Genomic DNA, 72,089 nt, shown 5'->3' with positions numbered 1-72,089 from the left:
ACTTTTGGTCATTGATTTCAAAAAATATAATATATGTTCACTTTCGTTTTATTTAATTATGATGTGGTCACCCGAGTTAACAGCCGTTAATAACAGTTAAATATTTTAATAAAATAAAAAAATTGGTCCTTATTATTTACATATCCTCTCAATTTAGTTCTACTTTTAATTAATTAAAATAAATTTGACCCTCCAATCGAATGATACCACGTGTCACCATTTAGTTGGAGGAATAACTTTATTTTAAGTTAGCATATTTATTTCCACCAATTAAAGAGTGACACGTGTCACCCTCTGGTTGAAATAAAATAGATGAAAGCAAATTGAGGCAAAAAAGATTTAAACCTTGGTCTAAAGAAACTAAACATGTATCCAACCATTAAGCCAAGACCATTGCTTGGTCTAAAGTAGATAACATGGTGTATATATTTTGTATCTTAGTATAAATACTTAAATTCATAATATTATTATATATATATTAACTTCAAAATATTTTTATATTAACTTATTAAATATATTTTAGTATTAACTTAATTTAGAATTTTTATTTTCATTTAAAAATAAATATTTTATGTTAAATTTTATTTAAAAGTATGACTAATAATTGTTAACAGCAATTAACCCGTGATGACCACATCTTAATTAAATAAAAATGAAAGTGACAATATCTTAATTAAAAAAAACAAAAGTGATCATATCTTATGTTTTTTTAAATTAGTGACCAAAAGTGAACAAAACATAAACATAAGTGATCATCCGTGTAGTTAACCCTTATTTCTTTCTTCCTCTAGCTTTGTCTTTCACTTGTTCAAACTATCTCTTCATGACTTGATCATCGTCGGTCATGCCCCCGTTGGTCTAACACGGGACATGATATATACACCTTATGACTTATGGAGCATTTACATATACAAGAATATCAATCAATTAGATGGCGAACTATTATTATTAAGGGTAAACTATATCAATCATCATTGAATTTTGTTCTCGTTGGGAAATAAACCGAGAACGAGTAATTTCTCTATAACCAGATTAGTGAGAATGTGAAATAAAAGCGGAAAAATAATACTCGAAAAATTGATAACGGAGTTCAACCAATTGTGCCTACGTCTCTGGACTGCTGCAGATCTTTTACTAAGAGAGAAAATTTACAGGTGTTTACAAAACACTAACTACTCACAAGAAAGCTCTCTAGTATTGGTAGAAAGAAATGATTTGGGATGATTTTGAACCTAAATGAGCTAGGGTATTTATAGTTGAAGCTTAAGGACTAAACTTATAAATACCCTAAAGTTCAATTACTCAATTTTGTAATTATTCCTTGCCAATTTCAACTAAAATGGCTACCTAAATTTGAATTTTAAGCAGCCCTAATTGTTGAAGAAAAACAGCTGCCCATTTTGGTCTTGCCAGCCATTATAGAATGCTGCCATGCCAACTTTCAACAATCTCCCACTTGAAGACTGATTTTAATCTGTCTTCACACCTCGATCGATGCAGCAGCATTTATGGTGTTATTATTCTAGCATACCAACTAAAGCTGAACACAACTTCAAATTGTTCGTAGTCTTTGTTAACATATCTGCCGAATTTTGAGCTCCACTAATCTTTTCAAGTTTCAAAATCCCATCTTCCAAAAGAGACCGGATAAAATGATATCTCAATTGTATGTGCTTCGTCCTGGAATGAAAAGACGGATTCTTTGCTAGATGGATAGCACTTTGACTGTCGCAATACAAGATATTGTTTTCTTGTTTCTTGCCTAACTCTTCCAAGAAACTTTGGAGCCAAACCATCTCCTTGCTGGCTTCCGTAACAGCGACATATTCTGCTTCAGTTGTGGAGAGAGCAACTATCTTCTGTAGTTGAGAAACCCAACTCACTGCAGTACCTCCTAGAGTATATACATACCATGTAGTGCTCCTTCTGATGTTAACGTTTCCGGCTAAGTCAGCATCTATATAGGCTGTCAGTATCGTATCTCCACCTTTGAAACAAAGTGCTTTATTTGTAGTACCCTGTAGATATCTGAGGATCCATTTGACTGCTTCCCAGTGTACTTTGCCCGGATTATTCATGTACCTGCTAACAGCTCCCACTGCATGAGTAATATCTGGTCTGGTAAACCATAACATACATCAGACTTCCAATTGCTAAGGCATACGTCACCTTCACTATATGTGCACGTTCTTCCTCCGTCTTTGGTGACTGTTCTTTGGAGAGTCTAAAATGAACACCTAAAGGTGTACTTACTGGTTTAACATCTTTTATGTTGAACCTAGAGAGTACTTTACTGATGTACTCAGCTTGTGATAACATCAAAGTCTCCAAATTTGTGTCTCTCTTAATCCTCATTCCAAGAATCTGCTTTGCAGCGCCCAAATCATTCATAGCAAACTGCTTCGACAATTCTTGCTTTAAGTGTATAATCTCTTGCATGTTTGAGCCTGCAACGAGCATATCATCAATGTACAATAATAAAATAATGAAGCTGTTGTCGAACCTCTTGATGTAGCAACAATGATTTGCTTGACATCTGGTAAAACCACTGCTACTCATTAAACTATCAAACTTCTTGTACCATTGTCTAGGAGCTTGTTTTAAACCATACAAGCTCTTCTTCAACCTGCATACCAGGTTTTTCTTGCTTGCCTCTATGAAGCCTTCTGGCTGCCTCATATATATTTCTTCCTCCAAATCACTATGAAGTAAAGTTGTCTTTACATCTAACTGCTCAAGATGTAGATTTTCTGCAGCTACAATTTTCACACCAGTCTGATTGTAGACAGTTTCACGACTGGAGAGAAAATTTCATTGTAGTCAATACATTCTTTTTGCTGAAAACCTTTGACAACCAATCTGGCTTTGTAGCGTTTGCTCCCATCTTACTCTTCCTTGATCCTGTAAATCCACTTGTTGTGGAGCGCTTTCTTGCCTGGTGGTAATTCAGCTAATTCCCACGTCTGATTTGACATAAGCGAGTCCATCTCATCTTTCACGGAAGACTCCCACTTGACTGAATCCTCTATTTGCATTGCTTCATCATAGCACTCTGGTTCACCATTGTCAGTCAGCAACAAGTAGTGCAAAGAATGAGAATACCGCTAGGTTGGTTTAGGAATTCTGGAGGAGCGTCTTAGTTCCGGTGTGCCTGATTCTTCTTGAACTGCTTCAGGATTGATCTGAACATCATTTCCAGAAATCTCTTCGAACTCAGCAAATTCCTTTGTTTCAGCTTTGGTATTGGAGCTGCTTGATTCTATAGTTGACCTGTCTTTGTACATCATATTCTCATTGAAAATGACATCTCTGCTTCTGATGATCTTCCGATTTTCATAGTCCCAAAACCGGTAGCCGAACTCATCACCGCCATAACCAACAAAGGCATATTTGTTGGACTAAGCATCAAGTTTACTTCTTTCAGTAGAGTCTATGTGTACATAAGAAATACAACCAAACACTCTTAAGTGTGAAAGGTTTATTTCTTTCTTGCTCCAAACTTCCTCTAGTATTCTGCCATCCAAAGGAACTGAGGGCCCATGGTTGATCAGGTAATCTGCAGTGTTGATAGCTTCAGCCCATAGAAATTTGGGTAATCCGGCATGTATCCTCATGCTTCTGGAACGTTCATTCAGAGTTCTGTTCATGCGCTCTGCTACGCCATTCTACTGCAGTGTCATGAGAACTGTTGTCTCCATCTTGATCTCATTGTTTGCGCAGAAATCTCTGAATCTCCTATTTCTATACTCCCCTCCATTGTCAGATCTCAACCGCTTGACTTTCAAACCAGTCTCATTTTCCACCATGACCTTCCATTTTCTGAAGGTATCAAAGACTTCTTATTTCTTCTTCAGAAAATAAACCCACACATTTCTTGTAGAATCATCGATGAAAGTGACATAATATAGTGAGCCTGCAAGAGATGGAACTGGAGATGGTCCCCATACATCAGTATGAACCAACTCTAAATTTTCACCCTTGGGTGTCTTACCAATCTCTGCAAAGCTGACTTTCTTTTGTTTGCCAAAGATGCAATCCTCGCATAGTCCGACATCTACATTCTTTAGATCCGACAACTTCCCTTTTGACAAAAGTGTCTTCATCCCTTTCTCGCTCATATGACCAAGCCTTTGGTGCCTTAGGTTTAATTTTCGATCAACATCTGTTGTAGCAATGATATTCTCTAAGTTTGAGGTTACATAGAGATTATCAGTCTTCTTATCACGAGCAATGATTAGTGCTCCTTTGGTAATCTTCCATTCACAGCCTGAAAAGGTTGTACTATATCCTTCTCCATCAAGCTGTCCTACAGAAATCAAATTCCTTTTGAGGCCAGGAATATGTCTCACTCCTGTCATCTTCCAGGTGGTCTGGTTTGACAGCTTTAGTCAGATGTCTCCTTTTCCAACGATCTTCAAGGTTTCATCATCAGCTAGATGAACATTCCCAAAATCACCACTGACATAGTTCTCCATGATTTCTCGGTATGGGGTGGAGTGGAAAGATGCTCCTGAATCCAAGATCCATGATTCAATCAAACTATTAACGCTTAGAATCATGGCATTACCTGTCTTCTCTGTCATGTTGGCAGAATCCTGTGCGCCGGTATCTTTCTTCGGTGCTCGACAATCTCTTTTAAAGTGACCCTTCTTGCCACAATTATAACAAGTATAATCTTTCTTTCCCGTTCTTGATTTTTCCCTTCTGGATTTGGATCTGCCACGATTTGAATTTCTTTATGAAGTTCTCCCTATAGACTCCATGTGCAAGGCTGAGGAGGTTGATGCTTCACCCGATTCTCTTCGTCGAATTTCTTCACTCAATACCAGATCCCGAACATCGTCGAATTTTAATTTGCTATTTCCCGACGAGCTGTTGACTGCTGTAACAATAGCATTCCAACTGTCTGGTAGAGATAATAAGAGAATTAAAGCTTGAACTTCATCATCGAATTCAATTTTCACTGAACTCAACTGGGTTGTGATTGTGTTGAGTTCATTTAGGTGTTGAGCCACTGATGTCCCTTCCGTCATTCGCAAATTGAATAATCGCCTCATCAAGTGCACTTTGTTTGAGGCCGATGGCTTCTCATACATAATGGAGAGATCCGCCATAAGACCCGTCGTGGTCTTTTCCTTTGCTATGTTGAAAGCAACATTGTGGGATAACGTCAGTCCGGATAACGTCAGTCGAATAACTCCGAGGGCTTGTCTGTCGAGAAGAGTCCAGTCTTCATTCTTCATGCCCTCTGGCTGTTTTCCTGAGAGAGGTTGATATAGATTTTTCTGGTACAAAAAATCTTCAATTTGCATCTTCCAAAATCCAAAGTACGCACCATCGAACTTTTCAATTTTCACCTTCCCTTCATCTGCAGCCATCGCTCCCACTCGAATCTGGCTTCGTTTGGATCGTTTCTGACAATTCTTGCGAACCACCGTGTATTAAAACACCTCCGTTGACAAATTCGTATCGCTGATAATTTTTTTACTATTCACGAAATTCACTATTCACGTGAACAATAATGAATAGTGACCTCGTAAAAAAATTGACAAAATTCACAACCAAAAGCTCTGATTACCAGTTTTTGGGAAATAAATCGAGAACGAGTAATTTCCCTATAACCAGATTAGTGAGAATGCGAAATAAAAGCGGAAAAATAATACCCTGAAAAATTGATAACAGAGTTCAGTCAATTGTGCCTACGTCTCCGAACTGCTGCAGATCTTTTACTAAGAGAGAAAATTTACAGGTGTTTACAAAACACTCACTACTCACAAGAAAGCTCTCTAGTATTGGGAGAAAGAAATGATTTGGGATGTTTTTGATCCTATATAAGCTGGGGTATTTATAGTTGAAGCTTAAGGACTAAACTTGTAAATACCCTAAAATTCAATGACTCAATTTTGTAATTATTCCTTGCTAATTTCAACTAAAATTGCTACCTAAATTTGACTTTTAAGTAGCCCCAATTGTTGAAGAAAAACAGCTGCCCATTTTAGTCTTGCCAACCATTCTAGAATGTTGCCATGCCAACTTTCAATAGTTCTATCCTATTTCACTCAATATACTTTAAATCTATTCAATTTTCTCATTGAATTTAATACAATTAACATTTTTTTGTTACTAAATCGTTAAATTTTTAATGGCATTAAAATGACACCGTTTTAGAAAAACAAAAATTTCACCAAAACAATATCATTTTACATCTATGTAACAACTCATTTATAAAGTTGTTTAGTGAGAAAATGACTGACTGATCAAAAATGCTAATTGTGTTAAATTCAATAAGGAAGTTGAATAAATTTAAAGTACAATGAGTGAAATAAAAGATAGAGTAAAATCCAATGATGATTGGTGTAATTTATCCTATTATTAATGCCTCTTGAAGATCATCTTTCATTAGATATGCTGGGTTTTTTTCCCGAAAGAAGATAAGCTGTTAAACTTGCTTAACAATAATAATTTATCATATCCAATTATATAAAATAAAATAACAATATAATACCTTTTTATCTAACTTAGTAGTAGGGTTAAATTTGTATATAGACAAAATGATGGTAGTTGTTTATTAATCCAACTAAGTTTTGCATTTACGAACTGTACCAACGCTACAAGAATGTTGAACAGTGATCGGAAAAGTTACAAGGATTGAAACAACATATAAGAAAATTATAAAAACGCAACGCAATCATTTGTACGTATTACGAAACTTGAAGTCTAAATACGTAGCTTGGAAGCTATTTTTAACATCATTGGGTCAATTGAAGACCCCTTACTGTCAGAAATTCGTAACCATTTTTTCAAAGTTGTAATAAATTAACTTTTCACCTGACATGTCCCATTGTCCTTTGAATTTATGCACCACAACACTAATAATTATGCAGAGTAAAAGCACATGATTATGATAATCTAAAATCATGAGGCTCCACCACGATAAATACATGCATTTTGTTCACGAGATATAAAATTATTAATAAAAATAAAAAATTATCAAGAAATAAAATTACTGAGAATGTTGTATTTTATGTTTAGTTAATTTAGTAAGAATATAATATTATAATATTTGATTAAAGGAATAAAAGATTATTAGAATGTATATTTTATCAAATTATCATTATTATATATTTGTTTTTTAATAAGTTAAATTGTACTATAATATTACTATAATTAATTTATATATTTTTAAAAAAAAAAATAAATTCATAAAATTTATATAATTTTTTTTTACAAAATTAAAAAGATAAATAGGTTTAATGAAATGGTAAAATGTTATTTTAACTCCTGAACTTCAAATAAAATTCTAATTATGAATTTTTTTGTAAATCTAAAATAGTTTAAGGATAAATTTATAATTTAAACTTCGTATAAATTTTATTATTCAGCGACAGAAGAAAAATAATTTGAAGAAGATAATGTTTAAGGATATTTTAATCCAAAACGTTGATAATCTAACAATATTTAAGATAAAAGATAATCATATTTCTAATAATATACCTAAAAAATTTATTATTAATAATAAAAAATTACTGAGAATACCAAACAGAAAAATAAAGATTTTATTCGTCCAATAATATATTATGGCGTGAACAAAACGGCCCCTAAGGGTACAAATCAATGTCTGCTTGCTTGTATTTCAAAAAAAAAAAAAAAAAAAAAAACAATGTCTGCTTGCTTGTTGGAAGGGTTAATAATTAAGACACTCTTTTCACATATGATGTTACTTTCTGCACTTCAACACCCCACACCGCCATGTCCCCACCCACCTTCAGTCTTCCATCAGTAAGGATAAAATCAGAATAGCAGATATCAAAATCTTAAATTATTTAAAAAATATATAAAAAATTATTAATTATTTAAACTTAAAATTTAATATAAATAAAATAATCTTAATAATTAAAAAATTATTATTATCTTTAAAATCTTGAGTTTAAATATATATATATAAAATTATAATTATTTATTATCAAATAATTAAATTTTTTTATACATATATTACTTTGTATTTACTTTAAATTAAAAATAACTTAAAACTCAAAAGATAACTTTTCATTTATCTAATATTTAAACTTAATATAACTTATAATTAAAACAAAAATTTAAAAACATAAACTTATCATTCTTTATTTTGATTATTATTTAATTAAATATTTAATAAATTTTATATTTTTAATATTTTAATATTTATTTTTATATAAATTAAAATATTATTAAATTAAAATTATGTCGAATATATAAATTTTAATATATAGAAAACCCTTGAGCGATAAGAAAGCCCCGCCCCTATAGGGATGACAAACGGGTACAGTTTCGTGGATTCCGCACCGCATCCGCTCCAATTGGAGCGGGGATGGGTATAATTTTAGCGGGTAGTGGGCGGGTGTGAATTTATAAAGTGGTACCCGTCGTGGGTGGTGGGCGGGTAATGGGTTTGAAACATTACCCGCCCCGCATCTGCCAGCTCCACATCCGCCCACCCAACTAAATATCTATTAAATTTTGGACCATTATGAATTTAGGTGTAATTTTAGATACTAATTTATAAATTTTAATATTGTATAATATATAACATATAATTTAACCAAATATTAAGGATATTTAGTCTTTAATCTGGTCTTTAATTAGGGAAATATTCGGCTCTTTGATTAAACCCATAATCCCACTAACCACGTCATTTTCTATGTTCTTTAGCCCATGATGCCCATTCAAACACAAATTAGCAGTACTATAAACATTAACATAAAAAATAACAGTTTTCATGTTCTTTAGCCCCTCAAAACCCATATTAAGCGCACTATGAGCATTAACATCGAAAGTAACTCAACAATCCAGCTTTGAGACTATATGCTCTCTACAATATGTCTCCATAACATTCGTAGAGCCACTCCTCTGACAAATTAAAGCATGTGCAGCTACCCCATCACGAACTGTCTGGGAACCAACTCCAACATCCCATTAGTTTGCTTTTAGGCGAGTCTAGATGGGTATGTCGCTAGTGGGTAGTGGGTGTGGGGATGTATTTAAAAAGAGAAAATAACCTCAGTGACCAAAAATGCCTTATAATATACGATTTTAACCAACTTTTTTTGGATTTGCCAAAATGACCAACTAAATCGCAATGCGATCGACAATTCGCAACGCGATCTCCGGTATCGCAAATCAGTTTCCAGATTCGCAACGCGATTCTGACTATCGCATTGCGATTTCCCAAATTCGCGTTGCGATTTTCCTAATTCGCAATGCGAATACGTAAATTGCAATGCGATTACATAAATCGCAATGCGAATTAGGAAAATCGCAACGCGAATACGTAAATCGCAATGCAAATTAGGAAAATCGCAACGCGATTTTCCTAATTCGCACTTTGATTTACGTAATCGCCTTGCGATTTAGTAAATCTCAACGAGATTCTGACTATCGCAATATTGAATTTCAAATTCGCAACTCGATTTCTGAATTCGCAACAGGTTTTAATTTCGTAACACAAATGTTTTGGGTATATAAATACGCAGCAGCAGCAACTCATAACCTAAATCCCTAAATCGAAACTCATTCCATCTCCATCTATCACTCTCTCCGACGACATCCGTTCCTATATCCAACGACCTCCTTCCCCATCCGGCAACAGGTTTTAGTTTCGCAGCTCGTTTGTTTAGTAAATTAATTTACAATAATGAAATCATCTAATGTTGATCATGTTTGGATAGATTTGTGTTTTGGAGGGTCATGGGAGAATGTTCATGGTGTTTTACAATATATGCCTTTACCCATGAATCTTCAACTAAAACTGTCATTAAAAAAGTTAACTTATGAAACTCTAATGTTACGTGTTGCAAATAAATTGAATTTAGAGCCCCTAAGTGGATTTATGCTATCTTATCAGAGAAATGGTAAAGTTTATTTGTTAACCGACAATGAAGATGTTGAACGATTCATTGCTTATATTAGTGTTTCAAGTGATGATGTTACATTGTATGTTGTTGAACCTAGAAGTAGTGAAGTTGGGTCAGTAGCGGGTAGTAATCAACTAAGTTTTTCAACCCCAGTTTATGGTGCTCAAAATTTAATGATTCCACCACAATTTCATCACCAAGCAAATATTGTTTCACCACATTTCCAATACCAAACACAATCTCAAAACCCACAACCTTTCCCTAATCCAAATCCCAATTAACTTTCAGCACCAAATTCCGGTTTTCGTATTAATCAGTTAGACGATGATGAGCCAACAAAAAAAATTGTGAGTACTAGTCAGTATTCGAAATTTGATCTTGGTCAATACTCGGATTTTGATGATTTTTCAGCTGCGTGTAATGATTTTGATATTGGTCAATACCCGAATTTTGATGATGAAACAGCCGTTGCCGAGGAAGATGTTGTTGATGATAATGAGGAGGAAGTTACGACTGTAAATGAACATGTTGAACATCAATTCTATAATTCATATAACACTGAAGAAGAAAAAGAAGAATAAGAAATCCCCAAAGAAAAGTCCCCGAAGAAAATGCCACGGGAGTATAACTGGAATATGCTAGAATTACTTCAGATACCGGAAGAAGAGTTGGTAAAGATAGCAGTTGATTGTCACACAAAAATTATTCGTATCAAGAAAAATGATTGTTTTGATACAAAGAAGACTTGAAGATAGCTTTTGTATACGAAATGTGTGGAAGATGGCTATCAACTAAAAGTTAACAAATCAAGCAAAGATCGTTTCGAAACAAGGTGTATGATTGACAAAAACTGTATGTGGCGTATGATTTCAAAGAGGATAAAAGATTGCGAAATATTTCAAGTTAGGACTTTTATTGATAAACATACATGTTCAAGAACCCAAGTTTTTCCTCACCATAGACAGGCAAACAAAACGGTGTTGGGTGGTTTTCTGGCTGAGTTAATGTTTTTGAATGGTAGGGTATATCGGGGACATGAAATTATGACTGACATGAATGCTCGGTTCAAGATTAGTATCTCATATTCTCAAGCTTGGAGAGCCAAATGTTATGCCTTGGAATTGTTGAGGGGGTCGCCAGAAGCATCGTTTGCCCAACTGCCGGCTTATTGTCACAATTTAAAGTTGAAAAATCCTGGGTCGGTAACTCATATCAAAACAGATAGAGATGGACGCTTTGAGTTGCTGTTTATCACCATTGGTGCTGCGATTAGTAAATCAATATAATTTTGTTGACTCATTTTTGTTAGTTACATGCATTTCACATTTAAATGATTATATTTCTTGTGTATATGATTTTGTAGATTCGTTCGTTTATTAATTGCATGCGCCCAATTATTATAGTTGATGGGGCACATTTAAAAGGTCGATACCTTGGAGTAAACTTATTAGCAGTAGCCATGGATGCTAACAATGGGATACTGCCAATAGCTTACGGGGTTGGAAAATCTGAAACCTCTGATTCATGGACATGGTTTATGGGGCATCTTAGGGATTGCATAGGTCCTATTAGCAATCTGACAATCATATCCGATAGGGAAAACTCAATTGACAACGCTGTTAGAAGGTGTTTCCCAGATGCTTTTCATGGACTTTGTGGTGTTCATTTGTATAGAAATCTAAAATCAAGGTCTGATGGTATAAAAAATCACAAATGGACATACTGGAAGACTGTAAAAGCTTATCGGGAAGTGGATTTTAATAAGCATATAAAGTGTTTAAGACGTGTTTTTGCCTCAGTGTGCTCAAACACTAGAAGATGTCGGGTTTGAAAGATGGTTAAGAGTACATCAACTTGGAGCAAGATATGGTTTCATGACGTCTAATAGTGCAAAATCAATCAACGCTCTAAGTCGTCATTCCCGGAAATTACCCATTACTATGTTAATGGAGTTTTTTCGAGCCTCTATTCAACAGTGGACTACAAGAAAAGAAACCATGCAGGTATTATTTCTTTAAATTCGTAACTTATCATATATTTTACTAAGTATTATTTATTTAAATTTACAGGAACATTGGAACATCGTGTTACACCATGGACAGAAAAAAAGATAACGAAACGTGTTGTGAAGTCAACGTCATGGAGAGTTGAACCATGTTCAAACACTTTGTTTGAAGTACTGGATAATAACTTAAATGGGCTTGTCGATCTAAATGCAAAGACGTGTAGTTGTATGAAATGGAAAACATATGGTTATCCGTGTGGCCATGTTATAAAAGTTTCTCTTCATCTAAACCAAGATGATTCAAGCGCATACGCTATGGATTGCTACACTACAGAAGTATATCGACAGACTTATGGCGAGATTGTCTACCCTATTCCACATCCTTCTGAGTGGGACATACCAGATGACTTACAAACAGTTTGCCACCAGCCATGGACAGAAGGCTACATGGCCGACCAAAAAGTCACGATCGTATACCGTCTAAGGGTGAAGAGAAGAAGAGATCGACATGTAGTCGGTGCAAGGAAAGTGGTCATACAAGGTTGACATGTGGATCACCAGTGCCATCACAATCATCTTTTCCTCTACCAAAATATGGATCCTCATCAAAAATCCAAAGCTCATATGGTGTCAAGCAAAAGGCAATCAAAATCGCAATCATCTTTAAAATCCCAATCACAACCGGCTTCACCTTTTGGGACTGTTAACTTAGGTGATTTTTAAATGCAAACGTTGTATTATGTGGATTTTATGTGTGAACTTTTAACATTTTCAGTTAGGCATGTATTAGTAACTTGAGTTTGAAAATTGCTATGATCTGTTCAGTTGTTATCACTTATTAGACATTCATTTGACTATCGTAACACGGAAATGACGTTCGCAATCATCTTAATGTCTATCGCAACGCGGAAATGACTATCGCAATGCGAAATGAAAATCGCAACGAGAGAATCGCAATGCGAAATGAAAATCGCAACGAGAGAATCACAATGCGAAATGAAAATCGCAACGAGGGAATCGCAAAGCGAAATGAAAATTGCAACGCGAATTTAGTTTCGCGTTGCGATTTTGTCGTTGCGATTTTCATTTCGCGTTGCGATTTTCATTTCGCATTGCGATAGTCATTTTTGCCTTCAACATAATGCAGATTGAAATCAACAAAATCAACTATTACATTTCAATCAATTAAACAAGCACAAATAAGAATTATGTTCACATCAATTAAACAAATCAACTTTTACAAATCATCTTTTACAAATCAATTAAACAATCAAAAAATAAGCAATAATTCTTATTTCCTCATCTACTATTGAATCAACTTTTGCAGCCATACATCATTTTCACGCAGCTCACTTCTGAGATTAACCTGCAGAAACCAAACATTTGCTCAAACAACACTTTCTACACATCTAAAACCTACAAACAGCAAATTATTGAATTCTAGGTACTTAACCAAACATTTTCAAACCACAAGCCTATAAACTTACCAATTGTTTATGGACATTTTTATAACGCGGATGCAGGTAGGCAGCGTCTCGTATATATCGATCTAGCCATATAATGCCGAAACCACAAGCCTACTGCAGCTCTATCTCTATCGGTGGGAGGTAGATACTTTATACTTCCTATGATCAAACGCTCCAACGCCAAGCATACGAGAGGACCACAATCCCCTCTGGGTCATTTCGTTTGTTGTGGTGCGGTCTCGTCTCTGTTAACTGTAATATTGAGCTTCCTTGGCTTCTTGTTTCCAGAACGAGTCCAATAATTTATCGCATCCAAGAATTTAGCCAAATGAGAGCTCTATCCCTTAATAATATCTCTTAAATCAGCTAATGATATGTAATTTATCATGCTGTCATATACTATTGCCTTAAGGGATGGGAGTTGAAGCTCGACGAGAAGCCATTGTTTACGTTCCAAAACAGGGATAAACACCTACAATCATAAGTAATAATTCATTCATTTGCGCACTTATTTATGAATACCTTTAAACTCAATCTAAAATAAATACTAACCTTATCGACCTCCCACCATGCAGGATAAAGTTTAGCTTGTCCATTGCCCAATGCAAATGATTCATCTCGTTGATTCTTCAAGTGAACGGCGTTAAAAGACGTCGGCATAATTGTATATCGTGTATTTCTTTTATTTTCCTTAAGTTTCCTAATTATTAGAAGACGTGACACCCACGCATCGATATGCTGTTTTACAAAAAAAGACATATATTAGTAACTTACATAAATTTAAAAAAAATAATCAAATTGAAATATAAGAAAAATATAAGACTTACCCCTCCATCGAAATAGCCATTGTCTTCGACCCCTAATAATACGCCCCACCAAGACCGATCAAGCAACAAATAGATATCATCGTTGAGCTTGCATATGTCAGTGAAACACCCCTGGCTCCGCTCATGTAGATAAAAATCAACTGCGGTCTTAGCCCAAAGGGTGTTATCCAGAATTGTGTCCAGTAGTTGTCTCCTCTCCACTTCAGATACCGGTATGGTACTGGCCGGTAACTCATACGAGAGCCAACTCTCATCCATCGTGTCCGGCACGTCAGAGGGTTTCTCAAGAATCTTACATATGACGCCATGTGAATCGGGCTCTTGAATGGTGGGAGGGACCTCTTCAACGATGACAGTGGCCTCTTGAACGGTGGGAGGGGACTCTTGAGGAATGATAGGGGCCTCTTCAACGATAGGAGTGGACTCTTGAGGGATGACAGGCGAGTCGGGCTTCTTCTTGCTGTGTCTTCGCACTATTGGGGTGTACGGAGACTTAATAGCACGTGCACGCCGTCTGATGCGTGAACTCTGTCGTGCAAGAAAAACCCGACGTAAAGCATCCACCTTATCGGGCCGCTAAATAATTAAATACAAAAATCAGTAAACAGACATGATATTTAAACAGTGAAAACAAAGACAAATATGTTTCAAACTTGCATTGAATTCACCCAAGTCATTATTCTATCATAGTTCACAAAATGCATCAGATAACAAAGGCAAATATGTTTCAAATTTGCAACACTGTCAACTTAGTATTTGTCTTTGTCTATTGGTTGAAGTAATACAATTCATTCAAGTTTCAATTTGCAGAAGAAGAATAGTTTATGGAACTTAAAATCGCAACGTGAAAAATAACTATCGCAACGCGAAATGAAAATCGCAACGAGAGAATGAAAATCGCAAAGCGAAATAAAAATCGCAAAGAGAGAATCGCAATGCGAAATTAAAATCGCAACGCTATTATAGTTTCGCGTTGCGATTTTGTCGTTGCGATTTTCATTTCGTGTTGCGATTCTCTCGTTGCGATTTTCGTTTCGCGTTGCGATTTTCATTCTCTCGTTGCGATTTTCATTTCAACCAAAAGACAAAACAGTGTTACTAAAATATAGTTTCAAGAATAAACTATTTCTTCTTCTTCTGCAAATTGAAACTTGAATGGATTGCATTACTTCAACCAAAAGACAAAACAAAGACAAATACTAACTTCAGAGTATTAAAGAATACACAGTTTAGCAGAATTGGCAACAAACGAACAAATTTACTTTCAACCAAAAGACAAAACAAAGACAAATACTAACTTCACAGTGTTAAAGAATACACAGTTTAGCAGAATTGGCAGCAACCGAACAAATTTACTTTCAACCAAAAGACAAAACAAAGACAAATACTAACTTCACAGTGTTAAAGAATACACAGTTTAGCAGAATTGGCAGCAACCGAATAAATTTACTTCAACCAAAAAACAAAACAAAAGACAAATACTAACTTCACAGTGTTAATAAACAGTTTAGCAGTATTGGCAGCAACTGAATAAATTTACTAAGGAATCTAAGTGAAATGGTTAATCTAAGTGAAATTACGAGTAAATTTATCATCAAGTTAAATATGGAAAATCTTAAACTTACCTCGTTGCGTAGAGTATGAACCTCATTCTGTAACGATACTACCATCTCACGTAGAGCGGCAACCTCACCACGTAAAGTAGACACCTCCACATGCCATGCACCATCGTTATCGCGTAGAGTACCGATCTCCTCACGCAAGGCATTGACCTCATCACGTAACTCCCTTGACTCATCCCGTGGAGGTGGAGAACAGGGAGATAGAAGTCGTGGCATCTTTTTCGGTCACCTATCATGAGGTGATGGTGGAGAAAAGGCTCGATGATGTGACGGGATAGGTGATGGCTCTCGTTGTAGAGGTGTATAGTCGGGTCGATCAGGTGATGGCTCTGGGTGAGGTGATGGCTCTCGAAGTGGAGGAAGTGGAGGCTGCTAATCATTCGTGCCATCAAGAAAACGCTGACTAGCTTGCCACCAATCAGTGGCAAGCTCAGCCTCCGTGGGTGTCAGTCTCATTAATGGAGTGTTGGCCTCCTAAAAATATAAAAACTCAAACAAAGTTAAACGTCTACTATTAATAACTTGTTTATATATGATAGTATTTGTGTTAACTTACATTATTTATTGTCGCATATGGTATTAAGTCTTCCCAATCCAACAGACGTTTCCTCTTCCAGGAAATAGCCCTAGGAATATCATTTGAAGTTTTTAATGTATATGTCCGCATGCTGGGGAAAGCCTCGAATATCCAAATCTACAAACAATATAATAACAAACATTAGTAATTGTTAAATAATTAATTATAATTTTGAAAACATTATATAGAAATTCTTACCTTAAAGGCCCAAACAAAGCCTGACAAAGTGTATTTCGACCCATCGCCACGAAAACTTTTGCGGTCATCAAAGGCAGACGACAACTTAGTCCAGGTAGCTTTCCATATATACGAACCCCACGGAAACAGATTCCATGCATTTAGGTCATCTACCAATAATATTAGCTCCTGAGGAATAGGTTGTCTGGCCTCTCTGCCTAAAAATCCGGCATACAAAAGTAGTAGAAGGCATACTCGGACAACATCGACGTCATTCATCTGAGTAAAACCATCTTTCTTATTAAACAATTTCTTCAGGTCGTCGACGTGTAAGTTCGGCTTCTCTATTGACTCTGTAACACCCCAGCCCGTATCCAACCCGGATACAAATCCGAGGTGTCACATTGACCTTTAAAAATATGTACTTGTATAAAATAGTAAGTAATTTAAAACTTTTATAACATATAAATGACTAATTTACATAAAAGACATTTTCATTATTACAAAACCAATCAGAGCATGTATCTATCACTTATTATTTACATATAACTATTCGAAACATTTATAAAACGGTTCATAGCTTAAACAATAGATTCTTTTGAAAACATGCCAACTAGAACTTTATATACTAAAATACATATTATTTACATCTTTTCTGATCTGACCTTTAGTAAGAAGAACTGACATGTCTTGCTCCACATTGCTCTTTACTCTTCTCGAAACCTACGTGTAAATCACTTACACGCTAAGTCAAAGACTTAGTGAGACATATAAACATATAAGGTAAACGGTAACTAATAATCATACCTAAACAATTATTACTATCATTTCATACCACTCATACTTTTACATGTAACAAATATATGATACATATATGTCATTATCATTCATATCTCTTATCTCATGTTCCTATGATCTCTTATGTCCATATCATATAACATATACCATAACCAATTGCACATATACATATCATGTCGTGTACACTATATATATATACTATCATAAAACACGTACACCCAAGCAATTATATTATCATCTTCATTTCTTTTTTATTTTATCACTATCATTGATTCCTTTCATCATATGATCTTATAAGTTACCATTTGTACAATCAATATCACCCATGAAATTCCATAAGGAAACAAACATATTATCATATCATTTTATTAATATTTTTTATTTAATAGCCCATGATACTCATGTGAGAATTAAAGATATGCGAGTACATAGAGGTTGTGCACTAATGCTGTCACCACAGCTCATATAATTGCACCGAAGTGCCACATATAATTGCACCGGAGTACCGCGTAGAATTGCACCGTAGTGCCATATAATAATTGCACCGGAGTGCCGCGTAGAATTGCACCGTAGTGCCATATAATAATGTCCATAAGGACCACATATCATTCCTTAAGAATCATATACATATACTAGGGATCAAGTATGTGTCTCACCAGACTTCACACATGTTCCAAAGAATACATATATGTCCCAAAAGACCACATATCATTCCTTAAGAATCATATACATATGCCAAGGATCAAGTATGTGTCTCACCAGACTTCACACATGTTCCAAAGAATACATATATGTCCCGAAGGACCACATAGACCCTCAACTCTTGGCATGCCAACTATACTCCTAGCTCTCATGACACATAACATGGGCATTATCTTTTATATCCTTTTACATATTCATGTAACCATATCATATATTCATATAAGCTCATGGTTTCCTTCACATATACATGTAATCACGTAGTTCATATCCATTCTCATATGAGTTCATATTCATATAAACATAGGATTCACTTTCACATATCAAATATACTTTCTCTTTCATATAACTCATGTCTTGTGATCATGTAAACACGTATCACATAAAATAACATGTCCAACATATCACACAACTGATATAATATTCTCATATAATCATGTAGTTCAGTATCACATATCATATGAATCATATAAATCATGTCACATATACTCATGCATACATAAAATTCACAAATCAAATAACATTTTAAGAGTTACTTATTACCATAGTAACTCCGTCACTGGCTCATTGCAAGCCAATGCTTATTCGATAACATAAGTATAATGAAATTGCACTCACCTGGCCTCACTAGTCCATTCCAATCTCTTATCTTCCCTTTTTATCGATATTACTTGTCAATGATTCCGGAACTCGTTTAGGCTCTGAATCTACATAATTATACATTTTAAGACAATTATTAGATACCTATACCTTGTAATTTGATACTAGAAACTTAAACGAACTTATTAAACCAATATTTACAATTTTCCTTTAGGGGGAATCGGTTCCCTCCTGTGGGGGTATCGGTTCCCACTTGACATTTTGGAATTCTGTCGTTTGAGAGGGTATCGGTACCCCTTTGAATGGGTACCGATTCCCCTTAACCCATAAATCATTTTCAGCACGAAAATTACTTCATTTCCTCTCAAACACTCCATATATCATCCCCTTTTTCATTCTTAACTCTAGTACACATACTTAAACCAATCTATATTCATTTATTTCATCTTAAACCTCAAAATCCTATCTTCCATATGTAATTCAATAATTACATCAATTCTGCAATATGTTTCAAATTCAATTCTATTACTCCAAATCTCTTAATTTAACTATTGACAAGTCAAATTCAACTTAAAATTCAACTTATCAACTTTATTTCAAGATTTCATTCAAAAACTCAAAATCTTTAATCTCTCCTAATTCCACCATCCTTTGTTTTTAAGATGATTTAAGCTTTCCTTAAGCTTAGTTATCATCTAATAATCAAAACCCAACCTTAAAATCAACAATTCATTTATAAACAAAGAAACTTACCTTTGGCTCTTGGCTTCCACGTGAAGAAGAATAAGAAAGGAGAAGAGAACTCTGGAGAATTCTCTCCCTTTCCACGTGTATATAATTTCATTTTTAATTCCTTAAATGATCAAATGACCATTTTACCCTTTATTTCCTTTAATAATTACTAAATAACCTTCATCATATATATCCAATAATCATTGAACTATTTCATTCTTCTACTTTAGTTATCAAATTCTGAAACTTTACAATTTGGTCACTAACCCATAATTTGGGATGTTACAGACTCATCAGGAAACACCCTGGATAACCATGATGGGCGGGTGATATGACGAGTATACCGGCCTACATCATCGTGTCCGAATCGTAGACCAGTGATTAAGCAGAACTCCTTCCGCCCAAAACAAGTATACACCGGTGGAAAATGAAACCATATCTCTTCCTCACCACTTTGTATACTGTCGGGTAGATCGCTAGTCATGTTCTGAAGCCACAAATGGGTCAAATTAGCATCTCCACCCGGATGCTGTACTCTCAGCCATGGCCCGAAGCAGGTTTCCTCAAACAATTTTCTTTGTGCAGGTGAAAGCTTCGAAGCAATTGTAGTGGCTAGGCTAACTTTATTCCTTAATGTCAATGAAGCCGAAAAAAATTTCTACAAAAACAATAAACATACCAAGTTAGATATACCAAAAACTACACTGTGAAGATATACCAAAAACAATAAACATAAATAGTAGTTTATTATTGAAACTAAAATTTGCAACATTGTTTTGTCTTTTGGTTGAAATGAAAATCGCAACGAGAGAATGAAAATCGCAACGCGGAAATGACTATCGCAACGCGAAATGAAAATCGCAATGCGATTTTGGTTTCGCGTTGCGATTCTCTCGTAGCGATTTTCATTTCGCGTTGCGATAGTCATTTCCGCGTTGCGATTTTCATTCTCGAAACTATTCTTCTTCTGCATTACTTCAACCAAAAGACAAAACAAAGATAAATACTAACTTCACAGGGTTAAAGACTAAACAGTTTAGCAGTATTGGCAGCAATCGAATGAATTTAATAAGAAATCTAAGTGAAATGGTTAATCTATTATTGAAATTACCAGTAAACTTATCATCAATTTCAATATGAAAAACTTAAAATAATGCAAAAATTTTAAAATAAAAATAATTAAAAAAACTAACCCTCGGAGGTTGATTTTCTATTTCTGAATGATTGTGAGAGATTTCTGACCGTGAATGGTTGTGAGGGATTTCGCCGGCGATGGGGACGGAAATCTACGGAGATGGGGATGAATTTCGCCGTAGAGAGAGAGATGGAGATGAGACTGAGTGTTGTGATTTTAGGTTTGAGGTTATGAGTTGCGATTACTGTGGACGATTCAGTTTCCGATATATTAAGAAATTTGTGTTTGGAATTTGAAAAAAACATACGCGTTAATACGAATGGTGCTATGTAAATCGCATTGCGATAGTCATATTCGCATTGCGATTTACGAATTCGCATTGCGATTTTCCTAATTCGCATTGCGATTTACGTAATCGTGTTGCGATTTACGTATTCGCATTACGAATTAAGAAAATCGCAACGCGAATACGTAAATCGCAATGCGAATTAGGAAAACCGCAACGCGAATACGTTACGATTTAAATAATCGCGTTGCGATTTACGTATTCGCATTGCGAATTAGGAAAATCGCAACGCGAATTTAAGAAATCGTAATGCGATAGTCAGAATCGCGTTGCGAATCTGAAAACTGATTTGCGATACCGGAGATCGCCTTGCGAATTATCGATCGCATTACGATTTAGTTAGTCATTTTGACAAATCCAAAAAAAAATAGTTAAAATCGTATATTGTAAGGTATTTTTGGTCACTGAGATTATTTTCTCATTTAAAAATGTATCTTTATGAACGGGTGTGAATTTAAAAATTTATACCCGACCCGTCCGTTTGCATCCCTACGTCCCTGGTTTCAGCCTACTTAAACCATTGAGGAAAAGAAAAACGCTTTGGTTTTTGAACATCATCTTCGATGCAAAAAGTCTGTTTCACTGCATCATTCACCAATACAATGGACTGATTCAAAAAAAAAAAAATCAAACATTGCAAATCCACCACAACACAGTACAAACCTATCCTATTCTTCACTGATAATTATTATATATCAACTAAAACAAATCTTACACAATAGTTGGATAATCATAATTAATTACATTTTAATAACACAAATTCAACCATTAAAATAAAGATCACAGTGATTATCAATTGTTTGCATCCACCTTAAAAATCTTCACTGTTGACATCTGATCTTCTGAATTTCATACACGATTAGAGAAAAACCCCACCACCCCACTTCGCTTGTAGGAAATAATACTTTATTTTTGTACAAAATCTTCAACCTCGTTGCAGCAAATAGAACCACAAAATATATCTCGGATTTTCTTCTTCTTCATAGGCTATACACAGTGAGAAGAGAACTCAAAAAAGATTCAAATAAATCATATAATAAAGTAATATAAAGCTCCACTTCGATCGAGCTAGCTCCCGCTTCCAGTTTTTCTTTTAGTTCACCAGGTCCGAAACCCAATCCACGTTCAGACCTCCAGAAGACTGACTCGGGTTAAGGCTTTCTAGCGGGTTCTCTTTACTCAGTTTCTCAAACATATTTGCACGTAAATCCCTCCCGGATTCGACTCTTTCCATATGTGGCTCTTCTTCGCACACTTTATCCCACAAATCCAAATACCTAACCCCATGACGGGTCAACTTTTGGGTCGGAGTACTAGGCAGGCTACAGAAACTGGGTCGGATCGCTGCTCCTCTCGGAGAGCAACAGCCTACTTGTACGTTCGAGGAAGAAAGCAAGGACTTGACCTTTCCAAGATGCAAGTTCCTCGTAGAAGCCACCATCTCATTAATAGAAGCTGAACCCAGAGACCGACTAAGTGACCGAGCCATTGGAGAAAAAGGGGGCGAAGGCTCGGCTCGGGGACTCATCGGAGGAGAACTGGAACCAGGGGAAGACCAAAAACTAGTCGTTTTAGCACTAGAAGGTGAACCGTCATACGAATCCACGGAGATGACGACCCTTAGCTGGTCCGGAGTATGAGCAAAGAAACAAACCCTACGCCTACAACCCGCCCCGTCTTTGCATGGCTGAGTCCGGTAATGAGCCGGGTGGAGCCAGGACTCGAAAACCCCATGAGCGAACTCGCAAGCATCTCCTTTGCGACAGTTCCCTTTCCTAAACCCAGGACAAACCGTACCCGAGTAATTGTACCTCCTCGGATCCCTCCGGCGAGCTTTCTCGCCCGGGTGAGCGTACGGACACTCAGTCCAGTCGTGTGCACGGCCACGTGAACACCTCAATACTTTGAACTCAAACATCCGGAAATGATCACAAGAAAAAGCGTCAACCGGAGAATCCGGGCTACTCCGCAGTCCCAAAAGCTCAGAATCCGACTCGGCATCCGGTTCGTTTGGTGGCACGTAACGTTCTAACTCTCGTAGCGCTTCCTGCGAGTAAAACGGATTACTATTATCGTTGATGTGGTTGCAGGACGCATTGTACTTGACAGCCGAGTGAACATCAGCCGTTCGATAATCATCAAGGTCAGGCCAACGTGGAATGGGGACCGTAGTATTGGGATGACGATTTTCTCCGAGCATGACTCTATGTTTTGTTGGTGTTTAGGATTTGAGAGATTTGTAGGCAGAAACTCCAGCAAGGTTTGGTTGCTTTATAATCAGCAGAAGCTGACAGTGTAAAGTATGGGCATTTTAACTGTGGTTCGGTTTGCTGTGGTCAGTTGGCTAAAAATCTGTGCTAAATTTTTTTTTCCCCTCTTTTATCCGTCCTATTTCAACTGCGTAAAAAATCAGTCAAGGGTTTGTCATTAAGCTTATTTGAAACTACTTTAGGCGTCGCTATGTTTGGCTATCTGACTGCAATGTGATACGGTGACAGACTGCGTGGTGATCTAAGCACTGGAATTAATTAACAAAGGTTTTAAAATCGGACCGGACATTGAATAGGTGAAGGTATTAATTTATAGGTTTAATCATGATTGAATTTCGATTAAACCGGATTTTATATAAAATAATATTTTTTTAATTTTACATAATATTCAAAGCAATATTAATATATATATAACATTTTTTTAAGTTTACAATATTAAAATGTATAAAAATATTACAAGTTATAACATATATAAATTAAAAACCATAAAATTAAGTGAAACAAAATGATTCAAATCAACTACAACATAATATTTAAAGTAAAACATATTAAATAATAAATATAATTATATAATTATAATAAAAAAATAAAATTGAGGCTTAAAAAAATCATAACAAATGATGTCATTTGGTTTAATTTTTTTTAAAAAAATAATCTCACATGACTAAGAAGCATAGAAGAGCATCCCAAAAGTTTAAAGAGTAAAAATATGAGAACAAAACAATCACACATGGCTAAGAAACATAGAAGAGCATCCCAACTTACTTCTATAAATAATAGAAGTAATTTGACATTCAAAATCATGGAGCCTTTTATTGAGCACAGAGCGAACTATTCTTTCGCTTCAATTGAGCTCAAATTTTATGTTTCAATTGAACTTTTAACTTTTTTTAGTTTGAGCCTTTTCGAGTTCAAGTTTTAATATTATATTTCGAGTTCGAGTTGAACTTAATAATTTTTAGCTCGTGAGTTTTTGAGTAAAGTTGAGCTTACTTTTAAAGTTTTCGAGTTCAAGTCGAGCTCAGCAATACTCCAATTTGACTTAGCTCGTTGAACAAACGACGTCGTTTGGTTTAATCTTTTTAAAAGAAAAAAAGTGAACCGACGGTTCAAACCGGTTTTGCTGGTTTTTAGTCGATTCACCCCGATTTTACCTGTTTTCAGCCGATTCATTGTCAGACCGGTTTTGTGAGGTAACCGGACCGGATAGGCCACCGGTTCACGGTTCAACCGGTTGAACCGGCCGATCTGATCCGGTTTTGATAACCATGTTAATTAATCAATACCCCCAACCAGTTCCAATTTTATTTTTACCGCTACCATTAATGATATAAATAATTTAATAAATGTTATCATAAAATCTAGAGGAAGAGAATAAAAAGATAACAAGGGGGAATCGACTTACTCCTATTAATATTTTATTTTATAAAATTCTATCAAAATTGTTTGAACCTTTTAAGTACTTTTTTTTAAATTTTTAATGTTTTAAGATTACAGTAATCAATTGAATATAAAGCACATATATTATACAGCTCTCTTAGTTCTTCTGGATTATTCCCCAATTTCCACGTCCTGAAAATCTGAAAGCCGGGGTTGTTGTCCAACTATTTCTAGCGCATTCTACAATGAAATATAGTTTCGGAAAGCACAATAATCGGGATGGTCAGTCGCCAGTTGAACAAGGTCAAACCCCAACCACGTGAGACAATAGATGCAAGTTGAGACCTTGCCATACCAGAATAATACCCCTCCCGCTCGCTGGGACTTCTACCATGAAACGTCTCTGTCTACTTTTGTTTATTTTATATTTTCTTGAATTTGACTTGTCCTTTATTTTATTTTGCAGAAAATATGACAACATTCTTTTAATATCTCTACAAATTCAAGTTTATAATATAACCTCAAATAGTTACAAAGATAACAAAAAGATTGTATCTCTAAGAAAATAATTACATTACATAATTTTAAAGATAAAAACTTACCATTTATTTATAATTAAACAAACTTAATTACCAATAATCATTACTTCACACAAAATATTGTATTTATAGTGTATATTGAATGTGAGAACTTTAACTTTATTAAATATTTTAAGTGCATCTTGAAATATTAAATTAATTAAATAAATAATATTGAAAATCAAAATTAAAAGATTGTATGTACTCCACAACAATCATAAGTTTTGTTTTCTTTAATCAATCATAACTTTTGTTGCTGTTCAAATGATCTGGAATAGATTAAGAGTCGGTGGGATATCATATGTTTTAATAAATGCAAGTATGAAATAGAAAATTGATGCAAAAAAAATTGTCTATTAAAATTAGATGTGTGATACAAATTAATTTAAATTAATTAAGATAAAGTATTAAAACTAGAAGAAGAAAAAAAGTATGCATGGTCCCTCCAGGACGGCATGCACAAATACTCTCACCCTCCAGGAGTGTTAGTCAAAAGAATAGAAGCGAATAGATTAGGTATAGTTAGTCGTTCTAGTTTCAATGTCGGTTATTAGGGAGTGTCCTGAGCGATGTTTAGAGTCCCCGCTTTTTTATCTTTGTAATTAGTGTCCCCGCTTTTTTATCTTTGTAATTAGAGTCTCCATTTTTTCATCTCTATAATTACGTCTTTTAGTTTTTAATCTTATTTTTACCTTTATTATTGAGGTCCTAATTTTATTTAATCTCACTTTTTATCTTTATAACTGAAGTCTCTAATTTTTTCCATCTTTTTTTTACCTTTATAATTAGGACCCCTAATTTTTTAATCCCACTTAACTTTATTGCAGATACCCATTTTTGTCCGGGTTTTTTTATTTAATATTTATTATTATAGTTATATTATTATTATTACTATTATTATTATTAATTTACATGTTACAATTTTTGCAGGCTAATCCAGAGCCCAATTACCAAAGCCCATTAAAGTAAAACCCAGACCTGGTCCAGTAACCCAGTAGATGACCCGAACCGACCCACTTGACAACCCAGCTAGGGTTTCATCTCAACGTTCCAGCTGCCCCGATCTCACAGCCCTTGGATCTGGACCCATTTAATGGTCCATATCACTTTAGGGATTAGGGTTTAAAACCCTAAAATATCAAGAGCCAGTCAAAGCTGCCACCGTTTGGCTTTCCAACTCCCAGCCGCCATTGCTTGACTCTTTAGCTTCCACTGACACATCAGCCGTCGCTTGAGCCGAGTTCCCCTCGTCGACGCCGAGCATTCCTCGAGCAGTACCAACAGTGAAAGAGGCTATCAATCAAAATAAATCATAGTAAAAAAATATATATAAAAATGGAAGCAAATCTCATCAAATCCAAGAGTTATCAGCATGAGTATAGGGATATCATTCCCTACGAACTCAGCCATCCATCAGTCACCAATCACAGAGATCAACATAAAAGAAAAAAGAAAATGAAGACAGAGGGGGGAGAAGGCATTCGGTGAGAACAAAACATAAGAAAAAGACAGAGAGGGAATGGAAACTATTGGAATCTAAAGAAAAAGCCAAAAAAAAAAGAAAGATTTTACCTAATCCCAAAGGGATCCGGTTGCTGTAGCCTTATCGGAACGAGAAGGACTCACTATCGAAGGTAAAACCCTCTGGCTTCCTCAAATCTGGGTTTTCCAAGGGCTATTTAAGATCTTTAAATTTCTGTTTTATTACCATTTGAGTCCTCTAATTTATATTCTGTTGTTTTAAGCCCTTGAAGTTATTATTATTATCATGGTGGTCCTTGTGATTAAATATTTATTTTTTTTCATTTTATTTTGATGAGTGTAATATTGATTTGTATTTATTCCTATTATATTTTATTAAATATTAATAGTTTTACTAACATGGATTTGTAGAATGGGCGTGGAAAGCCTTGCTTGATCGAAGCATTGCAATCGGATAAGACATTTGAACAAAATGTGAACTTGAAATAAAATCGATATTATTTTGCTAATTAATTCCTTTATTTTAAGTTAAACAATGTGATGCATATTACTAAATAGTGATTTAATTTATGCAAGTGTTGATTATCAATTTTATATTTGATTTGTATTTTTTACAATCTATCGATGAGGGAATATTCTTTACTAATGAGAAATAGTCGAGTTAGTTTTCCCAATGGAAGATTGCTAATATCAAGATTTCTTTTCAAATTAAAGAATTTTCTCTACTTAATTAATTTGAAGCAAATTAATATTTCAATAAATGGATCACATTTTAACTTTAAATTCTATTCCTAATTTCCACCATTACGACAACGTGTAAGCGACACAGTACCAGTTTTTGGGCGTTGTGGGGTGCTAATCCTTCCCCACACGTAACCGACTCCCGAATCTGTTTTAAATCGAATCTTTGGTTACGTAGACCAATTTTTGTCTTATAAAAATGATTTTCCTTAAAATTGTTTATAAAAGACGTTTTTAGGTTATTCGATCTACCTAACCCAAAGGTCGATGGCAGCTCCTTTTCAATTTAATTCAAATCAATCCAAAATCACCAATTTTTCAAATTAAAGTCATAATAGTTTTTTTAAAATAATAAATAATTGTTTTACAAAAAAATGGTTATGACAGATTGGCGACTCCGCTGGGGACTTTTTTTAGAGAGTCAGACTGTAAGTCGCTTACACATTGTTATCTTGATGAAAATTATGAGTTCGAGTCTTTAGTTAATCTATGATCCTTTTATTGAAGTTTTTAATTGCTTCATTTTTAGTTGTCATACTAACATTTGAATTTTTGTTTTCAGATTGATCCAAGTTTTGTCTAGTTTTATTTTTGAGTCAATGGTAGGTACGTTCCTCCTCACACATATCACGTGCATTTGCATAATATGAGCTATAGACACGAGCTTCGATCCAAATTAGTTCGGGTGAATGCTTTACTCTTGTAAGAATTTATTCTTCGTATGAGTTCTAGTAAATAACCCATGGGATACATACCTTATACCTTCGTAGGGATTTATTCCTCGTATGGGTATAAGGCAGTGAATCCCCTCGAATTGAACTCGTTCCATTTGAAACCTGTAATGGGAGAGGATCGAGGGTCTGACAGCCCAAGGGGGCACCAACATCAAGGACAATTCGAGTCCCTTTTTCCTGTTAGAGCCGAAACCATGCATATAGTGAACCGTAGAATGGTCACCCTAGGTATAGATATATCAAACCTCTGTCCGTTAGTAGGTACCCAAATTAAGTATACACAAAGGAGGAGCGTTTCTGAACCTTTCATTTTCCTTTTAAATTATATTAAATATTTGCATGCGAACTAGATACCATGCAGTTAGGATTAATTTCTCGAAAAATCATTTTGGGTAGATATCATGTTTGGGCAGGAATGTTATTTAATTAAAGCATGTTCGGGTAGTTATCATGACCGGGTAGGTGTTATATTCTTCTTTGAATACCATTTTTATTTGTATCAATTATTACCAGTACTAACTAATTTATTTTCTCTTGCTTGTGTACACTAACTTATTTATTTTGTTGTGTCATTTTTCATCATTCTTTGCATTGCATTGCATAATCATGACATAATGTGAAAATGTTGATCCACAAGGGGATATTTAAGAGAAAATTTTCACAAGGAGAGATAAAAATTTTCAATCAAGCAGTCGTTTACAGACAGGCACCGAGGGCTAAAAGAAGTCCAGAATACAAGAATGAGACTTGCTCGAGGATCGTGCAACATTCGAAACTGAGATGATGATCCACTGATTCAAAGAGTAATCCAGCAGTGGATCCTTATATACAATTATGTCATCGCTAGTCATCAAGGATCAACGCACTAGCTTCAGCACCTCCGTGGCATTAACAGAATTTAGTTTACAGAGAAATGATGGGCATCAATTCCAAATACAAAGATCTGAGATGAAGCAGTGGGCTCGAAGACTGTGCAACAATCGAGACTGAAACGATGATCCATCGAGCCGAAGAGTAATCCAGCAGTAGATTCTCATCTACAATCATTTCATTACTAATCATCAAAGAGCGAAACACTAACTCCAGCATCGTCGGGGCATTAACGGAGTTGGTTTACAGAGCATTGAGAGGGATCATTTTCGAGGATGAAAATCTGAGGCGAAGCATCGATACATTTCAGGCTCATCATCTAAGCGAAGACATGTATGTAAAGTGGACTGTCTTGTAATGTGGAGGCTTTTACCTCTGGTGAAAATTATTATACGACATTCATTGTTGGGATCAATATTTTTGCGTTTGCATTTGCATTTTTGCATTTTGCATATGTATTTCAAATTTTAAGCATTTTCACATGCATGAAATTAGTTCATGGAGAATTCGATGGAAATGATCATGATCATGTGACGCAATTGAGAATAAAAGCAAGATTCGATTAAATCAACACGATGGAAGCTTGTTCAGCTGGTTATAGGACTGAGCATTCCATGGTGATCTGAGACAAGAGTCCCATATCCTGAGGGCTACGATGTTGATCCAGCACGCAATTACCACCTGAGAAGCTCCGGTTATTCCGTTGAGAACTGCAAGGAATTAAAGATCAAACTCCAGAATCTGATTCATTCAGGGGCATCCTAATGTTAAGCAAGAGAAGTCATTGCACCTACCATTTGCATCTAGAGAGTTTATTTTGTTTGAACTCAAATTTGTTATGTTTTTAATATGTTCTTAATATTTTTAAATCTTAATGATTGAATTTATGTTACCTTCTAAGGTGGAATAATTGAACAAATTTTAATCTTTATTTCTTTCAATATCGAATGAATTACGTATTCTCTTAATTCTTCAAGAATTATAGATTTTTGGCATACGACAAGGTTAAACCTTTCTCATCCTATTTAAAACCCGAAAATAAAATCTCTCGATTTTTACCCAGAATAATTCCTGGCCACTACCAAAGAACCAAATTTTGACATTCCCTCTCTTTGAGACCTTGAAACATTCTTTGAGACCTTGAAACATTGCATTTATCCTTTCAATACACAAAAGTCATACACATATCTTTCTTTGAGCCAATAAAATCACACCATCGTCTTCTTAGACGCAAAACCAACATTTTTCTACCAATAAGACCTACAGACATTGAGTACAAGATGTTCACTTGAACATGAAATTTTCTACAAGAAGAAATAATATGGGACATCTCGAAGCGATCTTCCGAGGACGAGCCTGAGCAATTGAGACATGCTGAGAGCAAGAAGCAGAATAAGAGAATTATTTCAAAATAATTCTATAATGCATTAATTACATTGTTTTCATGTAACTAAAAATTAATCCTGAAAATCTATCTCCCTGGGGATACCTCTTCTGCAAGGACTTCTGTGTATGAGATGATGAATGGCATTCTTTCTTTATCCCTTCACAAAATGAGAAAATATATCCTTTGTGTCCCATTTGAGCTTGAATTATGTTTTCTTCTGATTCAACCCTAACCAATGATCACCCTCTACACTGAAGGGCAAGATTGAGGAAATCTTCTCGCATGAGTGAAGACATCGATTCAAAATAGATACCGAAAGGTGAACCAGGTGCAGAGTACAAAGCAAAATCAAAGAAAAATAGCAAAAGAAAAAGAAAAGAAAAAGAAGACAAAAGCACAAAGACAAAGAGTCCCTTGACTTAAAGGACGCATCAAGCTTCAAACTGTGAGATTGATCAAGCAAAATTATTCCAGAATCACTTCACTCGAAGATCATGAAGCATCAAGAGAAACACATACGAGAAGATTCAAATTGAGCAAGACAATATCGAAGGCATCAGAGTTAATTGATCCTTGGTTCAATCACCCTTAAACACTTGTTTGGGCTTCTTTCATAACCGTGAACCATGGCCTACATTACGTGCCTTAAAAGTCCATTCTAATCATACATGGATTTCTAAATAGAAGAGACTATCTTCAAATTTCATCCCGCCCATCAGGATTAATCTTTTATTTATAAAAAAGGGTTTTTTTAAAAACATTAATGCATGATAGAAAAAAATAACAAAGGGGGGTTCAAGACATAAATTCTGAGTAATGTCTTGAAACCGAAGGAGGATTCGAGTTGAAAACCTGAAAAGGCGGCTCGAATATAAAGACTATTGCATAGGAGGCGATCACACAAATCCCTTGATGAGGCATCGCACAACATGAATGAGAACATGAGAGATGGGAGTCGGAGAACACTTCTAATAAATGAGTACATAAGTTACCTCATCAGATCAGTGAATATCAAATATATGAGAACACCATACCTTTGACTAAAAATAACAACCTGAGACATTTTATCCTCTTCTCACTTAAACCATTCCTCAAATATAGCATTGATCTTGACATTTGTCAAATAGCTATAATTTATTGAAGAATTAACAGTGTAATTAATTCTTTGATATACAATGAACTCTTGTTTTAGGATTTTTCAATTGTGAAACCTTGAAAGGGGTAATATTTTCAAAATCTTTGATTAAACATTTTTAAAACTCTTTTGATAGATATTTTCATATTTTTGAAAATACAAGAAGAAGAAAAAACGTTTTTCAAACAAGATAATCTCTCTGGAGGCATATATTGGAATTCAACGAAGATCCCTCTGAAGCTCAAGATTGAAGCTGGGGCAAGAAAAGACAAATTTTTGGGGAAATTTTGATGGGGCAAGGAAAACAAATTGTCTCAATTTGAGGTTTGCAAGAGTACACCTAGTGGAAATGAAGACAAAATAAATCAAAGATAGAGTGAAGACTGCTCTCGCAACTATTCTCCTTCCAAATCGAGAAAGCATATATCAATGCATACATACATCAACACATATATACATATTACATGAGTTTGCATCGTTGTATCAAACATTTATCATCATGTGCATTAAAGACATTTATCTCATTACTTGAGGACAAATTCAATAAAAAAATCAAATAAATTTCATCTTGACATCCATCATAACATCCAAGATAGTCAGTCAAAAATACATCATTTTGATCTCTCAGGAAATCAAAGCTCAGAAATGACCAGATATCTCTAACTTGAAGAAGCAATGATTTGACTTCTTGAAGTCAACAATCAAGACATTTCCTCAACATACAAGAACAAGAAGACTATCTATCACCTTTGAGGTTTTTTTATTGAAGTAAAATTCAGTCTCATATGAGACATTTTTCCACAAATTTTGAGATTTTTCTAAAAACAAATTTTGTCTCGCTTGAGACAATTTCTTTCAAAACAAATTTCGTCTCATTTGAGACATTTTTCCTTTGAGATACAAAATTTGAATTTGTTTCACATTAAACAAAGTTGATCTCATTTGAGATCGTATTTTCTTAAAACAAACTTCGTCTTGCTTGAGACATTTTTTCCTTTGATATACAAATTTTGAATTTGATTCACTTGAAACAAAAATTAATCTCACTTGAGACTGTTATTCTTTTCAAAACAAATTTCGTCTCGTTTGAGACATTTTTCCTTTGAGAATACAAATTTCAAATTTGTTTTCATATTAAACAAAGTTGATCTCACTTGAGATCATTTTCTCAAAAACAAATGTTGTCTCGCTTGAGACAATTTCTCTAAAAACAATTTTTGTGTCGTTTGAGACAATTTCTCTAAAAACAAATGTTGTCTCACTTGAGACAATTTTCCAAATTATGAATTTGTTTCACTGGAAACAAACATCATCTTTGAGTCATTTCTTTTGAAACAAATGATCTTTGAGTCTATTTCTTTTGAAACAAAACTTTGTCTCTCTTGAGACAGATTTTCTTGAAAAATCTTTGAGTTTGTTTCACATAAAAAAAATGAAAAAATCTTTGAGTATGTTTCTTTGGAAACAAAATTTTGTCTCTTTTGAGACAGTTCCTTTTGAAGAAAAATCTTTAAGTCTGTTTTTATGAAAACAAAGGTTTGTCTCTTTTGAGACAATTTCTCTTAAAACAAACATCTGTGAGCATGTTTCCCTTGAAACAAAACCCAATTTTGATTATTTTTCTTTTGAAACAAAGTTTTGTCTCTCTTGAGACAGTTGTTCGAAAAAAAAATCTTTGAGTTTGTTTCTTTTAACAAAATCATATTTGAGTCTATTTCTGTTAAAACAAATTTTGTATCTCTCGAGACAGTTTCTAATGAAAAACCAACCTTTGAGATTGTTTCCTTTGAAACAAATTTCGTCTCACTTAAGATGTAATCCATCTTTGAGTTTGTTTCTTTTAAAACAAAATTTTATATCTTAATGACAATTTCTTTTGAGAAAAAATCTTTGAGTTTGTTTCCTTTGAAACAAACTTTTGTCTCTCGAGACAGTTTCTTTTGAAAATACCCACCTTTGAAATCGTTTATATTAAAACAAATTTTGTCTCCCTTAAGGCAGTTTCTCTAAAAATACAAAATCTTTGAGTTTGTTTCTCTTGAAACATTTTCCCTTAAAACAAGAACATCTTTGAGTTTGTTTCTCTGGAAACAAGGTTTTCTCCCTTAAAATAGTTTCTTTTGAATGAAAATATTTGAGTATGTTTCTTTGGAAACAAAATTTTGTCTCACTAAGATACAAGTTTCTGAAAAACAAAGTTTTGTCTCTTATGACGACGTCTTTTGAAAAAAATCATTGAATCTGTTTCTTTGGAAACAAAATTTTGTTTCTCTCGAGACAGTTTCTTTGAGAAAAATCTTTGAGTTTGTTTCTTTGGAAACAAAATTTACCAGCTTTGAGTCTGTTTCCATTGCAACAAAACAAACATCTTTGAGATTGTTTCACTTGAAACGAATTTTGTCTCATTTGAGACAGTTTCCTATGAAACACCAATCTTTGAGAACATTTTCCTTAAAAACAAATTTTGTCTCGCTTGAGACAATTCCCTTTAAACGTCATCTTTAAGTCGTTTCCTTTGAAACGAATTTTTTCTCTTTCGAGACAGTTGCTTTTGAAACACATTATCTTTGAGTTTGTTTTTCTTGAAACAAATCTTTGAGTCTGTTTCTTTTGAAGCACAACTTATCTTTGAGTCGGTTTCCCTTGAAACCATTATCCCTAAAGATGACCAGACCTCCTCATCACGTAGGAGCCGTGTCACCCCTAGATAACCAACCGTCCTCATCGTGTAAGAACCGAGTTATCATCCACCCCTAGATGGACAGAACTCTTCATCACGTATGAGCCGTGTCATCCCTCGACCAGACCTCCTCATCACGTAGGAGCCGTGTCACCCCTAGATAACCAGCCGTCCTCATCGTGTAGGAACCGAGTTATCATCCACCCCTAGATGGCTAGAACTCTTCATTACGTATGAGCCGTGTCATCCCTTGACCAGACCTCCTCATCACGTAGGAGCCGTGTCACCCCTAGATAACCAGCCATCCTCATCGCGTAAGAACCGAGTTATCATCCACCTCTAGATGGCCAGAACTCTTCATCACGTATGAGCCGTGTCATCCCCCGACCAGATTTCCTCATCACGTAGGAACCATGTCACCCTTAAACGACCAGAACTCTTCATCATGTATGAGCAGTGTCGTCCTCAACAAACCTTATCAAATTTCTAAGCATAAAAGGAAGAGAACCAGATAAAAACGTGTTGTCTTATCGTCTTTGCCCTATTCTTGTTAACACAAGAATGTGCAAAGAGGGGCAGCTGTAGACACCCGTTTTTGTCCGGGTTTTTTTTATATAATATTTATTATTATAGTTATATTATTATTATTACTATTATTAATTAATTTACATGTTACAATTTTTGTAGGCCAATCCAGAGCCCAATTACCAAAGCCCATTAAAGTAAAACCCAGACCTGGTCTAGTAACCCAGTAGATGACCCGAACCGACCCACTTGACAACCCAGCTGGGCTTTCATCTCAACGTTCCAGCTGCCCCGATCTCACAGCCCTTGGATCTGGACCCATTTAATGGTCCAGATCACTTTAGGGATTAGGGTTTAAAACCCTAAAATATCAAGAGCCAGTCAAAGCTGCCACCGTTTGGCTTTCCAACTCCCAGCCGCTGTTGCTTGACTCTTTAGCTTCCACTAACACATCAGCCGTCGCTTGAGCCGAGTTCCCCTCGTCGACGCCGAGCATTCCTAGAGCAGTACCAACAGTGAAAGAGGCTATCAATCAAAATAAATCACAGTAAAAAAATATATATAAAAATGGAAGTAAATCTCATCAAATCCAAGAGTTATCAGTATGAGTATAGGGATATCATTCCCTACGGACTCAGCCATCCATCAGTCACCAATCACAGAGATCAACATAAAAGAAAAAAGAAAATGAAGACAGAGGGGGGAGAAGGCATTCGGTGAGAACAAAACAAAAGAAAAAGACAGAGAGGGAATGGAAACTATTGGAATCTAATGAAAAAGCCAAAAAAAAAAAGAAAGCTTTTACCTAATCCCAAAGGGATCTGGTTGCTGTAGCCTTACCGGAACGAGAAGGACTCACTATCGAAGGTAAAACCCTCTGGCTTCCTCAAATCTGGGTTTTCCAAGGGTGAATGTCTCGGGTTTTTAGGAGGTTGGGGTGTTTCTTTAGGCTAAATAGAGAGGCTTTTGGGGTATTTGGGGTCCCCGTGGCCACCGAGTCACGGTGGTCGGGGTGTATTTGTTCTCTTCGGCGAGGAATCAAAAATAGAGAGAGGGAGAGCAAGAGGCGACTAACTGAGAGGGGGAAGGAAAATGATTTAGGATTTAGTTAAAACCTTTAAATGTGGTATATAACTCACACAAAACGCAATCGTTTTGCCTCCCCAACCCCATCTGTGTTTTTGATTTATGGGATAACTACACTTTTAATCCCTGTGGCTTTGTAAACTTACGCGTGTTTCTTCAAGGTTTGGGGGGGTAAATCATAGTTTAGGTCCCTCCTGGTTTGTAACATCTCGTTGTAGCCATTAATGAAATTTCATGATATTTTATTCTGGGCATCTGTATTTTCCTTGTTTATATTTTAGTCCTTATTTCTTTGTATTTTACCATTTGCGTGAATTTTCTAATTTGGCTGTGATATTTGTATACATTGTATTTTAGTCACTGGTTAGCCTATGGTTTAGTTACACTGTAAGGGTCCCGTGTTTTGTAAGTTTGTTTAAGGGCTTAGTGTATTTTATTTGTTTTGTACTTCAAGCCCAATATTTTGTAAAGTTTACATATTGGTCACTGGGCTGGTTATTGTTAATATTTTGTAAAGTTTAGACATTGTACTATTTATTTATGAAACTTTTATTTTGGTCACTGTGTGTATTTTGGGGTTAAAATTTGAATTATGCATGCGTATTTTATTTTCATTGTATTTTAGTCCCTATTTTTACTTATGAGTTTATTTTATTTCCAGTGCTTGTATTATTTGGCATTTATGATTTGGATTCTGTTTTATTGTATTTACTTTTTAGCCTTTTAACTTTTTGTCTTCTATTATTTTAATCCCTTAGGTTTGTGTTTTTTTGCTATTTAGGATCTTTAAATTTCCTACCTAACCCAAAGGTCGATGGCGGCTCCTTTTCAATTTAATTCAAATCAATCCAAAATCACCAATTTTTCAAATTAAAGTCATAATTGTTTTTTTAAAAAATAATAAATAATTGTTTTACAAAAAAATGGTTATGACGTCTTTGTAATTAGAGTCCCCGCTTTTTTATCTTTGTAATTAGAGTCCCCTCTTTTTTATCTTTGTAATTAGAGTCTCCATTTTTTCATCTCTATAATTACGTCTTTTAGTTTTTAATCTTATTTTTACCTTTATTATTGAGGTCCTAATTTTATTTAATCTCACTTTTTATCTTTATAACTGAAGTCTCTAATTTTTTTCCATCTTTTTTTACCTTTATAATTAGGACCCCTAATTTTTTAATCCCACTTAACTTTATAATTGAGGCCCTTAAGTTTTTCAATCTCCACCTTTACTACCTTTACAATTGATGCCCCAAACTTTCTCTAATCTCAATTTCTACCTTTATAATTGAGTCCCCTAGTTTTTCAATCCCACTTTTTTAACTTTATAATTGAGGCTCTTAAGTTTTTTTTCAATCTCATTTTCTGCCTTTATAATTGATGTCCCTATTTTTTTCAATCTCAATTATACCTTTAGAATTAAGGCCCCTATATTTTTTCAATCTCAATTTCTACCTTTATTATTAAAGCCTACATTTTTTTTTCAATTTCATAAAGTTCTCAATTTCTCATCCCTTTCTCCATCTCCCGTTAATTCATTTAATTTTGAATTAAATCTAATCATATATGTCTCTATTTTTTTTACAAATCTTATTTTTCAATTTGCCAAATATTCTTTAACTTTTAGTCTTCTCCAATCATGGGCGGATCCAAACCTAGGCTTGTCTAGGTAATGACCCCCTTATGCCCAAAAAAGGTAAATTTCTTATTGGGTCACTGATAAATTATTTACTATCTGTTTTGGTCATATAATTATTATTTATTTTAAATCACACTTAATTTATGTTTTGGTCACTCATCTTTAAAAATTTAGCAGTGATGTTAAAGTGTCATAATAAGATAATGGCATATCATGATTAAAAAATAATTAAAAATGTCATTTTAACATCTTTAAATTTTTTAATGGCGAGTGATCAAAATAGAACTAAAATGTAAGGTTAGCTATGATTTTGAAAAAATAATTAGTTGAGTGACCAAAACATAAATTAAGTAATAGACTGGTGACCAAATAGTTAGTTTACCCTAAATAAAAACATGTATGAATTATGTTAGAAAAATATATTGATCCATTTAATATTTTTTCTAGATTTAATCCATATATATATAATTGTTATTATATTTTAAATTTTAAAAAATAATACTATATAGATTATTTTAGATAAAAATTTTATTATGTATATATTGGTCTAGTTTATATTTTTTTTTGAATTTGCCACTGCCTCCAATCTCAATCGAACGATAACATAATATTTTATTATTTTTTTAAAATGTATTATTCAAAATCAAGTTACATATCATAATTCATGCCTATATTTGTTTTTTATTATTTTAGTCGTAATTAAGGTCTTTTATTAACAAAACAATGAACTATTTTTCGAAAAAATTTAATCATTTTTCTACCTATTAAATTAACTGTTTAAAGTAATAGAATATACTACCAACAACCAGTTGGTCTAGTAGGTGAGACACTAGATTCCTTAAGCAATGTCAGGGGTCCGAATCCTGGTGTATACATATGAAGCAAACTTGGTTGAGAGGGCCACCCTCATAATGGGCATCTGCAAAACCTGATCAGGAATAGTTGGTAAATATGCAAGCTCATTCTACCACATCGAAGACAAGGCAAGACAGAAAAATACGAGCAGGGAGCAATATGCAGACCTGAAACATAAGCTTGAATTTAAGCCTTGGTTCATATTAAAAAAACACGTAAGTTTGAATTTGAATCTTGGTTTGTATTGGAAACTATGTTATCCAAACTCCATTATTCAAGCATCCACTTATACACGGTTGAACATTGGATATGAAACATAAAGCTCAAATTGTATGAAAAAGTTTAGCTATATCGAACATTATTCAAGCATATTCGCGTTTATGGATGGTCGAACATTGGATTCGAAATATAATCCTCTAAATATATGAAAAAGCTTATAAATATCGAGCATGCCTCTATCGGACTTATCGGTCTCTAGGCAATGCAGCATTGCAGCTAAAAACTTACTTCATCGTTGTCAATTCCAACTAAGAAAAACAGAGAAGCGTATCGTCTATATATAATTTTGTAATTCCGATGCTCAATAAATGAACACTGTCACAATTTAAACAAAGAAACATATAAATTAGGTATATGAAAAAATCGCAGTTCTTTGAATACTTTAAATTCATTTCATAAAGCAAAATGATGATTGAAAATGAATTAGGATAAGGCATAATTCTCAAGCAGCAAGCATACTGAACTTGAAATCATGAAATTCTAGATTACAAAGTTCAAATCGCAAGCAGATAAAATTTATTCTGATTCAACTTAGAATGTACGGAAGTTCAGATGGAAAAGAAACTAGAAAGTAAAATTACAGAGAATTTAATCAAATATCTCAATTTGATGTTTATTAGATTAGAAGCAATTCCATCCTTTCATATTGTGGAGCTGCAATTTATGGAATGAACGAACGGGAGGAAGGGGGAGAAGAAGAACCTGCTGCTCGTTGCGGGCTAAGCGCTTGCGGACGATCTTGCCTTCGAGTGCACGACGTTTTTTGAGGGTGAGCCATTCGTAGTATTTGACACGGGGCTAGACTGTTGGCTAGCTGGTCCGTGCGACCCTTAGTCGCTTTGCTCGGTTGTTGGGCGCTAAGACAGCCTTGAGAAAGTCGGGTTAGTCTTATTTCCAAGAGAAAGAATGAATGAATACAATGAGGGTGGGGAGGCCCCTTTTATAATGAGAATCCCCTAAAAGTTAATGACTAAGTCTACTTCTACTCTAACTAAAAGTACATCCTGATGGGAGTGGGTAGGCTCACGTGTAACACAGGGTGAACCCTGATGGTTTGTGGCAAGTCTAACTTAACCCTTTATGATTGTCTTGGTTGTGTAAGATGTTTATGAGTTTGGCAAAGACTAGGTATTCTTCTTGGAAATTTACGTCCCTTCGATTTTCATTTGCCCACTTCTTGGTACGTTTTCATACTTTATCTAGGCAGGCTCGGGCTAACTCAAGGTTGTCTTGCCATTCCTTGGCAAATTGATACGCTGATGGATTGGGTCCTTGGTACCCAACTATAACCATGTTGGGTGTAAGCGGTTGTTGTCCGTTTACAATCTCGAACAGGCTTTGGTTGGTGGCTTTACTCTTTTGCAAGTTGTAGGAAAATTCTGCCACGTCCAGAAGCTTTGGCCAGTCGCGTTGTGTAACACTTACGTAGTACCTCAGATAAATTTCTAGGAGGTCATTGACTATTTTGATTTGCCCATCAGTTTGTGGGTGGAACGTAGTTGAAAAGTTCAGGCTTGTCCCCATCAATTTGAATATCTCGATCTAAAACCTGCCCGTGAATTGGGTGTCTCGGTCGTTGATGATAGTCTTTGCAATGCCCCAATATTTTACCATAAGTTTAAGGAACAAGCGTGCTGCTTCCTTGATTGGGAATACTTCAGACGCGGGGATGAATGTTCCATACTTGGAGAATCTATCAACTACCACCATGATGCTTGATTGTCCATCTGAGTGTGGGAGTCCGACGATGAAGTCCATTGAGATGCTTTCCCATGGTCGTTCATGAATGGGAAAAGGTTGTAGCAATCCTGCTGGATTTTTCATTTCCATATTATCTTGTTCGCACACAAGCCATGTTTTCACATAGGCCTCTACGTATTCGTTCATGTGCGGCCAGTAGTAATGTTCGTTTAGCAAGGCCATTGTTCGATGGGTCTCAGGATGTCCTGCCCACTTAGAATCGTGGCATTCCATAAGGAGTTCCTTACGCATCTTTCCATACTTGGGAACATAGATGTGGTGCCCACAAGCATGTAGTAGATCTCTCTCAAGCTAGAATCTTCTAGATTTGCCTTCTTTGGCGTATTCGATAAATGATTTGGCTTCTGGATCATGTGATAGCCTTTCCTTTATGCATTCTAACATTTGTCCCTTCGGTGATCTAATGACTTCGATGTTGTACCTTCGGCTTAAGGCATCGGTGAGACAATTTACTTTTCCTGACTTGTGTTCCATGGTGAAATCAAATTCGGCAAGTAATTCTTGCCAACGAGTTTGTTTGGGGGATAACTTCTTTTGGGCCAGGAAGTAGCTGTTCGCGATGTTGTCGGTGAACACTATGAATTTTGATCCAAGTACGTAGTTTCTCGATAGGCGTAAGCAGTGTATTATGGCAATCATCTCTTTTTCATGGGCTGAGTATATTTTTTTAGTCTCATTGAGTTTTTAGCTTTCATAGGCAATTGGGTGTCCATCTTGCATAAGGACTCCTTGATGGCAACATCGGATGTGTCGGTGTGAATCTTGAAAGGTTTGTTGTAGTTTGGCAGGCACAACACTGGCTCGCTCGTTAGAAGGAGTTTGATCTTGTCAAAGGCCTCTTGGCATTTTTGTTCCTAAACCCATGGCTTGTCTTTCTTAAGTAGTTCAGTTAAGGGTGTGGTGATCATGGAGTAGTCTTTGACAAATCTTCGGTAATAATTGGCAACTCCTAAAAAGGATCTTAGTTCGATTACCTTGGTTGGGGGTTTCCAATATTTAATGACTCAGATCTTATCCTTATCCATTTGGATCATACCATCTTCTATGATGTGGCCTAGGAAGGGGATTTTCTTTTGGGCAAACGAGCACTTCTCTTCTTTGACGTATAACTCGTTATCTCGTAAGACTTAGAACACTTGCCTCATGTATTGGACATGTTCTTCCAGTGCTTGGTATATATCACGATGTCATCCAAGTAGACAACAACAAATTGATCAAGAAAATATTGTAATACCTTATTCATGAGGGTGCAAAAAGTTACGAGGGCGTTTGTAAGGCCAAAAGGCATCACGAGGAGTTCCTAAGAGCTGTAACGTGTGACACATGTTGTCTTTGGTTCATCTCTTTTGACAATTCTAACTTGGTAGTATCCTGACCTCAAATCTAGCTTGGTGAACCACCTTGTGTTGTCAAGTTGATGAAATAAGTCTGCAATGAGGGGGATTGGATACTTGTTTTTCACGGTGAGCTTATTTAGGGCTCGGTAATCTATGCACATTCGAAGTGTTTCATCATGTTTCTTTTGAAACAATATTGGTGCTCCATAGGGTGCCTGGGAAGGCCTGATGTAACCTGCATCGAGGAGCTCCTTCAATTGTCTACGTAACTCTTATAATTCTGGTGGAGCCATTCGATAGGGTGCTTTGGCAGGTGATTATGTGTTTGGCAGAAGTTTTATCTCATGGTCCACTTCATTTTTTGGCAGTAACATCTTGGGCAGTTTAGGAGGTATTATGTCTTTGAATTCAGTCAATAGTTATCCTACTTCCCGTGGGACATCTTCGGTTGCAATTTGTGTCTCGCTTACTAGTGTTGCCAGAAAGGTTGGCTCTTTCTTGTGCATGACTTTGGAAAATTGTATTGAATATAGGACTTTGGCCCCTACTCCAGGTCCTCGATTAACTAGGACAATGCATTGACGCTTTGGGTCCAAGATACATAGATAGTCAGCAAAGGGGATTGCGAAAGTATTGATTTTATCGAGAAAACTTAACCCCAAATATCAAATTAAATCATCAAGGGGAATTACTTTGATGACTTCTTTACAGGTCTAACTTCTGATGTTGAGTTCAACTCCTTTGGAGATTCTTGTGATTGAAACTTCTTTGGCATTCACGGTTTTGATGAAGCCACTTGCCCCTATCTATGTGCAGGGCGAGTTTACTTGTGACTTAGTTGGACATGAATAGTTCTGAGGCGTCGGTGTCCACAAGTGCACTTAGTTTCTGCCCCATTATGGAGATGTCCACGAACATTAGTCATTTTTTCTTTCAACCCTTATTGACTTCCATGGTACTGATGATTGATCCAAGTTTAAGAGTCTCAGCTTCTCCTTCTTCTTCTGCCTCCTCATCGGTTTCTTCAATGGCAGAAAGTTGGTTCTTTTGAGGGAACTCCCTAGCTAAGTGTCCCCAACCCTTACAATTGTAGCACTATATGGGTTGTTTTTCTCTCTTTTCCCCTTGTTGGGTTTTGCTATTTGATGGCTTTCTAGGACCACTCGGTTCTTTGTCTGATTTTCCTTTGGATGACTTCTCCTCATCTCCACCTTTGGCTTTATATTTTGATTTGGAGGAGTCATACTTTCGAACCCCAAGTTCTATGAGGGACTCAGCGATAGTCAAGGCTTTGGCGATATCCTTGACACCTCGACGTTCTAGCTCATTCTTCGCCCATGGCTTCAGCCCATCCATGAAGGTGAAGAACCCGTCCTCTTCATTTAGACTTGGGACTTGAAGGCTTAACTAGACAAATTGTCGAACGTGCTCCCTCAGTGGGCCTTCATGCCTAAGATGCCTTAGTTTTGATCGTGCCTCGTTCTTGGCATGATGAGGGTAAAATTGTTCTTTGATTTCAATTTGGAACTCCGCCCAGGTTCCCATGGTGGTGCTATCTCGTTTCATCTTGGTACACTTACATCGCCACCATAAGAGTGCTAAATCCTTTAAGTAAACAGAAACAATGTTTACCTTTTCAGTATCATTCTCGATGCACATGGCTCGGAAGTATTGGTCCATGTCACACAAAGTTTTTCACGTATTTGGCCGATCTGGTCCCTTTAAACTTTTCTGGTTTAGAGACTTCGGCTAGACCCTTGGGGTGCTAGTCAATATATTGCCAGCCACGACAACCTTGCACAAGACCATCTCGGTCTTGAGTTGCTTGATCTCCTTCTTCAGGTTTTCGAATTTGGTGCCGAAACCCTTATTCTTAAGTTATTTGACCTCTTGTATTAGAGCTAGGATTTGGGCTTCAACAACATCTTCTTGTTGAGAACTCTTCGTATCGAATCCATTGAGTGTCGCTTGCACATCCTCTTGGATGTTCTCCAAGGCTTCAAGATTCTTGAGATCTAGTGATCCCAACTTCTCGAGATCAATGTATTGTAACAGATCCAAAACCTCATTGGTCTCTCTCACAGAGTCCTCAAGTCTGGTGATCTTACCTTGGAATGATGCAAGCATGTCCTTCAACGTTCCTCGCTTATTCTCTCGTTGCGAGTTTCGAGGCCCTCAGATACTGTTGTCTCACCATGTTGTATAGCCATCTCTTCTAGTCACGATCTTGGCTCTGATACCACTTGACACGGGGCTAGAATGTTGGCTAGCTGGTCCATGCAACCCTTAGTCGTTTTGCTTGGTTGCTTGGCGCTAAGGCATACTTGAAACCTAAATTTGGTTCCTTAACTTGTTGCGAAAGTAAGAACAAAAAGAGTGTGAACGGAAATAAGAGATGTACGAGAGTATTTGGCTTGAAAGCCAGGTTAGTCTTATTTCCAAGAGAAATAATAAATGAATACAATGGCGGTGAGAAAATCCCTTTTATAATGAGAATCCCCTAAGAGTTAATGAATATGTCTATTTATACTCTAACTGAAAGTACATCCCTACTTTAGTTAAGTCTAAATGTTGAATCCTACTTGCACAAGGATGGTGGCTTTGTCCCTTTTCTTAGAGATGGTCGATCTTGGCTTTGGAGAGGGCCCGAGTCATGTTGTGCTCGGTCTTATCCAATTCTGGCGCGGGCTTGGCAAATCCCTTGGTGCATTTTGGGGCAGACTGGATACGTCGCCTGATGCATCTGGATCTGGGAGTGCTTTGGTGCGCACACATGTATGCTGTTGGATGTTGGACTCGCCCTCAAGGTCGCGGTTGTGACATATTGGGCGAGGCGAGTCTGTCGTTGCTTGTTCACCATCAATATGAATTTGATCCCCATCTCTTTTCTTACTTCTTCCAATTTGGATCTGTATTTGAATCGCAAAATCACCCTTTTCCGCTAAAATTGTTGTTTTTGGGTTTATAACCGATTGATTGTGTAAATTTGTATTAAGTTAATGGGCAATATTTGGGTTTTAAATTTTTTTACTAATTTTGAATTTTAATTATATTTGATTTTCTGGATTGTTAGTTGATTTTCATGGATCTGGTTGTATTAAGATTATTTAAAGTTATTTAGATATAACTTTTAATTTGATTAATTTTTGGATTTGAGTTAAATAAATTTAAATTATTATTATTATTTTATTAAATCTGCTCAAATTATTAATATTTATATTATATCTATGTTATAAATGTAATCTTTATATTCTAATTGGATTATAATTAATCCATGTAAGTTTTAAATATCATTGTTATATTTATTTAGATTTAGATTAAAATTGCACAAACCAAATTATGGATTATTATTCCCAAAACTGACCACAGTTTAATAAAAAAATATTTAGACTAAAATTTAAGAATTATAACTAAAATTAATTTGATTAAAATATAAAAAAAAGTAATTTTGAATTCAGGTATTTGTCAATAATACAATGAAGAAAATGATTTATGTTGGCATCAAAAATAAGAATGAAAAATTGAATATAGGATTGCATCAACAGAAAAATGAATAAAATAAAACTTCCCATGGCATAATGGGTTATTTCATCAGGTTGAAGGAATCAAATTGTAATTTAGGATTCACAGTAAAAGAACAATTGTTACATTTATAATCATATATTTAAAGAGTTTGTTTATTTCCTACTTATCAAAGCCTGCTACCATACTCTACTACCGGCCTCAATAGAAATGAGGAGCCTCCTCGCCACAAATTTCATGGTCCAACAATTCGGTCGGTTCTTCTTCTTCATTGCCTTCGTATCCAACGGCAACTTTAGGGCTCCAAAAGGTTGGTTGATTTGTCGAAGACAGAAGCCTCGCCCACATCCTATCCGTAATCACAACCTTGTTCTGTTTCTCTATAATTCTCTGTGGAAAAAAGAAAATCATGGCAAATTTTATGTCCCTCAGAAAAATAATCTAGTCCAACCATCTCAACAACTTCTCCTCAATGTCAATCTTTTTGTCATCAGTTTATCCAAGAAGTGTTAGAAACAATGCAAATGAAGATAGCAGCTTGTGACTGACAGTAACCGTGATCAGATGCACTCACATTGAATGGTATGTATGTCTGCCTGCCATTGACAAGACCACTTGTAAAGCCGGTGTATCCTGCCATCGCTCCATGAACAGCACTTTGAGCAAGAAGTGTGCAGTAAACATTATCAGAGGCATTGCTTGGAATGGCACGAATCATGTAAGTAGGATCTGCCAGAAAACAGAGTACACTGCTCAACATAAGAACTAGCTACATTAACTCATAAACACCTCTGCTTAATAGTTTATTCCACTAACCTATATATTTGAGGTTTATGGGTATCTTCCCTTGTTTTGAAAAGTATTCCTGGAAATGACAGCTAATATGAATGTAACATCAAAATGTTCCATAGCATACACCATAAAAAGTCAGTGAATTGTTGTTTGATTTAAATCCATATGGAAAACCTTGATCTTTTGTGATATCCATAACCCAACATCCTTGAGAAGCTTGTTTCCTGAAGCATCTTTCAATGTCATTGATTCCATGCTCTCAGAAAGCAGCTCCTGTCCAGCACCCTCTGCTATCACGATAACCATATGCCCGTTTTCTTTGAGCCGTCCTTCAATGTACTCGAAAAGTCCTCCGGGTCCTTCCAGATAAAAGGGCGACTCTGGTATCAAGCAACAATACACATCTCGGCTAGCAAGAGTAGCATACATCGCAATAAAACCTGCACATATGTCGGAGCATGAATGCATTACGATAGGAAAAGTGAACATGTATCATCTCCTGATAAGGTTGCAACTCTCTCACTTCTTGAAATGCAGAATTAGCACTTCAAAGAAAGACCAAAAGAGAAACTTACCACTATAACGACCCATCAACTTCACAAGACCGATACCATTTTCGATACTCTCAGCTTCAACATGAGCAGCATTAATGGCACGTTCAGCTTCCTCAACGGCAGTGTCAAAGCCAAAGGACTTGTCAATAACCTGTAATGCACGGAAAAGAATGAAGTTTCAAGTAACCAAATAAAGCAGGTTGCAATTCATAACAGTATATCAACATTATAGACAAATCTAAGAGGATTACCGGGATGTCATTGTCAATGGTTTTAGGGATTCCAGCAATTGAAACTTTGAGACCACGCCTCCTAATTTCCTGTCAAGTGTGGAATCTTTTTTAATATGCACAAATTCACATAGCAAAACAATCTGTGTATATTATGTTAAAGAAATCACCTCAAATATAACAGATGCACCTCTCTGGGTTCCATCTCCTCCAATAATGTAAACCTGAGTTACCACAAACCATCAAGTCCGTTAGATTTAGAACAATCAGAAACATCATAGACTTCTATACAGACCTGATTAATGCCACGATCTTGAATGCTGTCGACAATCTTCGGGGTATCATGCCCACCTCGTGATGTTCCAAGGATTGTTCACCTCGTTTATGGATATCATTAACAACCTTGGGATTCAAGTGCACAGTATTTTTAGAATAAAATCCCCTGTATCCTCCCTACAAAAACATTGAACTCAATAATTGCTAATGTACCAGCTTATATGTTTTAGTTAAACTCCATAAAGGACAATAAACTAGAGGTAATAAACGATCACTTACATCTATCCCTACTACTTTCGTCACACCATACATGTGGTATAAACCGCATACTATCTCTCTAATCACAGTGTTGAGTCCGGGGCAGAGTCCACCGCAAGTAACAATACAGGCTTGAACTTCATTGGAGTTAAAATACACCTATCAAACGTCCAATGCATCCATATAAATCCAGTGTCTCTTCGTTCAAATCTCGATCATAAAACATTAAATACTTACCCTTTGACGCGGGCCGGCTCGTCGGAAATGTATTCCTCTGGGAGTATCCTTGTGAACAACAATCTATAAACAGAAAACAGAACTTGAAACAAAGTCTTAGGCACTTTTCATGTGTGTGTGAAATCAAAGGACTCAGGAGGGCTAACCTTTTGAGGAACAGTGTCATCTATATGGACAAAGTATTGCCTAGTAAAACAGGAAAGTAGGTCCTATTTAATACTAATTTATCAAAATTACCATATTTGAAAATTTATATAACAAGTAAATTCTGTATGAAAGAGCAAGAAAATGGGACTTACTTAACAACGGAATATGCCGGATTGTCTTGCAACGGATTGGGATAAGTCTGTTAAAGGAAAAAGGTAACGCATTACTTTTTCTCTTTAATCCTTTTTACCGGTAGCGGAGAAACGACGAAAACAGAATCAAAAGGAAAAGCAAAGATACGTACAATTATACGTAGAATGATGAAAAAAAAACTTACAGGAAGATCAGGAATATAATCCGACAAGTGAGGAACATCGTCAAGAACATAACCACCTGGACCGTTAACGACCTTAGGCTTTGAAATCTCAGGCGAAGTAGCCGAGTTACAGGAATCCATCACTCTACGTATCGAACCGGGATTCCTGTTCGAACGACGGTAACGGTAATCGTACAGAAACTAACCGTAGTGAACTTTCTCAAACTCAAGATTCCAGCACTCGATGGCACTGAAAAGTTGGATATATTCTTCTTATTAAAATAACAATATAAAATATTATTCTTATTGCTATTACGATTCAAAAGAGAAGGGAAAGACGACGGAGCGACAAGAAATCCAATCAAATCAATATCGAGACGAGTTCTTATTACAAGAGAAATCCATATCTACAGTGAAATCCTTTTGACTAAATATGAAATTCTGGATGAGCTTTCTTTCCTTCAAAGTTTGGCATTATATAGCACAAACACAGACAAGTATGATCTAGAAATAACGGTTTGCACTGACGGGTCGTTGTTTGGATCGGGTGTTGGGTTGGATAGTCCAATACCTGAATTGTGGCGCACGTTGGATTACGGCCGACCACATCTTTATTGGTCTTGTTTTGCATGGAAATAACTTTTTATTTTATATATTTTTTTAATTTTTATATGACGTGGGGTGGAAGTGCAGGTTAATCTTATTTCAATATATTTTACAAATTATTGCGTTTGATTCATTTCCTTCTCGGTATTATTTTTACCTAATTATTGTTTTATTTTTACTTCAGAGGGTATTTTACGTCGACTTAAAATAATTTCAAGGTTCCACTTTTACAAGGACTAAATCAATTAGGTTCCGAGTGTTAAATAGATCTATAGAGATCGGTCTAAATCATCCTTTTATTAGTAAAAATATGGAGTTAGCATTTATCGTTTAGAAAATATTAATTATTATTTAATTACTCGTTCCGTAACGCAATAGAAAAAATAATTCAATGATATTAATAAATTTATGAACTTGTAATGAAATAAGACGTAAAAAGATGAAATATTACCTTTGAATTTTTTGAAAATGTAGAGATATTATAAAAAAATATGATCGCATTTAAATGATGTTGATTCTCGATTCACAACAACAATGTCACGACCTCCACTTAATTAAAGTTAATTTTTCTTATGTATTTATATAAATTTTTAAAATCCTAATTCGACTCTAATTAGAATTTTGTAAGATGTCTAGTTTAAACTAAATTATATCTTATATATATTTTAAAAGATTTATAATTACAATAATTATTTTTTAAAAATATTTAAATGATATCTTATAATTACAATAATTTTAATATAATTAAAATTATATATATATTTGTATTTAATTAAATTCCCTTTTTGAGTAGAACAAATCATTGTTTTTCGTGTAGAATAAGTAAAAATCACAAGTGCTAGTTTTCAAACCGAAAAGCCCAAAGGAGCAAATAAGTCATAGGGCCCCCATGGTCCTTCGTTAATGGCTCTATCCCTGCACCGACGTGTCTTTTTCTTTAATTTCTTTTGACATAGCACGCGAATTATGGGCCAACAACAAGTGATATTTGACGAGCGTAGCAATCGAACTGGTGGCCTAAATTGTGTGTACCAGCCCAAAACTTTTGTGCTTTCATTCTCATTGATATTTTGTTAATGCCAATGAGAAATGCACTAAAAACTTTAATATAATTGACTCTTACACACAAGCAAATGTTTTCTGCTTCATAACTTTAAAAGAGGACATAGTTGACTTTGATTAAGCATTATTTTCTAATATAAAAGCCATTATTCTCATGTAGGAGATATTCTCATACATGAATTATACTTTAAGTCTGCCTTTTTTGGTGTGATGTAAATGAAGTCGAAACTCGAAGTTATTGGATAATCTGAAGAGCAGCAATCTGATTCTCTTTGGGACAAAAAGAGAAACCCAATCAAAGGTTGCTCGCAAGTTGAATTATATTCTTCCCTGTCCAATGTAATTACACAATTCTTGCAATAATAATTAATGAAGAAATTAGGCAAGGGAAAGGAGCAATCATGGCAACCGCTTCTTCCTTCATCATTCTCATCAAAATTTTCCTGACTTGGACTATATTTATTTGTGCGAGTGTTTGCCCTTTGGGATAGTTTCGGTACAGCAGATTAAAAACGGTTAAAATAAATGTTACCGGTTTTGTTATTGTGTTAAATAATAAAACCGATAAAAATTACCGGAAACATTATTAGGCGCTACCGGTTTTGTTATTATTGGGTGTTTTTTACCGAATTTTCGAAAAAAATACCGGAAACATTATTAGGCTTAAAAAATGACCGGATTAACATAGTATTTTAGGTAATTACCTGAAAAGTTTAGGTAAATTTTATCGATTTGATTATTTAAATGATAACAAAATCGATAACGCCTTATTTTAATCGTTTTTAAGCCTGCCGCACCGTAAAACTTCCCACTTTAGATTTTCCTCGGGAAAGTTAAAGATGTAGTTGCCAAATCTGCTACTACTTGACAACGAACTGTCTTTCACTGCAATACCAAGTTCATTTTGGTGTTTTAAATCATTTTTAAAGAAAGATTATTAAATTATTATTATTTAAATATTATTACATTTATTAAATTATTATAAAATAATCATTAACTTTTATATTTAATTATCATAATATTACGATGATCATTTATAATAATTTAAAATTTTAATGATATTTTACTTTTTTATTTTTAAATATTCAAATCAATTGTTTAAATATGATTTAGTGACTTCTGATATCTTATATTTTTCCCTACATTTTTTTAGAGTTCATTATTTGAAATTTTAATGTTTATAACAAAGATAATTTTTTTAATAGAAGAAACAAAGATAATTAAATACCAATTATGACTTATTTAAACAGTTTAACTATTTATTTCAAGACGAGTAAAAATTTACCCCAAGTTCTTCCATTGGAAGATTAAATTATTTTCGTATATAAAATACGGGGGTAATATAAAAAGGAGTGGTGGTCCATCTACTATACTGTTCATTTGCCTTGTATATCAAGCAACCCCGTAATTCTTCTATTCTCTTTGCATCTCTCTTTCTGCAACATTCATGGCAAAAGAATCATGATCAGCAGCACTCCCTCTCGAAGCCCATGTGAGTTCTTGTCATTTTTCCCCTTTTCCATAATCTCTCCATCTTTCTCTCCTTCTAAAAAAAAAGAAAAAAAAAGAAAAGAAATTAAAAACTTTCCCTTTCCACATCCATAATCTATGGCAAAAAAACTAAACAAAGAACTGTAATTTCCCCTCAGATATCGTCTTCATTACTCAAACTCTGCTACTGCCACGTTTAGTATTTTCTGTTTATCTTGTAGCCTGGGAGAATTTCTCAGTTCATGACTTTTTATATAAACCATTCAAGAACTTAGCCAATGGATTTAATTTGAATATCATGCTTAAAGGTCTACATATCTGATAAGCTTTTTTTTAAAAAAAAATTGAAATAAAAAAAGAAAGATTATATATTTTAGTTATAGTACAGATTGGGTTGCCATGCTTTTGTATGTGTACCGCAGCTGTGAAGGCCGTTTCTTCTCTTTTTCGCTTTAGCAGTCAAGCCCTCTAAAACAAAGGTGTGGGAGACATTAACCCAGAAAGAAAATACAGACAACTGGTTGTATTTTTCTTTTATGTATGTGTATGTGTATGTGTATGTGTATGTGTATGTGTATGTGTATGTGTATGTGTATGTGTATGTGTATGTGTATGTGTATGTGTATGTGTATGTGTATGTGTATGTGTATGTGTATGTGTATGTGTATGTGTATGTGTATGTGTATGTGTATGTGTATGTGTATGTGTATGTGTATGTGTATGTGTATGTGTATGTGTATGTGTATGTGTATGTGTATGTGTATGTGTATGTGTATGTGTATGTGTATGTGTATGTGTATGTGTATGTGTATGTGTATGTGTATGTGTATGTGTATGTGTATGTGTATGTGTATGTGTATGTGTATGTGTATGTGTATGTGTATGTGTATGTGTATGTGTATGTGTATGTGTATGTATGTGTATGTGTATGTGTATGTGTATGTGTATGTGTATGTGTATGTGTATGTGTATGTGTATGTGTATGTGTATGTGTATGTGTATGTGTATGTATGTGTATGTGTATGTGTATGTGTATGTGTATGTGTATGTGTATGTGTATGTGTATGTGTATGTGTATGTGTATGTGTATGTGTATGTGTATGTGTATGTGTATGTGTATGTGTATGTGTATGTGTATGTGTATGTGTATGTGTATGTGTATGTGTATGTGTATGTGTATGTGTATGTGTATGTGTATGTGTATGTGTATGTGTATGTATGTGTATGTGTATGTGTATGTGTATGTGTATGTGTATGTGTATGTGTATGTGTATGTGTATGTATATGTATGTGTATGTGTATGTGTATGTGTATGTGTATGTGTATGTGTATGTGTATGTGTATGTGTATGTGTATGTGTATGTGTATGTGTATGTGTATGTGTATGTGTATGTGTATGTGTATGTGTATGTGTATGTGTATGTGTATGTGTATGTGTATGTGTATGTGTATGTGTATGTGTATGTGTATGTGTATGTGTATGTGTATGTGTATGTGTATGTGTATGTGTGTGTATGTGTATGTGTATGTGTATGTGTATGTGTATGTGTATGTGTATGTGTATGTGTATGTGTATGTGTATGTGTATGTGTATGTGTATGTGTATGTGTATGTGTATGTGTATGTGTATGTGTATGTGTATGTGTATGTGTATGTGTATGTGTATGTGTATGTGTATGTGTATGTGTATGTGTATGTGTATGTGTATGTGTATGTGTATGTGTATGTGTATGTGTATGTGTATGTGTATGTGTATGTGTATGTGTATGTGTATGTGTATGTGTATGTGTATGTGTATGTGTATGTGTATGTGTATGTGTATGTGTATGTGTATGTGTATGTGTATGTGTATGTGTATGTGTATGTGTATGTGTATGTGTATGTGTATGTGTATGTGTATGTGTATGTGTATGTGTATGTGTATGTGTATGTGTATGTGTATGTGTATGTGTATGTATGTGTATGTGTATGTGTATGTGTATGTGTATGTGTATGTGTATGTATGTGTATGTGTATGTGTATGTGTATGTGTATGTGTATGTGTATGTATGTGTATGTGTATGTGTATGTGTATGTGTATGTGTATGTGTATGTGTATGTGTATGTGTATGTGTGTATGTGTATGTGTATGTGTATGTGTATGTGTATGTGTATGTGTATGTGTATGTGTATGTGTATGTGTATGTGTATGTGTATGTGTATGTGTATGTGTATGTGTATGTGTATGTGTATGTGTATGTGTATGTGTATGTGTATGTGTATGTGTATGTGTATGTGTATGTGTATGTGTATGTGTATGTGTATGTGTATGTGTATGTGTATGTGTATGTGTATGTGTATGTGTATGTGTATGTGTATGTGTATGTGTATGTGTATGTGTATGTGTATGTGTATGTGTATGTGTATGTGTATGTGTATGTGTATGTGTATGTGTATGTGTATGTGTATGTGTATGTGTATGTGTATGTGTATGTGTATGTGTATGTGTATGTGTATGTGTATGTGTATGTGTATGTGTATGTGTATGTGTATGTGTATGTGTATGTGTATGTGTATGTGTATGTGTATGTGTGTATGTGTATGTGTATGTGTATGTGTATGTGTATGTGTATGTGTATGTGTATGTGTATGTGTATGTGTATGTGTATGTGTATGTGTATGTGTATGTGTGTATGTGTATGTGTATGTGTATGTGTATGTGTATGTGTATGTGTATGTGTATGTGTATGTGTATGTGTATGTGTATGTGTATGTGTATGTGTATGTGTATGTGTGTATGTGTATGTGTATGTGTATGTGTATGTGTATGTGTATGTGTATGTGTATGTGTATGTATATGTATGTGTATGTGTATGTGTATGTGTATGTGTATGTGTATGTGTATGTGTATGTGTATGTGTATGTGTATGTGTATGTGTATGTGTATGTGTATGTGTATGTGTATGTGTGTATGTGTATGTGTATGTGTATGTGTATGTGTATGTGTATGTGTATGTGTATGTGTATGTGTATGTGTATGTGTATGTGTATGTGTATGTGTATGTGTATGTGTATGTGTATGTGTATGTGTATGTGTATGTGTATGTGTATGTGTATGTGTATGTGTATGTGTATGTGTATGTGTATGTGTATGTGTATGTGTATGTGTATGTGTATGTGTATGTGTATGTGTATGTGTATGTGTATGTGTATGTGTATGTGTATGTGTATGTTACTTTTGCCATGTTTTCTTTGCTTCTCTCTCTTGAACCGCCTAGCCACATGAGTTGTACTTGAATTTGCGAAGGCTTTAAAGCCAGTGTGTTGAGTTTATGAAGGCCAACTTTCTTTTTTCCCACTTGGAGGCTTCAGTTAAGGTAAAGATAAGTGAGGAATTTCTGGTGACTTCTATATGGTTAAAGAAGGTTTATATCTAAATCTCACTGTTATATTTTTCCTCTTTTCTTCTCTCGCTCTCTCCCCCTCTAAGTACTCTTTCCTTTTCGTTGTTAGTGCCAGTACTTCTTCCTCGTGAGAAAAAAAATAGAGTTTTCTTCTTTTGGAGCAGATTTCTCATCTGGGTTTTGCATAATTTTTTCTTTTTTTGGGTGATTAGTTTAGATAATAGTTTCTCACAAAGATAGCACCGAGGATAATAAACACGTGTACTTATATATATATATATATGACATACGGATTCTTCTTCTTCTTCTTTTCCCCCTTGCTGAGTTCATATAGAGGCTTTTGGTATGTTCTTCTGCTTCTTCCCCCTCTTTGATGCGTTCTTTTACTATGGATATTACATCGGTTGAGGAAAACTAGGACTCATACATATACATATTTATCAAATTCTTCAGTTTATGCCCTTTGCCTTTTTTCTCCCCCCCCCCCAGGGATATCAGATTTAAAACGGGGTTATGGTTTGTGTTATATAGAGAAGCTAACTGGGATATGAGTAGCCGGCTGCTATACAAGGTTGGTTATTTCATTGAAGATTTCAAGAGTTTGAGGCAACGAAGGTAGCATCTATCGACAGAAACGAAAGGGGGGGGGGGAGAATAACAAGAAGCAATGAATAAGAGTAATCTGAGCTCCATCAGCAGCTCCGATCTCATCGATGCAAAACTCGAAGAGCATCAGCTGTGTGGATCCATGCACTGTCCCGGTTGCGGTTACAAACTCGAAGGAAAACCGGTACGGATTCATCTCATAATATTCTGGGCTTCAACAGCAAGAGTTTGACAAGAGAAGAATCAAGGGTTAAAAATACCAGAAATATACATGTATTCTAATCAAGGGTTTTTTTTTTGGATGGTCAAGTTGTTTCTTTAATGGAAAACATAACTATATTCGAAGAGTATAAGATTAAAGATTTCTTCTTTTTCTCTTTATTTTGTTTAGTCTTCCCTTTATTATTATTTTTTGTGCTTTAATTTGAACTGAATAATGAAAAAATGTTGCAGAACTGGTTAGGTCTACCAGCGGGAGTGAAATTTGATCCAATAGATCAAGAACTGATAGAACACCTGGAAGCAAAAGTGGAAGCTAAAGACAAGAGGTCTCACAATTTGATTGATGAGTTCATCCCAACAATTGAAGGAGAAGATGGAATTTGTTACACCCATCCTGAGAAACTCCCAGGTTGTCTTAAAATCCTTCAACTTTATCTTGTTTGAAATTTTCCTCCATTATTATTCAATGTTATTAGGTCTTACCATATTGTCAACCCCCATGAATTCTGGTTTGTTGCACCTAAGTGAACCTAATTTCGATTTTTGGCTAATGTTTTCTATTTATTTCTTGCAGGTGTGACCAGAGATGGATTAAGCAGGCATTTCTTCCATAGACCATCAAAGGCTTATACCACCGGGACAAGAAAAAGAAGGAAAATTCAAACTGAATGTGACTTGCAAGGTGGAGAAACAAGGTGGCACAAAACCGGCAAGACAAGGCCGGTCATGGTGAGTGGCAAACAAAAAGGTTGCAAGAAAATCCTGGTTCTCTACACAAATTTTGGGAAGAACCGAAAACCCGAAAAGACTAATTGGGTCATGCACCAATATCATCTGGGTCAACACGAGGAAGAGAAGGAAGGGGAGTTTGTGGTGTCCAAGATATTTTATCAGACTCAACCGAGGCAGTGCAACTGGTCTGATCGAACTGCTGCAGCAGCTGTTGAAGGAACCAAGGTTGTTGTCTTCGACCCCAACAACCGGCGAGATAGCGGCGTTCGAAATTGTTCCTCAAAGGAACAATTAATCCCTCTTAGAGAGGAAGTTTCGGGAGCCGGGGTTGCCGCCGCGGTTGCTTTATCAAGCCTAGCCGGTGCCTTGGATATCCAACACTTGAAACCTGATCAACTTCTCAGTTTCTCTCCGTTTAGTAAAAACTTCGACGAGGTATATTCTTCCATCATTTATATTCAATGCGTTCTCTCTTCTACAACCACCAAATCGAAGCATAAAATGACATTGCCGTTTGTACCTTGTAAGTTTTATGAATAAATCCAATATTTTCATGAAAGCATATTAAAGTTCAAACATCAAAGTTTGCTTATCTTACATAAAATAAAATTTGAAGGAATAAATCTTAAAGTTTTAAGGTTGCTTGTATATACGTCGTATAAAGAACAAAAATCTATATGGTCCTCACTTGACTATCTTTCTGAGCTAACTATTCCCTTTTTTTTCACTCAACAGTAGGACAATTATTTGGAAATGAGAGTAAAACTATCGAAAAAGGAATTAAAGCGACGTTGGAATATGTTTTGTGTTTGAAAATGGACTAGCTAGCAAACTGTAATTTTATGGTGGGGGGTTCGTCTATTGCAGGTGGGGATTGGAGAAGCTTCGGCAGCAAGGAAAACACCGACTCAAGGGATACCGGAGCATCACCGGGAGACAGATCATATGGTCCATGATCATCATCTTTTTCATCATCACCACCAGCAGCAGCAGATTCCTACGACGGCGTTCCATATTAGCAGGCCTTCACATCCAATTTCCACAATCATCTCGCCACCTCCCCTCCACCACACCTCCATCATCCTTGATGAGGACTCCTTTCATGTCTCCAGAATATTGCTTCCAAACGAAAGTTTCCAGGTAATACATATCATCATCATCTTCATTACTCCATTAATTATTTCTCCCCATAGAATGATCCACCATTAATAGTGCAATCAATAACTTTTCTCTCGAGAAACCACAATTTTTAGTGGTATTACCTTTCTTTTTCTCAAATCCCAGTTTTTTCTATCGTGATCATGCTGAACTTATGTATTAACTACAGCTCTTATTAAGATGAAGCGTGACTCGATCATACATTCTTCATTTAAGATCTTGATTCTGGAACAATGAAGTGTTTTTAAACATTTCAGTTCTTGTGAAAACATATGATTTAGATGGAGAAATTATTTTGATCGTTTACTTATAATTTGTTGAATTGAATAAATGCATTAGCAGCAAAATCATAAACTGGGAGGAAGGTCTGCAACAGGTTTGGAAGAACTAATAATGGGCTGCACTTCAACTGATATCAAAGAAGTGAGTATCAACTATTAGACCCTTGTTTGTCATACTACCAACTAAGCAAGGTGAAATATAAATAATTAATTAATTAAAAAAAAGATAACAAGAAATGTAAAAGTAAAAACCTAAATTCTTCAGCTACATTATTCTTAAGGAACAAGAAAGATAGAACTCATAGTTCTTTTCTTTTTCTTTTTTTCGTTTTGAATCAGAATTAAATACTTGGCATTCAGCATTCTTAAAGAAATGAAGGTAGCTATCATACTATAAATAAAATGGGTTTAAAGTGAGTGCATAGCTTTTCTTCGTAGAAAATTAAACATAACTATCTGCTTTTTGACATCAACAATAGCTTAAGTTTCCTTTTCCACTTTCTTAAGATTCAGTAGAAATCAATACGTTAAGGCTATCTTTTTTTCATATCTTCTTCTTAAGCATATAAAATTAAGATTGGCTTAATACAGCTAAAGCATTAAAGAATTCTTTTATATTTAATATGAAATCATATAATTATATATAATAAAGAAAAAGAATTCCTATAATTAAAGTACATCAATTTATTGAAGAATGTGAAACCGTATAGCCTCCAAAATAAATATACTACTTTCCCTTGTCCTTTGGTTTATCTTTGAATGTATGTTGTTATAAAGAGCAGAGAATGAAAAAGAAAGAAACCTAATTATTTTAAAAGTTATAAGAAAACAGTCGAATTATATCATGCATTATATAAGACATAAATATGCAGTAATAAAATTCATCAACATACGTAAAATCATGAACTTATAAAATATCTTAAAAATAATTATATAACGAATTATAAAATTTAGCTGCAACATCAACAGCACTCATGCACTTAGTAGCAGCATGAAAGGCGTTTTATCATACGTTGCGTCATGAGATTAGTCGGTTGTGGAGTGGACAAAAAAGGCAGCTTCTTCGTTTGTTGTTTATAGGTGGAACCCTAACCCTAAGTTTGGTTTTGATATTTTTTTGGCAGGAGTCACCAATCACGAACCCACACGAGGCTGAATGGTTGAAGTACTCTTCTTTCTGGCCTGAACCTGACCACCAAGGCTAAAAATTAAAGTTGTAGACAAACCTTCCAAAAATAATTAAAACCAAGCCTACCTCTGGTAAAAGTCCTTTCAAAGGAGAGAGAAAGAATCCAGAACACCATATATATATATAAGTACTATATGTAGTTTGTTCTTTTACTTTGTTTTTGTTTAATGGGGGGTGGAAGCCTGTTTCCTTACTCTCAAGGCTCATTTACCTGTACAATATACATAGTTCAAGTCGTTGGAAAGAAAGAATAAAAATGAAAGGCAAGGTAAAAAAGCAAAAAAAGAAAGCAGGGGAAAAGGCTGCTCTCTCCTGACAAATACAAGGACTCAAGGAGAGAAGCAGCAAAAGCGAAACATCCGCATCAAAATCATCACCATTATCGTTATTATGGACTATCATCTTTATGTTTCTTCTTATATTATTTGATTATTTCAGGACACTTGTTTACTTTCCTTCTATTTATGTTTTTGTTTACAAGAAATATACTGCAAATTACGAAAATATGTTGTCAATTGTATTGCTGTTACTCCACCTTTCTTGTATAATAAACAGAAAATGTTAATTGTCTATTAAATAAAAATATTTAGTTACCAATTTGAGAAAAGATGTTCGGGGTCGTTTGTTTAACTGAAAATATTTTTCAGAAAACATTTTTCGTCAAATGAATTACATCTTATGAAAAATATTTTTTAGAAAATGTTTTATGGTGTTTGAAAGATGTGTAAATCATTTTTCACTAGTTGATAAAATTTTTAGAAATTATTTATTGCAAATATAAAATATAATAAATAATATTATTTATTATAAAAATTAATATTATTATTTTAAAAATATTAGAATAATTTATTTAATACTATTTATGCCGATATTATTATTAAAATATTATTTCTATAATTTTATAAATAAAAATATTAACTCTAGTATATTCTATTAAAATAAAAATATGATAAATTATATTGAATATCTTTTATAAAATAAAAATATTATATTATATTTCAAAATTATTAATAAATATATTTTAAGGAATTTTTATAATATTATTAGACTATTATATTAATATTAAATACATAAATAAAAGTATTCATTATTAATAATTCAATAATATTATTTTTAAGAAATTAAGAAATAATATAAATTTTATTAATAAATTATTATATATTATTAAAATAAGAATATAATAGTATAATATATTATTATAATATAATTGAGTATATTATTGTAATAATATTATTATTATATTATATTATTAAAAATATTAATAAATATATTTTAAATATGTTAATAATTAATATTTTTATTAAAGTGATACTAAAATATCATATTAATATTAAATTTATAAAATAATATTATTTTAATATTTATGCTTTGAAGTGAAAAGTTTGAAAAATGACTTACGGAAAATTAAACCGTAAGTCATTTTCTAGTAAATGCAAATGAAATTCTGTTTATCAGGAAAATATTTTACATTGACCAATCTGTTTTACTCCAACCAAACGCTGAAAAGTGAGGAAAATATTTTTCGAAAAATATTTTACGTGAAACAAACAAACCCTTAGTTCAAATATTATCAAATTAGAAATAATTTTTTAAATTCTTTAATAAATAAAAATGATAATTTACTCGATAATATATATATATATATATATATAAATGACAAATAATCTTAAAGAGAGATTCATTAATTAATCAAGTGATCAATAATGATCATATTAATGGATTTTGTATGAATTTAAATCCTAACATTGACATTAAAATTGTAAATATCTTTTCGCTTAAAAAATAATCTCCTAGAATTAGGGTTGAGAGTTCGATCAAGTCGAGTAAAAAAATTTCAAGTTATTCGAGTTGACGAGTCCTATTTTACAACTTGGAGTTGACATGAAATTTTTTTGAGTTGATTTGAGTCGAGTCGAATTTTCGAGTTTCTATCTAAATTTAATTATAAATATTTATAATAATTTGATTTCAATTTAAATGAGTTTTTATGATCATATACAATACATATATATAACAATCTATTCATGTGTGATTTTTGATAAAAAAAATACAATACATATATTTTTTTTCATATGTGATATACATATATCATACAAAATTGAGGGACTCGACTCAAACTTGAAAATTCATCCACTACTTACTAAAAATTTATTTGAGTTATATTTTACAACTCAATTTGAACTTGAATTTTTTTTCCCGAATTGAGTCGAGTTCATGAAATTACAATTCGAAGTCATTCCGAGATGAGTTTTTTCTAATTGAGCCGAATCCGAAAAATTAATTTTTCGAGTTGAATCGAATTTTGCTCACCCTACCTAGAATAAGATAAGAGTACAAAGTCACCAACTATCAAATATACAACATTATTACATTCCTAAAAATTTAAACTCGACACTTTAATTAAATTAAAATAATCCATGTACCAATTGAATAGAAAGATATCTGTAAATCATCATCATATGATAGCTTTTTTATGGCATGGTCAAATTCAAATCCCTTATTTGAAGTAAAATTAGTTGCTCTGTCCCTACTATGTTATTAATGTCCAAGGAGACAGCACAGCAGTGCCATACTCGGCAAACCAAGTGTCCAAAAGAATCACCTACTATTGCTATTTAATAATCATGAAGATCAAAGTTGGTGCAATGTTGACTTATGAGGTCAAGTATTCTTTTCAATATTTATTTTGCTTCTTTGAGCATCTCTCTCAATTAAATAATTTAATCTCTTTCCACATTTAATTTCAATTACCTTTCTGTATATTGCTATCATATTAAGGCGACGATGAGATATTACCCCGACGAAATTACTTAAGAATATGATTTTTTTATTTTATTTTTCAAAATTTTCCATGTAATAAAAACTTGGTATGTCAGGCACCATGATTTGTTTGTAAGTGGTTATCATACTCCTAATAAAGGAGTTCTGTTTGATTCTTTGTATTTAGATACATAAATTACATATCAAAAGGATGAGAGAATAACATCGATATATATTGTTTGTTTATGAATTTGGAATCTTTCAGCAACATGTATATATCAGCAGAAATCACATTTTAAAAGCACCAGTCATTTCCTTTGTATTTTGTTAATTGGGAAACTTCTTTACTGCTTTTAAATTTATACCTTAGATTCGAGCTTTTGTTTCTATTATATATATATGAGAGCAAAAGAAATGAACTTATGTCCCCACCACAACTCACATTCACAAAGACAAAGTAATAAAGTGAGAGAGAGTAACGTAGATGGCTTTCATGGAACGTGTATGAGCATGAATTAATAAAGCTGAATAGAAGATGGATGGCAAGGCAGCTTCATCGTAGTTTCTGAAAGTAATAGTTAAGGCTTTTGAACAAGCGAATGAGCAGACAAGAATAACCTTTATGCATGCTTTGGAAAATGACCCATTCTCATAGCTATGGCCAATATTCTTTCATCTTGTCATTTTATATATAGACTTAAATGTGGTCTACTTAGGGGGACTACAAAATCCATGGTGTAGAAATGCTTGAGGGTTACTGTATAATACATTGATGGATGGAGATGGAGGGGTTGATGGGCTGTAGAATATATAGTTCAGATTTTCTTTTATATTTTCTATTCATCGTTTATTTTCCTTCTTAAAATTTTATAAATTCATTCCTTAACGTTATATCTTACTAATGTTCCACTAGAATATATATTAAAAATAATAACCAAAAAGGAAAAATCCAATCTTAGTAGGGGTGGTGGGGTATAAATACTAGAGTGGGGGAAAGAGGAAATGTGTCTATTTCCACATGCAACAAAAACAAAAGTGAATGACATGTCTTGTTCAGCCTAAAAAGCTGATATTCAATTTCTTTAGCTTCATGGGAGGTTTTGGGTGCTTTTAAAAGAAACTAGAAAGAAGTATTACTTAGAAGTGATTTAGGGGCTTTGGGGGTTGGCAGAGAGTTGGTCCCATAAAGAAGTTGCAAGGGGAATTATGTAGTGCAATAAGGAATATCACAACATGGCACTGCCCCCACCTTTTTTTGATTATTAAACACCAATGCCATAGCAGTTGCTCAGCTTCTTTTTAGATATAGTAACCAGCCCCACTGATCTCTTCTCAGAAGGCTTGTTAGAATCAAATCTTTGTGTATTTCTTACACAGTTGTGAAGTAAACCTTCCTTTGATCGACCAGTTGCCTGTAGCCTAATTGTGATGTTTAATTCTGTGTGTTCCTTGAAGAGAGTGAAGCTTTCTAAAGTTAGCTTCCTTTCGTATCATTTGCTTTTGTACTCTGACATATATATTGTCCATTTGGACTCGATGAGAGGCGCAGGCGGCTTTGCGTGGCAGTGAAGACTCTCTCCCCTGTTAAAATATACCTAATTGGTTGTAGTTAGGAAAGATTGGAGCGCATTTCTTGCATTAATGAATAATTTTATCAAAGACATGGCTACTCAATCATTCGGTTCGGTTAACCGACCGAACCGAACTTTCAAAATTTAATTAACTATTTTTTTGAAAATAATTAATGGAACCAAACAAAGTTCGGTTCATCGGTCGGTTAACCGAATTTTTAAATAATATATATTTTATATTAAATATTTAATATTTTTGGTTAAATCGGTTAATTCGTTTAATTCGATCGATTAATTCGGTTAAAACTAAAATTTAAACACTCTTAAAGTTATTAATATATATATATATAATATAAATAACTTATTAAATATTTAAATTTTTTGGTTAATTCGATTAACTAACCGATTTCGAATGAATTAACCGATAATCGAATTTAAAAAAAATCATAACCGTTAACCGACCAGACTTATAATTAATCGGCTAATCGATTTTATTGGTTAACTGAAGTTTTGAACGCCCCTAACTACAAGCTAAGTTTCTTTGTTGTGTGGATAATCCAACAAATATATAATAATGCAAAACAATGCTTTATATTACATTATCAATGATGTAACTTATATATCATGCCATTTCATCAGCCTATCAGCTTTTAGAGAGCGGAATTGACGCAACAAAAGGAGAAAGGAACATTTTATATGGCATCTTATATGCCCATTTTCTTTCATAATATTGTGAAGAAAACAAAAAAGCTCTGATTATAATATTGTGAGATGAAGATAAGGTTAGATAAGACTGTGATGGATACAACAACAGTTGGTACTTGGACCAAAATTCCCAGCATCTGTTGTGTCGCAGTTGAATAAGCATGCAAAGTAACAAGAGTAGAACTCCATCGATGAATCAGTATCACATGATTAATATTTAAGAAACTAATTAAGTAACGTATACCATACCGTTTGAGTGGTTTCCTAACCAGAATCTGACCATGATGAAGTTTCCTTCTGTCTTGTCTGTCTCTTTATTTACTTGTTCAATGTCCAAACTACTTTGAACAGATTCCTGATGGTCAATCTAATTACAAGTTGATACTCCAAAGGTCAATCTAATTACTAGTCATTGACCACAACTCCTAGCGTGGCTTCCCCGGAGCTTTGAAGGAAGCCCCCATCGACATTAACTTTGATTGTCCCCTCAACTAGTTTTGTCTATTTCAGATTCAAAGGGGAAATGGGAGGTCTCCTTGAAGATTCAAAATTTCAGTTTGCATCGCCAAATTCAGTCAGCTGCCCCCAGCCTGTATCCACCACTGCGCAGTCATCTTGGAGTTCTTCATCGCGCACCCACTTGTTTCTTCGATTCCAAAGGTTCCACAGAAGCATAACCATTCTATTGAGGCCCGAAAGATATAGAAGAGTTGAAGCCGCTTTCAACCACTATTTGCACGAAGAACCCTCCCAGTCCAAGATTAAAGAGGGAAGGCCCGAGAGGAGAAGAGTGGCGAGCGACTTCGGACAATTCTTTAAAGCATGAAGGATGGATTTTTGGTTAGAGAGACACATTTGGCAAACCCCATCACTTAACCGAGCGACATCCAGCTTAGAACCTGTAGACAGAGTGTCATTACAGATCCTCCACTCAAAGATTTTTATCGTTGGAAGAGTGGGAAGCTTGGAAAGCAACCTTCAAATTCTTGAGCAGTCTCTCTCGGCGCCTTTCTTCATGAGCAACCAATTATACTCCGACTTGGCCGAATACAGTCTAGAGTTGTGATGCTCCCAAATGAGGTGATCATTAAGTATTGGGGTGATAAGCGTGGAGAGGATAACACTTGCATCCTTAGAAGGGAAACAAACGTTAATTTTGTGTTCATCCCATCGATGGATGCCCGATAACATGAAATCACCATAATGGGAGGGAAAATCAAAATTATCTAAATAAATATAGGAAAACACCATCGGAGAGGAGCCTCCCCATCTATCAAAGTGAACTCTTGCTTTACTATGGAAACCAATTCTCCAAAAGAAGCCTTCTTTTAACGCTTCTTTTGCTTTGAAAGACTAGTCCATACAAATGAGGCTTTCGCACCAAGCTTAGCATCGAGGAAGGAGGAAGAAAGGAATTACTTAGCTTTGAAAAGCTTGAAGAGGAGGGAGTTTGGATCTTGGATGAATTTCCAAACTTGATTGTCGAGAAGGGCAATGTTGAAAAGTTTGAGGTCACGAAAGCCCATTTCCTTGTTCCTCTTTTCCCTACAAACTTTTCCCAAGCAATGAGAGGCCATCCTCTTGCATTATGTTTCCCGGACGTCCAATAAGAAGGCATACTAGAAGTGATTTCCTTTAGCACACCTTCTGGTAAAACGTAGCGTAGGTTGGTAGAGCTTGAATCACATTTGAGGAAAACCTCTTTGCCACCATAGGAGAGTATTTTTTGTCCACCCATGCAACCTCTTGCTCGTCTTATCTTTGACAAATCTGAAAGCCCTTATTTTATTTCGACCGGCAGGGAGAGGGAGTCCAAGTAATTTCCTGGTTCATCCTCCTCATGGACGCCAACGATGTCCAGAATTTCCCTTCGGTGCTCATTTTTTGTGTTCGGGCTGAAGTAAATCATCAATTTGTCAAAATTGATTTTTTATCCCGAGACCTTTTCGTACTTGGTCAGAATTTCTTTAAGCCGTCGAGCTTCGTTAGGTGAGTTTTTGATGAAGGGAAGATTATCATCGACATAGAAAAGATGGTTGATCCTTGGCCACCGTAAGCTAGCTCGGACTCCTTTAATAGTACACTATCTTTGCGCGGCAATGAGAGTTGCCGAGAGCCCTGAGCACAGAAAAGAAACAGATAAGGGGAGAGAGGGTCTCCTTGTCGGAGACCTCGTTCCGGTGCAAAGAACTCTAAGATTTGGCCATTGATACGCACAAAAAAGGTGACTGTAGTGATGCAGTTCATGATGAGACCAAGAAACCTTGATTTGAACCCCATCTGGGACATCACCCTTTCCACAAAATTCCTTTCCTCGTGGTTGTATGCTTTTTCCATGTCAAGCTTGATTGCTGCCCCTTTGTTAATACCGTTCTGAGAGCTCTTAAGGTAATGGATTAACTCGCGAGCTACAAGAAAATTGTTAGAAATATGATGACCCTGTAGAAAACACATTGATTAGTAGAAATACAATTCGACATGATAAATTTTAACCAATTCATGATGCATTTTGACATGATCTTATAGATGACCGGTTAAAGATTAATCAGTCAAAAGTTTTTCATAGATTGAGGGTTGACAATTTTTGGGATGAGAACAATCACCGTTTGGTTAACAGTCTAAAAATCGGTATGACCATTCAAAAGATTAAGACATAAATAAACAACGTCGTTACCAACATCCAAAAAAAAAACAATAGAAACTTGATAAGTGATTTATTTATCTATTATTTTATCATTAATTACTCTTTTTTGATCATTTGATATTACTGATTTGGACATTTTTATTTGTTTTCTATGCAATACTTTAATTTCTGGAAACAACACTAAAAATGCGAAGTTCTGTAACTTTTATTTTTCTAGAGTCAGGGTTGGAGTAGTGGGCATGACTTGGGGCATGAAAGCGTCTGTCGTGGCCTTCAGTTAGCAGCTTTTAGGAGGTGGTCCAGTCAGCATTTTCAGAAGGATGGGTGGATTACTCAACTTTAGTTTTTCAAATCAGGGATTATCGCTTGTTTTTAAGATTTTGTTTGAATATTGTCATGATTTATCTTTATTCTTTTTTACTTCATTTTTAAGGTTTTAGAAAACTATAAATACCCTCTCTGGGTAAGCTTCAAAATATCTCGATTTTAGCTTTGTTGTTTGCTTTCTAGTTTTATAAAAGTTTTTATTTTCTCTTTCTCTTTCGTTTTTATTTTTAAGTTCTTATTTTATTTTCTTTAAAACATGTTAAGTATGATTTTTATCATGCTTAGCTAATTTTCCAATAAGCCAAAGGCTGAACCGATGACTTAATTACGATTGTGAGAATTGAAAAACACCTAACACCTTCGAGTTTTATTCTCAATTTTATGCAAACTTGGATTGACAATTAACCTTTTCGAGTCAGGTTTTTCCAAAACTTAAAACTGAGTTGGCGCTGGTGACAATAGTCATGGTTAGTCCAAATAAGGATTGGAATTCAAAGATTGATTTTGGATTGTCGGTTTACTAGAGAGAAAAACAAGTTACAAGGTTTGGGCCTTGTAGATTGTAACCGGCATTAATCTGAAGTAAAATCTTATTTGACGATCAATTGGAATTGAGGCAAAGCAAGGCCTGAGGCTGTTTTATTATATTGAATGTTCATCTTAATTTTACTTTCTTTAAATTTCTTATATTTAATTCTTCATTTTATTTTATTTACATTCATTTTCTTTCAAACAAAATTCCTTATTTACTAATCAAAAGCCTCATACATCATAAACTCCAAAGTCCCTTTGGATCAAACCTTCTTTTCTCTACTACGCTATTTAATTATTTCTTTTATTTGAGATTAAGGATATTTATTTGAAAGTGAAATGAAGCTTTTCAAATTGGCGCCATTGCCCGAGACTTCGATAGAAGTTACTTATTAGCTTGTCTTTGATTTATGACCAGACATAACCCATGAAAACTAGAAGATTTTGATCCAAAGATCAAAGCACGAGCTCGATGAATATACGCATAAACGCTTCGAGAGAAAAAAAGACAATGACAACAACAAGAACAATGATGACATACAAATCTCAAAGTATCCTCTAACTTTGATACATACAACACCCACGAAGAACCAATCCCGATGGCAGATCAAACAATTCGAGAACTTGCCGCAACCCCTACGGTATAATAACCATTGTACATTGCCTTTTCTCATGGTGAAACTCCTTTCCAATTGAGAAATGGTCTCATCCATCTTCTCCCTACCTTCCACGGATTGCCCAGTGAAAATCCGCACAAGTATTTAACAAAATTTCACATGGTTTACTCAAGAATGAAACCACGGGGAGAATCCAAGTACCAAATTAAATTGAGAGTTTTCCCTTTTTCCTTAATCGGTTTGGCTAAAGAATTATTATTTTATTTACTGCCTAACTCTGTCAATATTTGGGCTGACATGACTCGTATTTTTCTTAACAGGTTCTTTCTTGCGGCAAAGGTAAGTGAATTAAAAAGAAACATCCTTGGAATTCAACAAAAAGATGAAGAATCATTCTATGATTACTAGAAACGATTTAAGAAGCTCTACGCAAGCTTTCTGTAACATGGATTAACCGAGCAAACACTTCTCTAGTACTTCTACGAAGGATTGTTTCCTTTAGAGATGAAGATGATCAATGTTGCTAGTGGAGAAGCTCTCGTCAAGATGACCTCGAATGTTGCTAGAGACTTGATTTCTATAAAGACTTCAAACTCTCAATAATTTGACTCTTCAAGTGAACCCAGTCGACGTGTTCACAAGATAAGTAAAATCAATAAATTAACTGATGTAGTTAATTCTCTTATTTCAGGAAAATTTGGAGCAACGAGACTTTTTAGAATATGCACAATGTCAGATCATCCAACATACTATTGCCTGATGCTTTAGAAAGAGGTTGACGCACAAGTAAACGCAGTAGGCAACTTTCTAAGACCTTCTCAGAGGCCTTACAACCCTCACGCCAATACCTACAACCCAGGATAGAGAGATCATCCAAACTTCAATTATACGCAAAATCTAAGTCCTAATCAAGGTTATCAACCGAGGCCACCTCCACCACAGCCGTATCAATCGCCGAAATCTTCGTTGAAGTCCATTGTTGAGCGGTTGGCTCTATCATAGGATAAGTTTTAGAATCACACTAAAGATCATTTTCAAGAGAACAAAAAGTAAATGAGGCAACTGGTTCAAACCATGGGGCGATTAGAGTCAGAAGGGAAGCTACCCTCTTAAACTGAACTGAATCTGAGGGAGAACATTAGTTTCATCACCCTCCGGAGTGACACAGTTGTCTTACAACCAGTCCCAGAGGATGTAGACACAAAATCCCATAAGAAAAAAAGCTAAGAGTAGATGCTAGAAATAAATAGAAGAAGCTGGCACAAGATCCCAGAGAGGAAAAGAGGTTAACACATAATCCTAGAAAAAAAGAATGATGAATCAATGACTCATCCAGCACCATCTACCTATTTTGTTATACCTCTCTTCGCTCCAGGTTGGTAAAACTAGATAAGCAACAGAGGAAAATGAGATACTTAAAGTTTTTCGGAATGTGAAAATTAGCATACCTCTCATTGAGGTAATTCGAAAGGTGTAGAGGTATGCTCGAATTTTGAAGGACCTTTGCACAACTAAAAGAAGACTTACTGATAATGAAAGGTAAATTTGGGTGAACAAGTTTCAATCATTTTTCAGCGTAAGCTTCCACTGAAGTTAAAGGATCAAGGTATGTTTACTATACCTTGTAAAATGGGTAAGGTGGGATAAAACGTGCAGTGTGTGATTTAGGTACTTTAATGTAATGCCTTTTTTGTGTACAACTTACTTTATGCTGAGCCTTTGAAGGAAACAAGAGTGACGATACTGTTAGTGTTATGATCACGTGCATATGTGTGTTGCATGGATGAGGTTTTTTGTTATTGTATAGTTACAAGCTGTTAGGTTTGTTATGAGGTAGTTATGCATATTTTCCATGTATAAATAGACACTCTCTAGTTCAAGAGAGCTCAAGCTTCTATTAATGGAATTACAGAGAGTTATAACTCTCATTTTGTTCATTTCTTTATTTCTCAAGATAACTTAAATGCTATCTTATCATGGTATCATTCGCCAATCCTGGTGGTTGTGTCTCTTCCGCTGTCAATTTTTCTTTCTGCTGATTTTTTGGGTGATTACTCGAGCGAGCTCAAAGAGAGGTGTTTCGGATTTCTCTGGTCTTGGTGGTTAGTTTACTCTACACTATTCTTTGTTTTTCTTGTTTCTCCTCTAGATCTAGCTGAGGAATTATCTTGATTCTTGTGATTGCACAAGATTTTATGGATGTGTTGCTCATAAGCATTCTTTGCTAGTGGTCTTAATATTGTGTGTGTTTCTTGGTCCATTATTGTGGAAAGTATTTGTTGTTTTCTGTGATCATCATGGTTTATTTGACAATTAATCCCACTCGTGATTCTGAGGATGTGTCTCCAAATACTTCCTCTTTTAGTCTGGGAGCTTCGCGAAGTATGATTGGTATTCAACACATACCGAAGCATGATACGATTAAACTCACTGAATCTACCTATCTTCTTTGTAAGCATCAGATACCTTTGATAATTGATGGTTATGGGTTGTTGAAATTTATTTCTATTGTTTTTGTTGTACCTGATGAGTTTGTTACAAATGCATCTGGTCAACTTGAAGATAATCCAGGGTTTGCAGTTTATCGTCAACAAGATAAGCTTCTTGCTTCTTGGATTTTAACCACTGTGAGCACTGAGGTTTTGCCTCACTTGACTGGCCTTACAAAAGCGTTGTCAATAAGGAACACTATAGCTCGACTTTTTGGTGCTCGTTCCAGTGCAAAAATTTCCTCTCTCCGGTATAATCTTCATTCTCAACGCAAGTCTGGCTTGACAATCAGAGAATACCTTACTAAGGTCAAGTCTATTTGTGACTTGTTGAATAAGAACATGTTACTGAGAGTGTGGTTACTGAACAAGAACATGTTAGTATGGTGTTAGTTGGGTTATCAATGGAGTTCGAATCCATTATTGCAATTGCGTCATGTGAAGCATTATCTCTTGATGTTCTTACTGAGATGTTGTTAGACTATGAAGCTTGACAGAAGGTGTTCTTGAGCGAGGGTATATCTGCTAATCTTGTTATTCATTCTCGAGAAGGTAATGCTACTAAAACCAATACTCGTGGGCCTCATGATTTTGCCACTGAGTCATCACAGGGTCATACATATCGTGGTCAGACGAGTAGCTATCGAGGTCGAGGCTAAGGGCATAATCAAAGTTCAAATCGGCCTCAATACCAGCTGTTCGATCGTTTTAGGCATGTAGTTCAAAAATGCTATCATAGGTTTGATAGGGAGTACACTGGGGTGTCTAAATATGATTCATTGACTGAAAATGTTTCAAAGTCATCTGCTGGGAATTCTACCAAACATATGCAATCTGGTAGAAAACCTTATGCTCATACCAGAACTTCTATGCCTTCTCATTCGACCTTTGTTCTTACTCCGTTTTATTTTCCCTCGCCGTATGCTTCTGGGTACTATCATTTTCCTGGTGTTTCTCCTGGGTTCCCCTCAGATGCTTCTCACTTTTCTTATGGTGCATCACATTCTTTCTTGGATCTTGGTTCTACAACCAATATTTCAACTGTTCCAACTACCTCGGGTTCTAACTCCCCAGCATCTGCAGATTCTTTGTGGTACCCTGACACCGGAGCTACCCACCATGTGACAAATGATTTGTCTGCTTTTCAATTAGGTACCATCTATACTGGAGATAGTTCCTTGCTCATGGGTAATGGTGATGGTATTCCAATCACGCATGTAGGTCAAGGGTTTTTTTGTTCTAGTAAGAAGCCTTTGATTTTACAGAATATGTTACATGTACATAACATAAAGAAAAAGTTACTATATGTTTCCCAGTTCACTCGTGATAATGGTGTTTTTATGGAGTTTCATCCTTCTAAATATCTTGTGAATGATGCTCGGACTCAAGTGATTCTACTTCGAGGGAGGCTCACGGATGACGGGCTGTATCAGTTGTTGCCTTGTGGGGTTCAAGGGTCCCTTTGCTTGGTGAATAATGTCTCAAAGTCACCTGTGTCTTTGGAATTATGGCATCAACATCTTGTCCATCCATCTCTTGATATTGTTCAGCGTGTTTTGAAGTCATGTAATATTGTTTTCAATAAAACTGAAGCATTGAATGTATGTTCTGCTTGTATGCAAGGAAAATCTCATAAGTTGTCCTTTTGTAAATCATTGACTGAGTATAATGCACCGTTTTAACTTGTTGTTTCTAATGTTTGGGGTCCAGCTCCTGTGTGTTCTACTGATGGTTTCCTATATTAATTTTCCTTTATTGATATCTTTAGTCGGT

General features: G+C 35.0%; 2 protein-coding genes and 1 pseudogene across 7 annotated transcripts; 1 reads left to right on the top strand and 2 right to left on the bottom strand.

The window, feature by feature from the left end:
* Positions 1-21,932: 21,932 nt before the first annotated feature.
* On the bottom strand, positions 21,933-23,074 carry LOC120207340 (zinc finger CCCH domain-containing protein 49-like). The gene has a single exon (XM_039206817.1). The coding sequence runs from the start codon at positions 23,072-23,074 to the stop codon at positions 21,968-21,970; it is 1,107 nt and encodes a 368-aa protein (XP_039062748.1). The 3' UTR covers positions 21,933-21,967.
* A 14,397-nt stretch (positions 23,075-37,471) lies between these two features.
* LOC120207339 (NAC domain-containing protein 75-like) lies at positions 37,472-59,004 on the top strand. 6 transcript variants are annotated; one of them, XM_039206813.1, is made up of 8 exons: positions 37,472-37,482; positions 54,453-54,457; positions 54,974-55,274; positions 55,544-55,721; positions 55,887-56,479; positions 56,912-57,184; positions 57,542-57,625; positions 58,608-59,004. In XM_039206813.1, exons 3-8 carry the CDS (start codon positions 55,152-55,154, stop codon positions 58,686-58,688), a joined length of 1,332 nt encoding a protein of 443 aa, XP_039062744.1. In that variant the 5' UTR covers positions 37,472-37,482; positions 54,453-54,457; positions 54,974-55,151; the 3' UTR covers positions 58,689-59,004. The 6 variants fall into 6 exon arrangements, with proteins under 6 accessions (XP_039062744.1, XP_039062746.1, XP_039062743.1 ...); XM_039206815.1 differs by lacking the exons at positions 37,472-37,482; positions 54,453-54,457 and adding an exon at positions 50,956-51,102 and having other exon boundaries at positions 55,016-55,274; XM_039206812.1 differs by lacking the exons at positions 37,472-37,482; positions 54,453-54,457 and adding an exon at positions 50,956-51,102.
* On the bottom strand, positions 45,316-48,269 carry LOC120207338 (annotated as a pseudogene).
* Positions 59,005-72,089: the final 13,085 nt, after the last annotated feature.

This window comes from Hibiscus syriacus, unplaced genomic scaffold, assembly GCF_006381635.1.
Source record: "Hibiscus syriacus cultivar Baekdansim isolate YM2019G1 unplaced genomic scaffold, ASM638163v2 tig00014445_pilon, whole genome shotgun sequence".
Taxonomy (NCBI): Eukaryota; Viridiplantae; Streptophyta; class Magnoliopsida; order Malvales; family Malvaceae; genus Hibiscus; species Hibiscus syriacus.
This window is presented reverse-complemented; position numbering and strand designations above follow the sequence as displayed.

What these genes read in the sequence shown, in the direction of transcription:
- LOC120207340 (XM_039206817.1), bottom strand. Translation starts at nt 23,074, where the DNA reads ATGCTCGGAGAAAATCGTCATCCCAATACTACGGTCCCCATTCCACGT.
- LOC120207339 (XM_039206813.1), top strand. Translation starts at nt 55,152, where the DNA reads ATGAATAAGAGTAATCTGAGCTCCATCAGCAGCTCCGATCTCATCGAT. An exon ending in CCATCCTGAGAAACTCCCAG is followed by an intron (nt 55,722 to 55,886) that starts GTTGTCTTAAAA and finishes TATTTCTTGCAG; the next exon opens with GTGTGACCAGAGATGGATTA. An exon ending in CTTCAACTGATATCAAAGAA is followed by an intron (nt 57,626 to 58,607) that starts GTGAGTATCAAC and finishes TTTTTTTGGCAG; the next exon opens with GAGTCACCAATCACGAACCC.